This window comes from Candoia aspera, chromosome 2 (genome assembly GCF_035149785.1).
Source record: "Candoia aspera isolate rCanAsp1 chromosome 2, rCanAsp1.hap2, whole genome shotgun sequence".
NCBI lineage: Eukaryota > Metazoa > Chordata > Lepidosauria > Squamata > Boidae > Candoia > Candoia aspera.
The window spans coordinates 19,506,057-19,577,902 of record NC_086154.1 but is presented as its reverse complement, the minus strand read 5'-3'; the positions used below and the strand labels follow the sequence as shown (position 1 = coordinate 19,577,902).

The 71,846-nt window shown below is 43.4% G+C and overlaps 3 protein-coding genes across 6 annotated transcripts in view; all 3 read right to left on the bottom strand.

The window, feature by feature from the left end:
- LOC134489034 (uncharacterized) overlaps positions 1-4,470 on the bottom strand; it is a 5,717-nt gene extending 1,247 nt beyond the window's left edge. Inside the window, exons 1-3 of the mRNA XM_063291446.1 lie at positions 4,282-4,470; positions 2,408-2,505; positions 1,497-1,594 (exon numbers count right to left, since the gene is read on the bottom strand). Of these exons, the coding sequence (XP_063147516.1) occupies positions 1,497-1,594; positions 2,408-2,505; positions 4,282-4,442 (357 nt within the window). The 5' untranslated portion in view covers positions 4,443-4,470. The remainder of the gene's footprint in view (positions 1-1,496; positions 1,595-2,407; positions 2,506-4,281) is intronic.
- Positions 4,471-15,707: 11,237 nt separating this feature from the next.
- On the bottom strand, positions 15,708-48,838 carry CCDC71 (coiled-coil domain containing 71). 4 transcript variants are annotated; one of them, XR_010067071.1, is made up of 3 exons: positions 40,103-40,214; positions 20,622-22,204; positions 15,708-15,869 (listed from the first exon to the last, which is right to left on the bottom strand). XR_010067071.1 is itself a non-coding variant. In XM_063291445.1 (2 exons), exon 2 carries the CDS (start codon positions 22,141-22,143, stop codon positions 20,947-20,949), a length of 1,197 nt encoding a protein of 398 aa, XP_063147515.1. In that variant the 5' UTR covers positions 22,144-22,204; positions 48,823-48,838; the 3' UTR covers positions 20,514-20,946. The 4 variants fall into 4 exon arrangements, 3 of the variants coding, with proteins under 3 accessions (XP_063147515.1, XP_063147514.1, XP_063147513.1); XM_063291445.1 differs by lacking the exons at positions 15,708-15,869; positions 40,103-40,214 and adding an exon at positions 48,823-48,838 and having other exon boundaries at positions 20,514-22,204; XM_063291444.1 differs by lacking the exons at positions 15,708-15,869; positions 40,103-40,214 and adding an exon at positions 48,656-48,735 and having other exon boundaries at positions 20,514-22,204.
- Positions 48,839-59,868: 11,030 nt separating this feature from the next.
- On the bottom strand, positions 59,869-71,361 carry LOC134489031 (uncharacterized). Its single transcript, XM_063291442.1, has 4 exons — positions 71,234-71,361; positions 66,376-66,479; positions 62,423-62,597; positions 59,869-61,573 (listed from the first exon to the last, which is right to left on the bottom strand). Exons 2-4 carry the CDS (start codon positions 66,445-66,447, stop codon positions 61,035-61,037), a joined length of 786 nt encoding a protein of 261 aa, XP_063147512.1. The 5' UTR covers positions 66,448-66,479; positions 71,234-71,361; the 3' UTR covers positions 59,869-61,034.
- Positions 71,362-71,846: the final 485 nt, after the last annotated feature.

The window sequence follows — 71,846 nt, the reverse complement described above, 5'->3', positions numbered from 1 at the left end:
TCCACCACTGTGGCCTTGAACACTATCCTGTGCCCTCACCTTAGCCTCTGTCCCTCAGCTGGAAGAAGCCACTTGGCTGCTCTCCCTTCCTGCTGAGACCTCATCACTGCTCATTTTGAATTTTGCACCCTGTCAGTGTGGCCCTGGGCATGTACAGCATAGGTATAGTGCACCAGCAGAACCCAGCTTTCAACTCATTGTGCAAGGATAGGACAGTGAACAGTTGTGTTGGGGCTGTACATGACAAATTAGTGCCCATTGGACTGCACACCAGAGAACACAAAATGCTGGCTGGAGTATTCTCTGAGCTGAAGTCGACACATCTTAAAATGGCTAAGGTTGAGAAACACCGCATTAGAGGGACACTTGCAACATTAGCAATTGGTGGCAATGCAACCATCCTCACTTTGCCATGGCGATTATCACTTATGGTGGACAAGGGGACTATTATCTTGACTTCAGTGTAAAGAAAGAGGATCAAACTTCCTGACAACACATACAATTCCGTTCGGATTTAAACAATGGTTTCTTTCTCTTCAACTGCAGGTATTAATTAACATAGCAAAGCCAGGAAGGTATAAACAATTACTGTTATACTGCTTATTGTCAGTGCTTCTTGTCATCTTGCCAGCTGAAAACTCCAGACCCTCAGCATTTATTCTGCCATAATAAATATGTTATTCTAAGTGCCATTAAGGAACTTTTTTTCTTATACACTCATGCTAATCCAGCTATTTCTCTGGATATTAATGACAGATTTCAGCTGCAGCTGTACCAGAAGCTTCTCATAGCCTAGTCCTGTTTCTCCAATTTGGAGCTCTCAGAAGTTGGTTGTCTACAATAGCTATGCTAGTTGGGGATGATGAGAGTTATAGTGCCCCACCGAGGGACTGCAGTCCAGAGCTGTAATTTTTTTTTATCTGAGTCTGAAGATAAAAACCTCAGTAAGGAAAAGCAGAGCCAATAAAAGGAACTGAGTTATTTTTCAGCAGAACAGAAAATGAAGCTTAAATATAGTTATCACGCTGCTTCTAACTGATGTCAGTTGGTTGCTAAAGACTGTGACTCCTCTGGTCCAGGAATGGACAACTTCTAGATTGCTGGGGAATGGCTTTCTGCAAAAAATATACAGGTTCCATAATGTTGGCTTTTAAGTAATTAGCCAGAACATTAACAGACAAAACATATTTAACTTCAAGTGTAAAATATGTCATTAGCTCCCTACCCACGCCTACCCACACACTTCCTTTCCATTATGTGAAATCATGAGCAAGACTTTTATTTTACTATGCTTGAAATACCCTTAGGTTGTCTGTACATCTGGACTAAAAACATCTGGGCTACAGGCTGCCACTTCTTTATGTATGAATTCATTATGGCACCATTCAAAAAGGAGGAAGTCCCAATTCAGGAGAAACTTGACATATCATAAATAAGTACTTGGCAATAAAAGGGTTATCTAGGCCTTGTTTTCTCATCACAACCATCCTTCTCACCTGCTCAGAGAGTGAATGGCCCTTCCTACTTGCTGCAATCTCATGTTGGCACTTGGGTTCTTCATGCAGGGCTCTCCATACCTCCTCAGCCCCCATATCTGTGTGGCAGAGAAGGTGATGTTGCATTCCAACAGATGGGACATGGCAGTGTCACACTTGTTAACAATTCTGAAACGTGGTTAGATCTTCAGAAAAAAAGTATGGACCATCTCACCTTTCCTTAAGAAAAGATCTTACTCAAAGCTTTGAGTAAACCACCTACTATTTTCAGTAAGTGTTCTCCGATGGTACCCCCAGATCTGCTGGACTACAACTATAGGGGTTCTAGGCCAGCCCAGCCCTTCTGCAGTCTACCACGTTGGAGAAGGATGTTCTACACTGACCAGGAAAGATTATTCTTCACCGCCTGGTTTCATTTCCATTTTTATTAGGGTCCAGAAGAAAAGGACATCACTGTCCCCACTCCACAGACAATTTTATATAGAGAAAAGTCCTGCAAGGAAAAGCAGGGCCCTGAGGAGCTGGAAGGTTCTTCGAAAGTAAAAGAGCACCTGATGGGAGCGGGAATCTTTCCAAGGGTGCAAAACATTCCTGGCTGCCAAAGACTCAGGACCTAGACAAGCTGAAGTACCGCAGGCAGTGATGTGCTCCTTTTTTTCACTTTAATTGCATAATATTAGGAAGAAAGCCAACAGATGTGCCCTGGGCGCCGCACTGGGGGGGTGCCAAAATTAGCACTGGGGGGGCGCCAAAATGGGTGCGGAATCCACGTTTGCCCCGGGTGACACAGACCCTAGTTACAGGCCTGCTAGTCTGTAACAATCATAATCTCTTGGTTCCACTTTATCATACTCCACGAGGGTGAAGGAAAATAGCAAAGAAGGTTCTCTCTGAACCAGGAAATGCCTTACCAACACCAGCCGCCAGCAGACGCCTCACCCGTGGGGTAACTGGCTTCTCTGTGGTAGGTGGCTTCAAGAAATAGGAAGCTTTTTCAGAGCCCAGGAGTCTAGGGAGAAAGAAAAAAAGAAAATAAGAGAAGGCCTCAGTGACAAACCCGGCTCCTGAAAATAACTAGCAGCCCACTTTGGCTTGAACAGCTTGCTCGGTCATTGGTGATCAGGTGAATGAGCAGATGACAGGAGAGGAAGCAACGTTGCTGGTGCACAGAAGGAAAATAGTTGATACAGACATGCAGTGAACTGGTAGAAGAGGGATGGGTCATTCTGGTCCCTCCTGCGCTGATCCTTTGCAGGAATTTGGTAGAAGATCAAGAGTCTGCATTTCTGTGCTGGATACCAAGGAAAGGAGTGGGAAGGATGAGTAATTTGGTAAAACAAACAAACAAACAGACAAACCTGTATCTTTCCAGGATTTGGGAAGCCGATGAAGCTAACAGGAAGCCAAGGGAGCATTAGTGACAGGTGCATACAAGGAACAGGAATAGTAAGGGCATATTTTCCCAAGTTGTGATCTAGCAATCATAGCCTGTTTAGAAACCATGTTCTCTGATCATCTGTGTTGTGCCTTAAATCTGTGGCTATGTCTTTTGATTTCTCCAATAGGGCACACACTTTACACAAGCCAATTGTACACGCTCAAAAGCACTGCGTTAAATCATGTTAAAGGGAAAGGCATTGGAGCAATTCTAATTCTGGATATCGGTGTAGTCAGCCTTGCACTTTTGGGCTGCCTGGGTCTTTGCAGCCCAAATCTGGTAGCCGTAGTAAAAATGATAGACCTGGTTGATCAGTAAGATCAGAGGAGGCCCTGCTGCAGATGCTGAGATTGACAGAATACCACGTTGTGCTTGATCACAGGAGGGCCTTGCCTGTGACATAGGTTGTGTACTGGATCGGCTGTCCCCATGAAATGCCCCAAATTCCTAATATTCCATCTTTTAGGCACTTCAAAGATCTATCACTTCACCCAGGCCAACTTTGCATGAATCCTGGATGAATACTCCAGATTTATTTGTTTCTTTTCCATCCCTTTTTTGTTAATGATTTTATTTTAACATTATCTTAATGTATTGATAGTGTTAGGGTACACTGCTTTAAGATCTGGGTGTGTGGGAGACGGTACAGAATTGTATCTATTAACTACATTAATAAATTGACTCAACTCAAGGAAGCAGAAATTGAATGAAAGGTGTTTTGCATCTTCAACGAAGGGGAGCTCCAGCAGGTCTCAACAGATGTGAGACATAGGACCTTGGGCTGTAGGTCTGCTCTTCTCTGCCAGACTTCCAACTCATTCTCCCCCCGATTGGAATAACTGGGAACTGAGGGAGCTCTGGTTCTAACACATCTGGAGAGTATAAGGTTGGGAATGGCTACTCTAATCTGAGAAAGCCACAGTAGAACTAGCAGGTTCTTATTCAACCAAAGCAGACACTGATATAGGACGAAGGATATGGGTCAAAGGCCGTACAGGGGTTTACAGATAAGAGTAACTTGCATTTGTCTTGAAGTAGAATATCAATCAGTAAGATGGCAGGAAATCTTACAGCCTGTTCTGCTGCAACTCCTTTTTTTCAGACACACAGTGGTTGAGTTCACACACCATGCTAGACTAGGATAAAATGTGGTTCGCTGTCTTGTAGGAGCCCAGTAGTTCTCTTCCCATGATGTATGAAGCAGGTCATGATAATACACCTGACTTAATTTGGCATAAAATTACATGCAATCAGCAAGTGTGTTTTGTTAACCCAGGTTTGAGGTTTAGTGTGTTGTGTGAATGTAGAGTTATTCTAATTTAGGTTTTTAAAAAAGGAGCTACTTACCTGTGAAGGTATTCTTGATAGTCCAGCAGGGGTCTGCTTGAGACTTCCTTTTTCTGGATCCTTTCCAGACCCCAACTCCCAGACCTTCTGAAGTCAGGCCACTTGTAAGAATCTCTGGTTTGTCCTGAATGGAAGGCCCAAATATAATTTGAATGTGCCATCTTGCTTGTTAGAACATGGAGCAGGGAAGGAGACCAGGACTGAACCTGAATTTTTATTTATTCATTCCTTTCTAAGGTCCCGTTTCTAGCTTCCTCTATTCTATTTGCCCTTTACCATTCCCACTTCCTTCCCATTATTTGTTTATCTGTCTTCTCTACAACTAAATTCCTGTGTTCTGAGTTAAGGGTCTGACCTGCTGCCATATGATGGTATTCAGGTTCTTTATGCTTCTTGTTTGGGCATTACCATGGCACCACTACTTTTCACCTGCTTATGACTGGCACCAAGCCATTCCCTTGAACCTGGACAGTGGCCAAATAAAGCTAAAGTTGCATTCGTATGCTCATTTGTCAGAGAATAAATTTAAATGAATTCAGTGGGACTTACTTACAAAATTTGTTCTAGTGGTTAAGGCAATGGGCTAGAAAGCAGAAGTCTGAGAGTTCTGGTCCCGCCTTAGGCATGCAAGCCGGCTGGGTGACCTTGGGCCAGTCCCTCTCTCTCAGCCCAACCCACCTCAGAGGGTTGTTGTTGTGGGGAAAAGAGGAGGAGGAAGGAGTATTAGGCATGTTCCCCGCCTTGAGTTATTTATAAAAATAATAAAGGCGGGATAGAAAATAAATAAATAAACAAACAAACAAATAAATAAAGTTAACTTAGTAACATCTGGCTGCAGTACAAGGTACATTTACCAGGCAGTAAATCATTTTGAATTAAGCAACACTTCCTTCTGAATACATCTGCAGACAATTTGGCCACTATCAGAACCACGCTGAAACTGTTAAATTCAATTTCAAGGAACTCACTTCTATATGAACATGCAGGTAAATTTGTCTGCATTGCAATGCACTTTTTAAAAAGTTTAAATGAGGTCTTAATTGTAATGCACAGGACTGACCTTGACAGCTGTTATCCTATGCAGCAGCCAGGGGTGTCCATAGTGTTGGAAGGAAATCTTACCAGGTCCCTTTTGAGCCAGGAATGAAAGTTCTTAGGCTTAAACAGGGGTGATTTTATTTTCCAATGGCATGTACAGAGTCTACTGGTTGGAGGTAGCCAAACCTGTATTTCCCCCACAAGCCATTTATATAGGAAAGCTTGGCTGTTGTTATGCAAAAGTGTTTCCGCCCTCTAAGAACCTCTCAGAAAAGTGCAGTTTACCGGAGTTCAGAGAGGAGGCGCTCTGTGGCCAGGCCCCCTGCTGTTTGTGTTTCCTGTTCTGACAATCCAGGTCCCTGCTGGGCTCTGGCCTTTTCTACTAGCCTGGACAGTTCACCTTGGAAGGGATCTTTTGTTATTTGATTATGGAGATCTGTTTGGCTGTTCACCTGAATGGGCTCTGCTAAATTCTGTGAAGGAGAGACCTCTTGTCTTACAAGGTCTCTGATTAAGCCTGAAGGGAATCTTTCATCTAAACAGTTGGGGTTTCCTGTCATATTTTAATTTTCTAGCATCCTCTTTGTATGAACCCGGTCTATTTTTTAACTTTTAACCCTTTACCTTGCTCAAGGGGAAGGCAATACTGGGGGAAGCAGTGTTTCGAAAATGGCGGGCTGAGAGAGAAGGGGGGGTTGCCTTGAACCCTTCCAACAATACGATACGGTAAAAAAAAAGTGAAGATGGTGGCTCTGTCAAAGTTCTGCCTTTTCTAATGTGTGTACATAAAAAATGAGTGGAGCTTCGATCTCACCCTCACAGCCGCCACCTTGACTTTCTTGACCACACCCTGCAGATACTCCTGACAAGAGCAGAGGGCAATTTTCCCAGAAATTACAGGCCTACTAAATTAAATTAAAATTAAAGAATCATTTAGGAGGTGACTCATGAAGGCTGTATCATCACAGGAAGGGGCAAGATTGTGCTTTTTTTCTTGGCCCATGGTGGGGGGGGGGGGTATTAAGGGTGGGAATGGGAGCAAGAAGTGTCCCAGAAGGCAGCCCTCTCCCACTCCCACCTTTACAAAGACCCCCCCCCAAAGTGTGCTGCTGAAATTTTGTGGGAAAATAGCTGAATTTCAGCAATGGAATTTGGGGCTGTTTTGGGAAGATTAAAGGGGATAAAGGGGATTTCCAGAAGTTTCTCACACCCATTTTTGCCTTAATGTTTTAGGGGTGGGGGGGAGCCTAAACAATCATGGTATGGAAAACAGGCTATTTTGCCAGTGAATGTTGGTAGCTTGAGCTAAGGGTGCTGGGGTGGGAGCCTTGATAGACTTATCCAAAAGTAAATCAAATTAGGGAGACATAATTTTGCTACAAGACTGCACAAATTGCATTAGTGTGTGGCTGAGACAATCAAGATTTTTGCCGCAATACTCTTGACGGCCATGAATATGTTCAACTGTTATTTGACTAGACGATTTAAGATATAAATCTCAGCATGTGAACACTGGATATGTGCTTAGCAACCATATAATGAAGAATAAATAGCGTCTAATCTCTAATTAAACCTTGACAAGCTTTGCCAAACCATAAAAGCCTATAAAAAAAGCTGGGGGGGGGGAATCACTTATTTATACAGGACCATTGAAAGAACAGTGTGAAAAAAAAATGCAAAACATAGATTAAAAACTCTTACAGTTCGAATAAGTAATATAAATTCTTTCACTAACAGTAAAATATTAGATTGCATGACATCAAATAGGCAACATGATTTCAGATACAACTGTTGGTTTTTGTTTTAGAGCTAAATGGGGAAGACATGAGTTCCTTATCTTGCCTCTCAGGCGTATTCTTGCTTTGGCACAGGGGTGCACTTTATTCAGAGGCTGGTTTTCAAGAGCTAAAATTCTTCTCATTCCAAGTTTCAGCACAAATGACTGATTCTTAGAGACATGGCCACTGCATTTTTAACCAAGCTGTTTTCAGTAAAAGAAGGAATTCCTATCCGAAAATATGGATTTCTGAGAATCTCAGCATTTGTTTATAATCAAAACTAAAAATCGATGTCTTGGAGTTTAGTTAATGCATGTTTGCCAAATATTCCTAAGTAGCAGCATGCAAAAGTTACACTGTATGTGTATTCTTAGGATTTATGCACATATTCAAGCTTGTACAAGAATAAGGGCATGGACATTCATACCCAAAGCATATACATATGTATGCATGCAACTGTATTTGAAATGGTAATTACATATTAATTGTAAACAGCTAAGAATAGCATTCCTTAACCAGGTATCTTTTAGATGTGTTGGACTAAATCACCTAGAATCCCCAGCCAATGGCCATGTGGTCTGAGGAGGAAGGGAGTTGTACTACAACATATTGTTTTGTCTCCTGAACATTTCAAACTCTGGAAAAGATAGGAATACTTTTTATTCTCAGTTCTTGCAGGACATCTGCCTTATTATCACCCGTCTTTTATCTAAATTTCCAGGGCACTTGGAGATGTTTTATTTGCACTATTTACTTGATGATCATTTTCTTTCCTTAAATGCTCCATCGTGTAAACACCACCCACAGATGGTTAGTAATTGTCAGTGACTAGTTTTTGGAACTTCATTTTGTTATCCAAAAAGGTCCATGGCTGCAATAAAGTCATTCATTCATTCATTCATTCATTCATTCACTCACTCACTCACTCACTCACTCACTCACTCACTCACTTATAAAACTGTTTTCCAAATAAAGGAGAGAATGTAATTTTTCATTTTCCAGTTCTTTCTTTGCAATTGCACACCGTGAATTTCTTTGGGGTGGGGGTGGGGATGGAATATGTCTCTCTTGATCAGTGTTTCTCAACCTTGGCGACTTTAAGATGTGTGGACTTCAACTCCCAGAATTCCCCAACCAGCATAAAGTCCACACATCTTAAAGCTGCCAAGGTTGAGAAACACTGCTCTTGACCATGAGCCTACTATTTCTGTTATTAATTCTCAAGCAGAACAGAGGAATTGAAACACTGTTTTCATGGGGAAAAAAATCTCAATTCTGAGAAGCTGCCTGCAAATAATGTTTTACAAGAAGCCCATTTCAGTAGCAAAGACAAAGGGAAGTGCCCCCTTCTGATTAAAAGGAGGGAAGGAGGGGACTATTCACCACACAAGTGTGGCTTTCCTTGCTAACAGCTCAGTTAATTGGGGAGGCAGGGAGAGCATAGAAGGCCTTCTGAGGAAGACATGGCTTATTATTGGCCCATGATATTAGAAGATCCAGTCTACCTCTCCCACAGGTATGAGCCAGACCACCCTGATCCTGAATGTGCCTTTCTGAAAACTAAAATGTTTGCTACTAGACACTCCAAAGAACAGCATTCCTCCATCAGGTTTTCTATGGAGCAGGTAGAATGGGAAATATGTGTATATTGGGTATGAATGGATCTGATTACAATTGTGCTTCCTTTGTTATTAGATAATGGTGTTAACTAACCATTAACAGTGCTTCCTCTGTTATTCCTATTCCTATCCAACTGAAGAACTACCAACTCATCCCACAACCATATCCTGAGAAACAATGCTTTTCCTCATTAACAGCATTCAGGAAGTGGGACCAAAAGCTGTGTCTGGCTCAGACAAAGTAAAGCAAAGGAGAACAATGGAGAAATAGTCCAATAGGGGCTATGCTGCATACCCTAAAACCTCCATTTGACACAAAATTTAAGGGGAAAGGGTGTCCATTAAAAACAAATTCATGCAACGGACACCATTCTTCTTTGACCTTAAATTGATTGAAGCAAATGATGTCAACTGTGGGGGCTGCTTTGGAAGTGACAGACTTTGTTGGAGTAAAAGCTGAAGAGAAATTTTGTCTGCTGCATTCAAAGTCTGCTGAATTTGGCATTCTGGAGAATTATGGCTTTTTGTTGTTTATTCATTCAGTCGCTTCCGACTCTTCGTGACTTCATGGACCAGCCCATGCCAGAGCTTCCTGTCGGTCGTCAACACCCCCAGCTCCCCCAGGGACGAGTCCGTCACCTCTAGAATATCATCCATCCACCTTGCCCTTGGTCAGCCCCTCTTCCTTTTGCCCTCCACTCTCCCTAGCACCAGCATCTTCTCCAGGATGTCCTGTCTTCTCATTATGTGGCCAAAGTATTTCAGTTTTCCCTTTAATATCATTCCCTCAAGTGAGCAGTCTGGCTTTATTTCCTGGAGGATGGACTGGTTTGATCTTCTTGCAGTCCAAGGCACTCTCAGAATTTTCCTCCAACACCACAGTTCAAAAGCATCGATCTTTCTTCTCTCAGCCTTCCTTATGGTCCAGCTCTCGCAGCCATACATTACTATGGGGAACACCATTGCTTTAACTATGCGGACCTTTGTTGTCAGTGTGATGTCTCTGCTCTTAACTATTTTATTGAGATTTGTCATTGCTCTCCTCCCAAGAATTAAATGTCTTCTGATTTCCTGGCTGCAGTCAGCGTCTGCAATAATTTTTGCACCTAGAAATACAAAGTCTGTCACTGCCTCTATGTTTTCTCCCTCTGTTTGCCAGTTATCAATCAAGCTGGTTGCCATAATCTTGGTTTTTCTGAGGTTTAACTGTAACCCCACTTTTGCACTTTCTTCTTTCACCTTCATCATAAGGCTCCTCAGTTCCTCCTCACTTTCAGCCATCAAAGTGGTATCATCTGCATATCTGAGAATGTTAGTGTTTCTTCCAGCGATTTTAACTCCAGCCTTGGATTCCTCAAGCCCAGCATGTCGCATGATGTGTTCTGCGTACAAGTTGAATAGGTAGGGTGAGAGTATACAGCCCTGCTGTACTCCTTTCCCAATCTTAAACCAGTCCGTTGTTCTGTGGTCTGTTCTTACCGTTGCTACTTGGTTGTTATACAGATTCCTCAGGAGGCAGACAAGATGACTTGGTATCCCCATACCGCTAAGAACTTGCCACAATTTGTTATGGTCCACACAGTCAAAGGCTTTAGAATAGTCAATAAAACAGAAATAGATGTTTTTCTGAAACTCCCTGGCTTTTTCCATTATCCAGCAGATATTGGCAATTTGGTCCCTAGTTCCTCTGCGTTTTTTAAACCCAGCTTGTACATCTGGCAATTCTCGCTCCATGAATTGCTGAAGTCTACCTTGCAGGATCTTGAGCATTACCTTACTGGCATGTGAAATAAGTGCCACTGTTTGATAGTTTGAACATTCTTTAGTGTTTCCCTTTTTTGGTATGGGGATATTTCTGTATGCAAAATGTTAGGACTCCAGATTGATTTAGCTGAAAACGATAATAGTCATTATTAAATAACTTAAAAACATTGTGCTTTATGACTTGCCACCCAGTAACTATAGCAATTCTTTTTTTTAAAATACTTTGACTTATAGCTTTGGACCAATGGAACAAAACATTTAATTCATAACATCTGCCATCTACTGGCTTTTGAAAGGAATTAAAATTAGACCAAAAACATTGTTTAAAAAATTAAGGAAGAATTTATGAATGCCGCAAGAGGCTGTTCCTTTCCTGGACCAATCACAGTGTGAGAAAAAGCATTATGACCCTAAATGGACTTTTTCATTTGGAAATTGTCCAGGATGGTTGTGTTCATGCCACTTTTACAGTGTAATTCCACAGACTTAATGTTCTGGTACCTACAGACAGGCAACCAGGTTGCAGCACAGCTCACTTTCTGCTAATCTAATGGACAGTAGAGCACATTATACAAAGGACTTATTGATTTTACAAGTGCAGTTATAGCCTAATGATCTGAAATTATATTAGGTTTTGATAACTAGACTTCTATAGAAATCCCTTGAAGTCTTGATGATAGAAGGAGAAAAGCATTTGTGACAAAAAAAATATGACAACACACCAGACTGTTAGAAAAATGCAGGACAGATGGGAACAGACCAGTTCCTTTAAAAGAAGGGTCCAGAGAAAAACTCATCCCAAGAGGGTTGAACATTTTTTCTATATATAGGGCTTGTTCTTGGATCATATAATTATTGAATTATAGCTTCTTCTTCAATTCATATTACTTATCTGGAGTTTCTGGAGTTCTCATGAGCTCACCTAAGTGGTTCATCTCCACCTATGGGATGACGCCTGACATTCGCTGAAACTTTTGAGCTTCAAGAGAGTGCTTTTAAAGCTGTCCCTCACCATTTCTAGATGGTGTCTAAGGATGTGTCAGGTTTATAACGTACAAAATCTTCTGAAGCATTTTTTCCCTTGATATTCAAGTTGTGAATTTCCATGAAAAACCCATCTGTTAACAATCCCCTTAGGTCACTTTCCATAGCCCTTCTTTCCATCTGGTCAATTGTTCACTTCAGTTAAAAAGTTTGGATTTTGCTTCATCAACGCAAAGTGGAACTTCAAAGGAATGTAGTTCTCTGCTTTCAGGCAGAAGATCCCAAATGTACTCCTTGACATCTCCAATAGTAATGCAATGAGAAAAACTCTCACTGAGGTCTGGACAACTGCTGCCAGACCAGAGGTGGGCTAGATGGACAAAGAGTGGCCTCCGGTGTAAGACAGCTTCCCACCTTCTCATGATCTGTAACATTAAGGATGTGTAAAGTTTTAGTACTCCCATGCAGACCCAGCACACTCTGGCTAGAACTGTCATGGGGTGGGGGGAGTGGAGGGTGTTGTGAGCTTACAGATGCCTAAAATACCACAAAGATTCTGGTAGCTGGGAACAAGACCGCAAGCACACTGTACTCAGAAATAATGGTAAGACAGAAGGGAATGCTGTTCCAAGACTATTGTAGAACAGGAGCTAGGAGGTCACCTGGTGGAGTGCCAAAGTAACTGATAGAATTTCCCTCCTCTACATGAAGTAAGAGCAAGGCCTCCAAGGTTCCTTGTGACATATCTGGGGAAGCAGAAGAGGAGGAAAATAATCAAGAAGAGGCTGGATCCCTTTTTCTTTTGATAGGTTCTCTAGACCAGTGTTTCTCAACCTTAGCCACTTTCCTATGTGTGGACTTCAACTCCCAGAATTCCCCAGCCAGCGAGGGTTAGGGTTAGCAAGTCTGGCTGGAGAATTCTGGGAGTTGAAGTCCACACATTTGAAAGTGGCCAAGGTTGAGAAACACTGCCGTAGACATTCTAATTAGCAACTCTACTGAAATATAGAGTGAAGATTTTTTTTCTCAAATGTAGATGTGTTTAACAAGTTGAATTAAATGCATTTAGAAGCATGTAGATTTAATTATGAGACTCTATTACAGTGCTGTGGTCCCCCCCACCCCCCTGTGATTATCACCTAGACCTGATGGGAGAGCTCAGTAGCTTCTGTGACTCTGAGAACGATAGCACAGGAACCTAGATGAAAGCAAGACTGATGAAAGGAAGTCCTGCCCCTTTTCTATGGGTGTTGTGATATCACAGGTGTGTGCAAAACAGGGGGAGCTTGCATCACAACAGTGCTCTTCCCACCAGTGAACAGGTTCACTCCATGCCATGGTTTTCCAGGCTGATCCTCCTCAGATGCGTTGACCTGGAGCTTCCCAACGTCCCTAGCCAGTGTTGTCGCTGGTCATCCTGGCTATAGATGTTGGGAGGTACAATCCAACTTAACCGAAGGCCATCAGCTTGATTCAGGATAAGGAAACATCCAATTAAGCAAACACTTTCTCTAACATTAACTAACTCCTAGTGGTGGTGAAGCAGTTTAGCGTAACGTTTACTAGCAGCTCAAGAGATGTGAACAAAATATTTGGAAGTATTAGCAAAACATGGCCGCCTTGCTTCCCATGCATAAAACTGGCATTTCTGAACCCAAGCAATCAGCTTCTCTGAAACCTATCATTCTCACATAATTTCTGCTCAGCTCCTGGTATGTTCCCAGAAGAGAAAGAACATGAAAGACAAAAGAGACAACCAAGTGTATTTTGAAGCACCATTTTTACTGTAGAAGAATGGCAGAGTGAGATCATCTGCTACAATTTGAAAACCAAAGGGGGGAAAAATCCACTTCATTAAAAATAAAGACAATTTGATTTTGCTCCCTTCCTCCTTGGTGAAAACATAACACTCAAGTCGCCTTGCACCACACAAGGCTGTCCAAGAACATACAAACATTAAAACTGGGAAATGTGGGCTGTATATGTAATGCTGAGACAGAGAATCTTGGGACGATCCTGCATGATAAACTGAAAAAAAGATGCACCACTCCAGCGAGGTTGCTAGAGGCTCATTCAAACTAGTAATACCAAATATGAGTTAGAACACTCTGCACCTCCTCTTTCCACCGAGTACCAAGGTTGCTCCGAGAAGTGAAGTTGTTGAGAATCCAAGTTACCAGCGGTCAGAGAAAATATGATATAATGTTCTGCCAAAGTTTATGCAGCATATTGTACAAATGGTAGTTGGCCACAAGTACGAAGTGGAAGAGGACATCCATGGCAAAAGCCAGCTTCCATGAAGGGGGGCCAGGTTTGTGCTTGGCAATGTAGAAGAGTTCAGAGGAACCACATGCAATGCTTTGTGGTGGCATTATCTTATAGAGTCTGGCTGGCATCTAGCTGCTGGACAGGTAACATACATGAGGAAAGACAGCATCAAAAACACAAAGGAGTAAAGAGAGAGAGTGGTGTGTGCTACAAAAACCAGTACCACCTTTGTGGTTTCTGTGTCCTTCAGGCGCAAAAAGGATACAATTCAAAGTGCTTTGCATATGGAGTTTGGCAGAGAAAGCAAGCCAGGATACTGTGGTTCTTAAGTGCCTTGTGTTTAACAACTGCTTGTCTAGCTATGTTGTCCCAGAGACCCCTTTTCCAGGCACTGATGTAGCAGCAATACCCTGTCCACAGTGATAGGAACAAAAACAAGGGAGGGGACGATGCAAGACAATCAACTCTGGGACTCTACGGAGGGCACATCCATGCGCTTCTTACTGAGAGCACAGGTTTTAGCACTTTTTTTTTATCTGCAGGGTACAATTACCCTGTCAAATTTTTCAAGTCAACCAGCACGACAGAGATTAACGCAGGTTTTGCAGTCTATATGTCTTTGGGTTATTCCCCATTTCACTAAACTGTGTACTGTCATACCGACTAGACATGCCACCAGGAGGAGCACTTGAGCAGACCTTTGTTCTAGAATCTACCATCATAGAGATGTGGAAATGTATTCCAAGCAAAGTCAAAAGAAGCCCAGTTTGTAAGTCATTCCCATGTCTCATTAACTCTGCAGTTAAACTGAAGGGCCCAGCTCCTGCCTTTGCTGAGAATCATGGGTCTTCCCAACAAAGGAGAAAATTCTTGAAATTTCAATCTCCCAAAACATGTGCCATAAAAAGCTAATTAAGAGAGGAGGATTAGGCAATCACATTTATCTATAGTTCAGCCTCTGGCACCCTTCAGATGCATTGGACTGCAACTCTCGTTATCTTCACATGGCCACACTGGCTGGAGACAGTAACAGTCATAGTCCGAAACATCAGCAGGCTGCCAGGGTAACCTTCTATCTTGCGACTGCTTCTCTCCCGTTCCACATCTTATTTTATTTATTATCCCTTTATTATTTTCATAAATAACTCAAGCCTGAACATACCTAATACTCCTTCCTCCTCCTATTTTCCCCACAACAACAACTCTGTGAGGTGAGTTGGGCTGAGAGGGAGTGACTGGCCCAAGGTCACCCAGCTGGCTTTCATGCCTAAGGCGGGACTAGAACTCTCAGTCTCCTGGTTTCTAGCCCAGCACCTTAACCACTGGACCAAACTGGCTCTTATATCTCCCTCTTTTCTCAGAAGCAGCATTTCTTCACATTTATCATATCCAGAAGCTACATACAGTATTACCAACCAGGCAACAGAGCATAAACCAAGAAAGATGTCAATGTATCAATTGACAACAGGGGTCAACAAAATGTATAATCCCTTATTAAAGGAACATACCAACTTTGAAACAGCTATGTTTTCTGGTTGTGGATTTATAAGTCACATTAAATAGATATGGGCTGAACTGGTGAAGCAGGATGCTCTACCCCAAAAGTTAAGTTGCCTGGCCTAGAGTGCCATCTCCATGTGCAATTGCCTCTCCCCAAGGCACTGTTTGATTCAAAAGTGAGTCCAATTCTCACTTCTAAATTGGCAAACTGAGTATTTCAGTTAAGAAATATAGTATGCAAATGCTCAGTCAATCTACTGACTCAAAAAGCTTTTCCAAGGGACTCTTTTTAGATTAGCAAAAAGGAAATCCTATGGCCTGTACTGACCACTGCTTAGGATTCAAAAATTGAATCTCTGCACAATTCAAACAAAGCTTTGAATGGCCATATCAGATGACCCATTAGTAGTCACAGATACTCTTTCTGATTAGATGTTTATAAACAGATGAAGAGTAGCTTTATTACCAGCTTCACTGCTGATCTATCTACCTCCACAGTCTGTTCCAGGAATGGGTCTCTGCAGTTTCAAGCAAAACATTTCTTTCTTTTTTTCCATCCTAAGATCTTTTTAGAATTAGAATATGGGAGACTGAATCCCGGATCGCATGAGTGTGTGCAAAGGAATGGCTGAAGCACCTGCAGTTAAAGGGATACAAGGCAGAAAAAGACCTCTGTCTGAAGAACCAATGTCAGAGTAGAAAATAAGGCGGGATAAATGCAACAATAATCAGGCAGAAAAGCTGAATAGTTTAGGGTGACCCTTCCAAATATCTCTGGAAAGTGATTAGCAGAGGCCATGTGTGTATCTGGAAAGTCATTTCCCTTGTTCCATGAAGGTGGTCTTAAATATTTGGCACTGGGCACTGTACATCAGTACTGAACCAAGAACACTTTCTCTCTTACAAAATTCTTTTAGCGAATGGAAATAATATGAAGAATTTGAAGAATAGACAAGCTACAACCTTTGCCTTAAACTAAGTTGCTGCTGAAGCTGCCAGCAATTAAGGTGTCACAGCTTGCTCCCCATTTCAGCTGAAGGGCCCCAAGGCCTGAGCAATTCCTCTCACTCAACAGAGCGCACCCCACTTTGCTAACTGACTTCTGCTAACTGTACAGACTATTTAAGCATCAACTGGGAAATGGATATATAAATGGACATGAAAGCTATAAAGGCACAAAAACTGTCTAGATTTTAGCTTTAATTTTTTCTTTATAGAATTAGGGGCTGTGATGCCAGCATTCTTCTGGGATGAGGATGCCTAACCACAATGAGTTCAAAAGATACTTTTTCAAAGACAACCTTGTCCTGTGGCTCTCTGAATCCAGTTTTTTGCCTTTTGCTATTATCTTTCCAGATCAATACTGAGAAACAAAAATAGAGAACGTTGTTACTGAAATTACCTTCCCCCCATCAGTCAAGGCTTGTATTAGTTCAGCCAGAAAAGGACAAGCCTAGGAACCAGTACAGGTGAGGAATTCCAGAATCCGATTCCCTATCAAACCAAGTGCTGAAAACAAAGAAAGTACTTCATAAAGGACACTGCATCCAATGAAGTAGAATAGCCTCTGCTAACCCAATTGACAAAAGCAAGCTCAATGACCTTCTGGGACTGCTAATTACCATAACCCTTGTTCTCAGATGCTAACAACCAAACAGCCTACAGTGGCTACAGCCTGGATACCTCAACCTTCAATTGGTGACTAGCAGCATTTTGTTGTATAGATGCAATCTCTTCCACCTAGGGTTAATAAGGAATCACCATCTGGCAAAACAGATCTTTTCTACAGAACCCAGAACTTCTGATCGCCTGTGACTTCAAAAGCCCCAAAATAGATTGAGAGGTTCCGGTGTGGATTCTTGCTCCAAAACCACGGCACCTATCATTCATGCAGTTTGATCAACACTTCATGTCTCACATTGACACAATCACTTGAGTGCCAGGCAAACAGAGTTTGCACTTCAGAGATAGTGTAGACAGAGCAATTCCCCCATTCTGGATCCTCCAGTTGGCAACATACAGTAAAAGGGAAGAGAACCAGTCTTATTTGCTCTATGGAAGAGGTAACACCGAAAGAAGTGCTTCTGCTACTTCCTAGACATTCAAGATGATTTCTAAAGGCCAGGTATTACCTGCATTGCTATATCAGCTTTTTTCTTAAGGGTAGAGCATTCCTCTAAACCGCTTACTGATTAAGCCACATACCTGAAACATCCTTTCAAGTCAGAGGCCCAAATTCTTATTTTCTAATGCTCTCTATTCCTTATTTCTTCCACTGTTTTGGAAGACTATCCCACTCCATTACCCTTTTGCAAATGCCCCGAGACTAAGACAAGTCTTTCCTACAATCTCCGTTGCAAATGCAACCACAGTTCTTGGGATCCTCACTGACTGTGCTCGAAGAAATAATAAGGTCCTGACATTTTTGAGTATGTTGCTGGGCAGCTTAGCAGCAAGCAAGTACTGACGATACTTGAGTTTAAAGCAGTCTGACTTCTTTTAAAGGGTAGTTCAGAAATATTTCCAGGAGAGAAATTGGCAGGGGCTGGTCAAATCAGACACTAAAACAAACCACAGAAATCATAGGCGTATAGTTCTGTGCCATGAGTAAGAATTCAACAGGAGCCCTTGCAAAACAAATGACAAAAACCTTACAGAGTACTGGAAAGATAGAAAGTCAAAGCTATTGTCAGCTACGATAATAGTACAGAAGTGGATACAGTATGCATACAATCTAATTCCAAGCTTTTCTGAAAGCTATACTAGTTTAGAAAAAAGGATATATTTGTTCCTTTCCATCCTGATGCTATGCCAATATACAGTACCTTTATTTTTTTACAGATATTTTGTATGTGCAAAAATGTACTCATATGGTATCACAAAGGAAGTTGTAAAGGGTGGCATGGAAGGATCCAAACAAACTGGTCCAGGGAGGAAAAGCTGTTGCTATTTTCTATGTAGCTTTGAAAAAGAATCCCATTGTTTTTGACTCTCTTGGATAACAAATATCCAAAACAGAAAGATTCACAGAAAGCTAGAGCTATTATAATTCAGAAAGAACTAATTCTAAAAAAAATCTGAAAGTAGTATGACTGGAACGGGTCAGGGTTGTAGAGACCCAAGCAGAAGAGACTGAGGTTTCTCCTTGCCTTTTTCCTCAGCACAAGGGGGGAGAGGGAACTCAAAGTTCAGGGCCCTAGGAAGGACGCTGGATAGCTAATCAGGGAATTCTCTGCGATATAAGCAAAGATTGTCCCAACACTGGCTCAGCTGAGAGCAGATTTTCAAAGTAGTATTGCATGTAGGACTGTCACAAAACATCTACCAAGAGCTCAGAGGAGGAGGTTCCCCCACCTTTTAAAAAGCCTTGGAACCAATTAACCAGATATCCTCAATGAAGCATAACCTGTCTATCATTGTCGAAGGAAACCTCCAGAAACCTGGTGATGGGTTGATCTAATCGAGGTTTGCTCCCCAGAACAAACTACTTATGGGAAGTCTGCCAAGGAAAGAGGCTCCCTTTATGAATTCCCATGTAATAATCATGACATGAAGGCAGCATGGTGGTCTCATCAAAAGTGGTATGTAACAAGTATTGTCTTTGGGGATTAGAAATTTGCTTGTTAAATCGCTAGAGTGCTAGTTTTCCACACATTTATATACAGGCTAATGGCAGAATTTCTGAATACATCTCTACAACAAAATCTCTGTGCACACAGAAAACTAGCACCTTAGGGAGAATTTTTCAGTACAGTCCACAGGGGCTTCTTCCAATAATGGAATGCTTAAAGACATGACCCATTACCATCACCATCTGATAGGTCATGCTTTTAAGCATTAGATTTCTACTCCCAAAATCTATTACCTAATTTTGCATAAGTTGTAACATGGTCATTGGTCTTGGCTACCCTAACAGTAAAGCCCAATTGCCTTTAAGCAGTGAAACTGTTTACAACTTATTTAAAAAGTCAGTGAACACAGCAGACTTAAACTGCATTGAGAAGCAGCAGAGGGATTGCTCACTACATAGCCTAACAGTAGGGCAACATGGAAAACCTAAGCTGGTTTTACTGCTGCGGCTTTGAGCATGCTGAGTGTTGCGACTTTGAAGGAAAGCAGGCTCTCCCACACTGTTCTCAATACTGCCACTTAACTCTTACTGCCAGTGTTCCCGGGGAGAAGAATCATGGTAGTAAAACAAGAGTAGATGTGGCACAAAGCAAATGTAAAATTATACTTCTGAAATACTGACAGCACTAGCAGTATACGTTTCTGAACTTTCAATGGTTTTAGGCCAGAAATCTCTACCATAATTTAGTTTCACCTCTGCAGCACTGGACAAAAATCACACCCAATCATCTCTACATCTAGCCCTAAAACCTCTTGCTTGTGCCCAAGGAGATATAACGCAGCCTGTTCAGATGCACCTGATACATTCAAAAGCCCAAGGCCAGATTTACTGAAATGTCTGACTGCAGAAACGCTTGTAACAATTGCACTAGAAAATATCATTTGCAGTTATCAAGTTCTTAGGCTCATAAGCAGCCACTGATTCATTTAAACAAACAAAAATAACAGAGGGAAGCAATGTTAACAATCTCACTGGGTTCCATAACAATTCCCCTTAGGAGGCCAATACACGGAAGAACACAGGACACAGATTGGCAGACATTGCCCCCCAAGATGAATGCCATAAAGAGGCACCAAGCCTTCAAAAGGATATTCAGAAGAGGCATTTCCTGCCTCTGTGGCACAAATGTCACACTAACCATTTGGACAACATTCTTTGATTGCATGGGATGCACCAGGGACTAGATCTGTCCTCTCTCGACATCCTCTCTAACAGAGCATCAGTGCCTCCATGCTTGGGATATCTTTCCCAACTATCTTTTCCCCACTGTCTCTGCCACCATCTTCATAGTTTGTTGGAGATTTTTTTAAAAATCTACTCCCGAAGAGAAGGAGAGTACTAGAGAAAGGATGTTCCTCCAGTTCTACCTTCCTAGGGACTCGGAATACTCCTCCAGCTGTCATGCAATCTTTCCTTCTGGTCAGCTAAGATGTGACAATAATGGCAACAAACAGGACCAGGTATTGGTAGATGACAGCAAGCCACTAGGTTTTAGAGAAAAAGAGAGGCAACGCTAGAGACAAGCAAAGGCCTTTGTATCTTTCAACACATGACTGGGGGAGAAAAGATGAGGGAAAATCTTCTGAACCCAGTCCTTGAAAAAGAAATAATAAGGGATCACATTCTGACAGCCCTTGGGCAATGCATATATATGAGTCAATAGATATTTATATTTAATAAGTATATAAAATAGGATCAAAATAAAACCAAGTAGATTTACAGATTGAAAAATAAAAGAAACCAAAAACATCACAGTACAGTAATAGTCCAAGTGCTGCCACATCCCAGATGTGCACTCTGCCACATTTACAAAAGCACTGTAGAAAAGTGTCCCAGAAGAAAGCCAGCACTGTTCTGCATTCCTCTCAACAGGGCCTTAAAGATCTCCTCCAGTATTTCTAAACATGGTTTTATAATCCAATTGTTGCTCAGCTCTGCAGAATTTCCCCCAGTTGCCAACCAGGACCTGAGGATCAGCTGCCTGAGGAGTTCAGGCATGCATGTTGTCACCAGGTCCAAGAGACGTGATGTTGATCTGATCATCCTCATGCGGTGGCCCTGGAGCTCCAACTCAACTGAATGATCAAGGGATGCTGAGAGAATGAGGCAATGGCTGGATTCTGATCACAGGGGACAGATTAACTCTAAGGATCTTTTGTGCTCTCCGCCTCAATTCATCGTCTGAAGAGCTGTCCACTTTGATGGCCTGAAATTTCAGCAGGTTTAATGTTTCTGAAGCCAGTTCTGGTTTATTAGGTGACGGAACAGAACTGGGTGTCTTTCTACATGGTAATTCCTTTCCTTCATCTGGTCTTTTTCTTTTCTGCCCAATGGCCTCCTGGTGGCTGCTACCACTTTTCTGTTCAGTTTTGGCCACTGATGGTTCCTTAATTCTGGGGGGCCCTGTGCTACAGCTCTGGGAGTTGCTCCCAGAAATTCGGCCATTCAGGATTCCAGATGCTTTGCACGCATTGCTTTCCTGAAGCACCCCACCCTTTGGTCCTTTTATAAGGCTCATTGTGAGAGCAGCAGAGTCTGGCACTTTTGTTATTAAATGCCTATATGCTTTGGGGTCCAACTGACTAGCAGGTATCTTAGCAGCCTTAACTGCTGAAGACTGTATAGATGCAGTGGATGCTTTGAGACGCTTAAGGTCTGAAGGAGAGATCCCAAGGTGCCCTTGTTTGCATTTTGATTCCAGACAAGAGGCAGTAGCTTTCAGTGGGACTAAGGCTTCCAGGACCACCGACAGCCTCATGGCTGGATAGACACCAGGGTACATATTAGCAGGGAAACTCATTGCTGAGGCTTTTGACGTACCTGAACGTGTCCGTTTCAATGAGTTCAACAGGAGGTTTGTGGAGTTACTGCTCTTTGACATTGGCTTAGCAGAATCTTTAGAAGAGCTCACTGTAATACCTGCTAAGGGAGCAGACACTTTTTCCACGGTTACCATGTTCCTTGCTGGAGCCTTGGCAGACTCTGAAATAGGGACAGCTGTTTCTGAAATGTCCTGAGTATTGCCTTTTGTTTGGCCAGGTGCATTGGCTGTGCAGGAACTGTATCCATACACGTCTTTACTCCTTAGGATTGTGGGCTGGTAGCCTTCTTCCTTAAGGCCTTGGAGAAAAGCTACCAGCTGGGTCTCCGTGTCAGACAGGTCCTTGGACATGGGGTTAAATACCCGGAGAGCTTCTTCCAAGGCTTTCTGTCCTGCAGAGGAGATCCTTGACCAGGAATGGACAGCTTTCTCTTCCACATTGTCCACCTCAACATTCATGGCATTAGGCTGGCAGGAGCTTCTAGTAGATCCAAACCACTGGGAAACCAGCACAGGTCACCTCAACAGAAGAAGGAGAAAAGGCAATTAACTTACAACCCAACAAGCATTTATTCTGAAGATTTTGGGGGGTGAGGAAAGCTGTAATGCTTTTAAAGTTTCTGGACACTGTTTAATTGGAACCAAACTTTACATATACTACTAGTCCTTTCCCCCTCTCTACTGGCTTTTTATTCAGTTAATTTCTGGATTCAATTACAAGCGGTGGTATTAACCTACACATCTTGAGCCAACAGTACTTAATAGCATGCCTCCTTCCGCAGGGTTTGTCTTTAAGCTTTAAATTCATTTATGAACACCCTAGGGGGGTCCCTCCAACACATTCAGAGGGTTGTCATGAAGGGGAGGGTCTTTTCATTCCTCCCCTATGCTACCTGTGGAATTTTCCCCGTATCATTTTGCCTGTCAAAATTTCCAGGCTTTAGAAGAACACGTAATCTGTATACCTTACTACATGAATATTGATGGTATACAACTGTGTGTTTCATTTATTTAACGTAATTCCAAACAAAGATGCCCAGCAGCATGAACGGTCCGTTAAAAAACATAGACAACTACATGACAGAGTTTGGACACAGCACTAGAGAGTCATTTGATCCTATGCTGTTAAGATATAGTTAGAAGTTGGCTTCCTTCCAATAATCATAATTAAGAGTAATTACAATCTGTTGGAGTTGGACAACACAACTGATTGCAGTAAATCTAACAGGAAATGAAAACTCCTGAATGGTTCTTTATGGCCAAGATAAAAGGGAAAGCAGACAAAGCCATGCTTCGTTGTAGCTTGTTATAAGCTAACTGCTTGGTGGATCAAAAATTCAAATAAGCCAAATCTCTTACCTCTGACATAGTATATATTCTCCTAATATTCTTACATTAGACGCTATGAAAAACAATTATTTCTTCATTGAGAGGCTTTTGCGATTAGTAGCTTTCTCTTAAACTCTATAAATAAATGCTGTAAACATTCAGTCCATTTTTAAACCCTTCCATTTTCAACTGGTCAATTGTCTAATCCTAGAAGCAGAGATTTCATGGGGATGTAAACACAAACGTCTGAACCACCCGCTACAGGGGACTGGAGCAGGCTCTGACTGGAACCTTAATTTCTCTTAATAATGGGCTCTTAATAATTCAAGCGTGATCGGATGACATCATCTACCGACTCTTGGTCTAATACTGTAAGCTCAATCCATCAACAGGGGACTTCACTTTGTAGTTCTCCCATACGGTACTGTAGTTTTCTGGAAACCTTTAAATAATGGCTCTCAGAATTAGCCAAAATACCTTCTGACAAGTTGATATTATCCCTCAGTGTTCGCTCAGTTGTTCTATGTTTATACAACCTCCTGGGAATGTTGTTTTTTTGATGTCCTTGTACCATGAAGGACACTTGGTCCACAAAGATAAACACTCTGCATTTTCAACAATGTGGACAGACACAAGTGCTCCAAGAAACATAAGTAATTTAAAAACCAATTAGATGGACTGTAACTCCAAACTGACCCCTTAGCAAAAATAATTCCCTTTCCAAGCCTAGAGGCATTGCCAAAACATGTAACAGGTTGTCCTCAACTTACAACCACAATTGGGACTGGAACTTCCATTGCTTAGCGAGGTGGTACCTAAGTGAGTTACGCCCGATTTTATGAACTTTTTTGCCACAGTCGTTAAGCAAATCACCACAGTTGTTAAGTGAATCTGGCTTCCCCCACTGACTTTGCTTGTCGGAAGCCAGCTGGGAAGGTTACAAATGGCAATCACATGACCATGGAACACCGCAACTGTCGTAAATACGTGACAGTTGCCAAGCGCCTGAATTTTGATCATGTAACCGCAGGGATGCTGTGATGGTCATGTAAGGACCGGTCGTAAGTCACTTTTTCAGCACCGTCAAAACTTTGAAAGGTTGCTAAATGAATGGTCATAAGTCAAGGACTACCTGTATTATAGTAGAGCAGGGTTTCTCAACCAGGGTTCTGTGGAAGCCTAGATTCTGCGAGAGGTCATTAGGGGTTCCCTGGGAGATCATGATATATTTAAAAAATTAATCCAAATTCAGGCAACTTCATATTAAAGAGGTACGTTTCACTCCTTATTTTTTGTTTAAGAACCCGTTAATGCATGTAGACAGGCCTACCCATAAAACAAATATATAATAATTTTGTAGCTACTGGCGTATATTTGAGCCTGAATGTGCAGGGGTTCCCCAAGGCCTGAAAAATATTTCAAGGATTCCTCCAGGGTCAAAAGGTTGAGAAAGGCTATAGTAGAGGTTTACAATGGTTACAGGGGAACACTACAACAACCTGGATCCCAGACATTTTTAGACTATAACACCCATATGGCAAGATTAAAATTGCCATTCTGGGTAGGAATTCTGGAAACTGATATCCAAACATTTATGGAGAAGACCAGGTAAGAGAAGCTGATATATACCAATCAGTTTCAGACATTCCCCCCCTTCCCTCCATCTTGTATCTGAAACTCCTGAAGTCCCTGAACTGTGTGCCTTCAGCATGCAAAGTATGTGCTCCACCAGTCAGCTACGATCTGCCTGGGCTGCAGACACTAGCAAAACAAACTAATTCCTTCCTCAGCAACGTCCCAGTATTTCACAGAACTATTTTTAAAGTCGCCTGTGGACTGGAGGATAAGCCACCCTACTGTCATGTTCGTCGTTGCAATGTTCAATGTACATTGTAACGTTCTGCATGCCACGGTGCTGACGCGCATTCCGGTTGGGAGGGAGCTGCTGGGAGACCTTGTACCAGGCTTTCTATCTCTCTTCATTGGGATGGAATGTGTTTGGGTTATCGTTTGTGTTCAAGGTCCTTTTTACCCGTTGATTAGCAGAACTCGTTAGGAGCACCTGGGATGGGGAATTTGAAACAGTTGTACGAGGGGGGAGGGATTACATTCGCACCGAGGGTTTTTAGTTTGTATTTGGCGCGCTTTTGCTCATTCTCAGCTTTCTTTGTACTTGCATACTATTCTTAAATAAACCAGATTTTATTCAAGCCCTTGCTTGTGAGTCTGAGAATACTTTAAGATAGGCAACCATTACACAAAGCTGAGAATCCTTTTTTTTGTGATACCCGTTAACTCCTTCCAAGTGCAATTCTTGTGAGGAAAATAGTTAACGATGGCAGAGCTGAAACCAACATCCGGGGTGCTGGAACCGCAAGCTGATCCAGTACCGCAGAGCCCCCTTCCCCCCGACATTTCGTTCTACCCAAGGGGCTCCAGCTCAAGCCCTGAACTGGGGGGATCTAGCAATGAGGGAGAACCCAAGGCAGAGACGGCTGGTGCTTCCTGGAAGTACCGGTTCCCACTGACCCCAGAGGGGGAATTGACCAAAGTGGCACCAGAGAGACAGCCTGACGTCCGACGGAGGGAGGAATCGGTGACCCCTGAAAGGATGAGAAGGTTGGAGGCGAGGATGGATTCGGTGGAGGACCCGTTGAAAACCCTGTCAATCGTGATGGGTGACCAGAGAAGCCGAGACGAGAGTCCTCGCTCCGCGCAACCCTCTCCCCTTCCTCCCAACAGACCGCCGATGATCTGGGGCAGGAGGCAACACTGCGACGGAGCTTCGCCCCGAAGAGGGTCCTCTGGGGTGACCTGGGGCCCTGCCACTCAGCCCGCAGTTGATTCGCCTCCAACAGGAAAGGTGGTGAAAGACTTTGCTGTCAAATTCGATGGGGACCCCACCAAACTATCCTTTTTCCTAACCAAGGCGAAGAACTACATGAAACAATTCGGGTCGTATTTCCCATCAGAGGAGGCTAAGATATCAGCCATTACCCCTAAGCTGAAGGGCAGAGCAGCAGACTGGTATGTCCAACTGACGGAGGCTGACGCTCCTGAACTCGGGTCGTTTGAAGACTTCATGTTTACCTTGAAGCTGTTTTTTGAGGACCCCCTGGCCAAAGCCAGGGCTAAGGAAGCACTCAAGGAGCTTACCCAAGGACCCAGGTCGGTGGCCGACTATGCCCTAAAATTCAAAGCTTTGGCGGGCAAGGTTCCCGACTGGTCCCAGTCAACGCTCATCGAGCGATTTAAGGAAGGACTTAACCAAGACGTCCTCAGATGGGCGCTAGGCAGAGACGACCCGGAGTTGCTGTACGAGTGGATCTGTTTGGCCGGTAAGGCTGAGCATGCCCAGCGCACCTACATGCAGACCCGGCGAACCGAGAAACCAACAACCCTGATGCGGGGACCCCGGAGCGGAGCGACGGCTGCCCCACTGGGCTACCGAGCAGGAGATGAGGAGAAGGATTGCCGCTATGCGCGAGGACAGTGTCTCCGCTGTGGAAAAGGAGGCCACCGAGCCGCAGATTGCCCGAAACTCAAGACCGGAGATTGAGAGACAAAAGTCCCGGCCAAGTCGCCCCCAGCATCGCACCGAACGACCGCAGCCAAGGGGGCTGCCGACGTCGAAGAAGACATATACCTCTTCGCAGAGGTCAAGGATGCTGCAAAAGTACCGGCAGGAAACGCCAGCCACCTGCCATGAACTGCACCCTGGGGCAGGTGGAAGGGGATGGGCGCGAGGACGCTATGGTGAGTGCTGATTGCCCCACTCTAGCAGTGAAAGTGAAGCTCGGCTCCCACACTAGAACCACGGATGTTTGGGCGCTGGTTGACTCTGGGTGTTCGAGGTGCCTCATCCACCCAAATCTAGTTGCTGCATTAGACCTGCCTAGTTTTCCTCTCCAGCAGCTCTTGATCTTCACCCAGCTAGATGGGTCAACGGCAGGGGGGGGGGGCGGGGTCCAGCAACTCGTTTCACTGGAAATGTAGCAATGCAAATAGGCAGCCACAAAGAGGCTTTAAAATTCATCATTGCGCCTGTGGGCGATCCCATGGTAATTCTGGGGATTCCCTGGTTAACTTGGCGAAGCCCATATATAAATTAGGAGCACCGGACCATTACATTTAGAGATGGGTTTTACCAAGCCCCTACAGTGGGGCGACCCTTAACTGTGGGGGGGGGGCAAGGGCTGCGATTGCTGCGCCGCGCCCCAGCTTGCCGCAGCTGGAAGGGCTGCTGGACCGTTATCAAGACTTTGCAGACGTCTTTGGGGAAATGGAGGTGGACCGACTGCCACCCCATCGCAAAACTGACTATGCAATTGAGTTGCTTCCCAACGCGCAACTGCCCAAACCAAAAATTTACCCAATGACTAAGAAAGAACTAGAGGCATTGCACGATTTCATTGACAAAAACCTGTCACGGGGGTTCATTGAAACTGCCAATTCCCCAGTTGGAGCTCCTGTGCTCTTCCGGGAAAAGAAAGATGGTACGCTCAGACTTTGTACGGACTATCAGGGGTTAAATTCAGTCTCCCTATGTAACAAATATCCTCTGCCTCTAATGAAAGACATGTTAGCCCACCTATCAAAAGGGAAAATTTTCTCCAAGCTCGACCTCCATGAAGCCTACTTTCGCATACGCATACAAGCTGGGGACGAGTGGAAAACCGCTTTTAATTGCCCATTAGGCTCCTTCCAATACAAAGTCCTCCCGTTCGGCTTAGCCGGTGCACCTGGAGTGTTCATGCAATTGATTAATGAGGTGTTGAATGATCATTTATGTGAGAGGTAAAGATTTTAATGTGTAAATAAGTTCAAGCTAGTGAGCAAAAGCAATGCCATGTTAAATACTTAAACCAACACGAAGTCAGGAGGAGATAGTGGGGAAAATTCATCAAATGATAAGGGCTAAACTCATCACTTATCATGGCAATGGCTAAACTCATCATCTGGCTAAAGTTATCAGGGCAACGGCTAAACACATCACCTAATATGATAATGGTTTAAAACAAAGGCGGCCGAAAGATTGTAAGTCTGAGAGTACCCAGCCAATGGGGAAATGGATAAAGAGGAGCAACGGGACAGGAAAATGTATAAAAATAAACTTGATATATTGTATACTGGCTTTTCTTTTGGAGACGTTGCATCGTGCTCCTGGAAAGTCCACCACGTTTTGCAAACCGTAGAAGCTCAGAGAGAGAGCGAAATAAAGTCTTTTTCTATTTCTAAACTCAAAGACTGTTGGAGTCTAATTTGTTTCGAGTTTTGTCGCTAACAGTTTTTGGCGCCCAACGTGGGGCTCGACTCAGGGTTCCAGGACTGCCTTGTCTAACGAGGTAACCAGGGGAGGCATGCCCCGTCCCTTTGTGACGGCTCCAGTTTGCCTCGCGGCAGTGGCAATCTTGGAATAAGAGCCTTTTGAGCCCCACAAACCCACATAGCAGTCGAAATAGAAAAAGATCTTGAGAGTGGACCAAGAGAGAGATTGCTGAACCCTGTAAAAGGACTGGGAGACTCTGTGCACAGACCCAGGTGAGTAGAACTCAGAAGGTGTCCGATTCACACCTGGGTGGTTGGGGGACTGGGTAGGACTGTTCTGAGTCTGAGATCTGTGAGAAGAGTGTGTGTGAGACGCCCCGAGAGCCAAAGAGAGCTGCAAGGCGAAGCGAGAGTGACTCCTTAGTACCGCGGTTCCATACCCTCGCGAGAGGATTGGCCGGGAAGCAGAGGAAGTGACTTGGTGAAGTACAAAAAGAGTCTCAAAAGCGGATTGGTAAGGATAAAGACAGGACGGTAACCAGTATGGGCAATATAAAGAGTCGTCCACGAGTGAGGGAAAGAAAGAAAAAACAATTAAAAATAGATCCAAGGAGTCCATTAGGACTCCTATTGGCTGGATGGGGAAAGCCCCCGTATAATAAAATAATCACTAAAATGGGGTTAACTAAGGAAGAGATGATCCACCTATGTTGCTTTGTATGGTGGGAAGATGAAAGAATAGATTGGCCACAAGAAGGGAGTGACAACTATTTCGCCTGTCAGAATTTGTATGAGTATGTGAAAAATAAGAAATGTAAAATTTTAAAACGGGAACTAGAGTATGCCCTTATATGGGCGCCAAATAAGTGGCCACAAGACCAGGAGGAGAGTCGGATCTTGGTCCAAAATACAGAAGGAGAGGGGGAAGAAGAATTAGACCAAGAGGAAAAAAGGAGATACCCACCATCACCCCCTTATAATCCACAACCCATAATGCCCATGGCACCTCCCCCTCCTAGTCCACCCCCGTCAAATTTATATAAAAATTTAAGGAAAGAAATTGAACAATGTAAAAAGGATTTAAGGAATTTGCCATTTGAAGGCGAAGAAATAACAACAAGCTTTCCTTTGAGGGAGGTCCCCTCCGGATTGAACGCTCAAGGACAGCCAGTCATCAGTTATGTACATGAACCATTAAAGGCATTGGAATTGCGGATGTTTAAAAAGGAGATGAAAAATTTAATAGAGGACCCATTGGGGGCGGCAGAACAATTGGATAATTTATTGGGGCCAAACATCTATACATGGGATGAATTAACAGCTATAATAAATACTCTATTTTCTGCTGAAGAGAGGCACCTGATAAGAAAAGCCGCTATCCAAATTTGGGAAAGAGAGCATCAAGCCGGCCCAGCGGGGGATGTAAAATTTCCTCTTGCCAAACCAAACTGGGACAATAATACCAATCAGGGAAGACAGAACATGGAGGACTTAAGAGTACTGATAATTAGGGGAATGAAGGAAGCAGTACCCAAAGCTCAAAACATGACCAAAGCCCTCCAGATAGAACAAGAAAAAGAGGAATCGCCAGCCGCATTCTTACAAAGATTAAAAGATGGAATGCGCAAATATTCTGGGATAGACCCCGAGGCGGCAGGGAATATCCAACTTGTTCGAGTCCAATTTGTCACCAAATCATGGCCTGATATAAGAAAAAAATTGCAAAAAGCAGACGGATGGGCGGATAAGTCAATTGAGGATTTGTTGAAGGACGCACAAAAGGCCTATGTCCAGAGAGATAATGAAAAGGCGAAACAACAGAGTAAAATGATGGTGGCAACTGTCCACCAAGTCCTGAATTATGAAAAGAAAGAAGAGGGAGGAATGAAGGAAGGGAAGAGAGAAGGAAGAATAGGGCCAAGAGTAGAGGCCGGAAACTACCGGACAGGAAGAGGGGGATGGAAGTCCGAGGGAAAGAGGGAAAGAGCATGTTTTGAATGTGGGCAGAAAGGACACTTTAAGAAAGACTGTCCCAAACTTCAGAAGGAACGACAGATATATGCCATGGCTCAGGAAGACTACGATATCCCCTACTAGGGGGGTCAGGGGCCCATATTTTATCAATCCCACCAGGAGCCCTTGATAAACTTAAGGGTGGGACCAGAAGGAGAGGAGATGGTGTTTTTAATTGATACTGGGGCAGCCCGGACCTCAGTAGCAACCATTTCCGGTTCTGTAAGAAAGAGTGAAAGAAAAGTAAAAATTTCAGGGGTAAAAGGAGAACCATTTTATGTGACAGGATTGGAAGAAGTGAACATCCAATACGGGGAAGGAACAGGAGTAAAGGGGAAAATTCTATATATACCAGAAGCCGGGGTAAACTTATTAGGAAGAGACTTATTAGGAAAATTAAATCTTTCCATATCCTTTTCGGACGACTCCCAGCAGATGTTACTATTAACAGAGGAAGATCAGAAAGCTATCAATAAGAAAGTCTGGGTAGCGGAAGGAAATAGAGGAGGACTTCAAGTCCCTCCATTACAAATTAAATTGAAGAGGGAAGGAGAAGTTGTTAGACAAAAACAATATCCGATCTCGATGGAAGGGAGAAGGGGGTTACAACCAGTAATAGACGGCCTCGTGAAAGATGGACTATTAGAGCCGACTCAATCCCCATATAACACCCCTATCCTTCCAGTCCGTAAACCGGACGGAACATACCGGATGGTCCAGGACCTCCGGCTCTTAAACCAAGTAGTGGAAACTAGGCATCCAGTAGTTCCAAATCCATATACCTTAATGGGACATATTCCGTCCGACCATAAGTGGTTTAGTGTAATAGATTTAAAAGATGCTTTTTGGGCATGTCCACTGGCAAAAGAATCAAGACCCTTGTTTGCATTTGAATGGGAAAACCCATTCACGGGACAGAAGCAACAATATCAATGGACAGTACTTCCACAGGGCTTCACTGAGTCCCCAAACCTGTTCGGACAAGTACTAGAACAGGTTCTGGAGGGATTCCAAAGTCCTCGGGGAACATATTTGATACAATATGTAGATGACCTTTTAGTATCAGGGACAAGAGAGCAACTTACCAAAGACGCAACTAACCAATTGTTGAATTACTTAGCCCAGAAAGGGTTGAGGGTATCAAAAACCAAACTTCAATATGTAGAGAGAGAAGTTAAATACCTAGGTCACCTAGTTAGTCAGGGAAGCCGAAAAATCACACCTGAAAGAATAGAGGGAGTAATAAGGCAACCTCTCCCTAAAACCAAGAAGGATTTGAGAAAGTTTTTAGGACTAATAGGATATTGAAGATTATGGATCGAAAATTATGCCAAGCAAACAAAAAGTTTATACGGGAAACTTACCGAGAAGGAACCTTGGATCTTACACTGGGAAAATGCAGAAAAAGAAGTCTTTAAGGAATTAAAGGAGGCCCTAACAAAAGCACCAGTTTTAAGCTTGCCCAACTTGGATAAACCATTCTACTTGTTTGTAAATGCTGAGGAAGGCATAGCTCATGGAGTACTCACTCAAAAATGGGCTGGACAGAGGAAACCGGTAGCATACCTGTCAAAACAAATGGACCCTGTCATCTGCGGATGGCCGACTTGTGTACAAGCAGTGGCGGCTACTGCCATTCTTGTTCAGGAGAGCCGAAAACTGACTTTCGGAGGGGCTCTGGTGGTAAGCACACCACATCAAGTGCGAACCATCCTCCAACAAAGGCAGGAAGGTGGTTGACTGACTCACGAATTTTGAAATATGAGGCAATGCTAACAGAACAGAGGGATTTAGTGTTAGTAACAGAAAAACACCTGAACCCAGCCCAGTTTTTAACAAATAATCATGCAGAGACGTAGGGTAGTCCAGAGCACTTTTGTCTCGATGTAATAGAGTTACAAACGAAAATATGACCAGATTTGGAAGAGGGACCGTTAGAAAAAGGGGAAGCTTCATTCATTGATGGATCATCTAGGGTTGAAGAAGGAAAGAGGCTAAACGGATATGCGATTGTGGAAGGAAAAACTAGGGTATTAGTAGAAGCGGGATCATTACCCACCAGTTGGTCAGCCCAGACATGTGAACTTTTTGCCCTAAATCAGGGACTAAAATTATTAAACAAAAAGATAGGGACTATATACCTTTGGAATAGTCCATACATTTGGAAAAATTTGGAGAGATCAGGGAATGGTGAACAGCAAAGGGAGAGAACTAATACACAAAAAACTAATTACAGAAATTCTGGACTCACTAGTGAAACCAAAAAGGATTGCAGTAGTACATGTAGAAGCTCATAGGAAGGGGAATACCTTCGAAATAGTGGGCAATAATCTGGCAGATGAAGAAGCTAAGAAGGCAGCTCGAGAAGCTGAACCCATGTATATACTTATCCCCGAGGTAAAACCAGAAGTAGAAAACCCTATCTTTTCAGATAAAGAAAAAGAATACATGAAGAGGGAGGGCGGGGGTGGCAAGAAGGATGGGATGGCCACTGGTTTCTCCCGGATGGGAGACAAATTATAAACAAAGCAATAGCCAGACATCTTTTAGTCCATTTACATGAGGGAAGCCACTGGGGAACCCAAGCCATGGTAGACTGTATTTTAAAGTCATACGCATGCTTTGGGATCTATACCCTGGCCGCTCAGGTCATCGAAGGGTGTTTAATTTGTAAGCGAGTTAATTGATTTGCCTTGAGAAAAGGGAACCCGGGTGGGAGACCTCCGGCTTTCCGACCATTTCAATGTATCCAGGTAGATTTTTCAGAATTTCCCAAGGTCGGAACTTATAAGTACCTCTTAGTGATAATCGACCATCTTACAGGCTGGGTAGAGGCTTACCCCACTGTACAAGCTAATGCCCGATCCGTGATACGGCTCCTATTGGAACATATAATACCCCGATACGGATTGATCACTCAAATCGATAGCGACCAAGGGAGTCACTTCATAGAAAAACTCTTGCAGGGAATCATGCAAACCTTAGATATAAAATGGGATTTCCATACCCCGTGGCATCCGCCCTCAAGTGGGAAAGTAGAGAGAATGAATTCTAAGATTAAAGAAAGCCTCAGTAAACTCATGTTAGAAACAAAAATGCCATGGACCAAATGTTTGCCTTTAGCATTACTGAGAATTAGGACACAACCTAGGCGCGATGTAGGATTATCTCCTTATGAATTATTATATGGAGTAGAGTTTGCTTCAGGAAGAATTTGTATAGACTCTCTGGAAACCAGAGATAAAATCATACGAAACTATGTGCACACCCTGTCCCAGTATTTTGAATTTTATAGGAAAAAAGGATTGTTGGCTCAACGACCCCCTCTAGAGTTCCCTGTTCACAAATTCCAAATCGGAGATTGGGTCCTGATCAAGAGTTGGAAAGAAGAAAAACTCCAACCTAAGTGGGACGGACCGTTCCAGGTATTGCTGACCTCTGAGACCGCGATCAGGACGGCTGAAAAGGGTTGGACTCATCATACCAGAGCCAAGAGAGGGCCAGAACCACAAACTCCGGAAGAGTGGAAAGTGGTAACCGGACCAAGCAAGCACAACGGAGACCTCCGAATGACATGTAAAAATAAACCGGGGGAGGGTTGTGCGAATGTGCTGGTTCTGTGAATGCCCTTGTATTTTCCAGTGTTGTTGTTGTAGCCACTGTGACGGGTGTGGAGCGGTTCATGCTGATTGTACCGAAGAGTGTGATATAACCCTAGAGGAAGATTGGCTAGAACCCGAAGGCTACCCGTGTCCTTGTGGCTGCAGGTGATATGACTAAAATGTCTTTACATAAAGTATACTGGGTGAAGGTAATAGTTGTAAATATCTTGTGGGGACAGATCCTTTCTACAAACAAAGAAGCAGAAAAATCAAATTGTGAAAAGTGTGTCAGTTGGGTACAGCAGGGGCGAACAAAAACCAAAACCCTACAATATCACACTAAACAACCGGAGGGATGTCAACAAAAGGGGGTGTGCATTGAGAATAATCAAGAATTCCAAGTCTGTGAGACAGAAAACAAAACGATATGTTATGACCCTAAGGAAGTTACTAAGATCACTATGATACTGGTGAGCTTAACTCACCATACTTCAGGAACCCATAAAAATATAACCTCTAAAGTCATTTGAACATATGGAACCCCTGTGCAACTAAACTTTGATGCATGCAAGGTCATCAATGCTAATGGCTGGCCAATGGGAAACTGTGGTGGATTGAGGTGGGAACGCACGTACATGTTAGATGCTAAGTATCTATGTGCCTATCCAAAACAAGGCCCCAACAATTATGACAATGATTATAGTTGTAATGTACAAGACTGGTATTATTGTCCAGAATGGAAATGTGTGACCACTGCCACGTGGATGAACCGACCCATAGGAGAACATAAGTTGCGAATACAAAATGGGGTAGCCCAGAGCAACTGTAAAACTGGGGAATGTAATCCCATTATAATGACATTAACTCCGGTCAAACCAATAAAATATACCTATGGGATCCTGATATATGGAAAAGGGACAGACCCCGGGGCAATTATAACATTGGAGGTAAAACAAATATTGCAGGAAACAGGGGAGGAGAGGAGCATAACTTGGTCAGTTTATGAGACCTTAAAACAATTAGGAGACAAACAAGTGGTTTCCACAAAAGCCCAAAATTTGTTTGTGGAAATGGCAGAAGGTATCGCTCAAACCCTAGATGTACAAAATTGTTTTGTCTGTGGGGGGACAAACATGGGTGAGAAGTGGCCGTGGGAGGCTAAAGAGGCTGACCCTGGCCAATTCAACAATCTCACTAAGACGGGAAACATTACTCAGAGAAAAACAACCTCTGACATTATTTGGACGTTAACCACAAACCTGGTGGCAAGAATCTGCTTTAGACAAAACGGAACTATTCCTGTCGGAGACTTAATGTGTTCAGGGGTATGGGATGAACAAGAGTGGACAAGCCCTAATAATGAGTCAAAACCAGTGAAGTTCAATATCACTATAGAAAAGGGAAAAGATTGGATATCACCGGAAAATATGTATTGGATATGTGGAAACCAAGCTTACGAAAAGCTACCAGGAAACTGGAGTGGAACTTGTATGTTGGGATGGATAAGGCCTTCTTTCTTCCTCTTACCCATGAGAAGCAAGCAGGTTTTAGGAATCCCAGTATACGATGAGATAGGGAGACAAAAACGAAGTATAGCAGGGATAGAAGTGGGAAAATGGAAAGATGACGAATGGCCTCCAGAAAGAATAATTGCATATTATGACCCGGCATCATGGGCTGAGGATGGGTCCTATGGATATAGAACCCCAATCTACATGCTTAATAGAATAATAAGGTTACAGGCAGTATTGGAAATAGTGGGCAAAAGAATAGATGCTGCCTTAAATGTAATCGCTGAACAACAGGACAAACTTAGAACCGCAGTATACCAAAACAGATTAGCCCTTGATTACATATTGGCAAAAGAGGGAGGTGTATGCGGGAAGTTCAACCTAACAAACTGCTGTCTGGAAATAGGTTAAACTGGAAGGGTGGTGGCAGATCTTACCGCCGACCTGAGGAAATTAATACACGTGCCCGTCCAAACATGGAAAGGAATTCTAGATACTGACAGTGGGGGATTTTGGGGAGGATTATTCAGCAGTTGGAAGCAAGCTTTAATGATGGGAATGTTAATTTTTATTGGCCTAATGTGCGTCCCATGCATTATCCCCCTGATCAGAAATATTGTACAAAGCACGATAGAGAATATGATACCAAAGGAAAAAATGATGACCCTAATGGAAAATAAATATGGGAGTTCCGAAGCAAGTAAAATATTACAACAATTCGAGTTACAAATTAAAAAGATCGATAAAAATTAAAAGGGGGGATTGTGAGAGGTAAAGATTTTAATGTGTAAATAAGTTCAAGCTAGTGAGCAAAAGCAACGCCATGTTAAATACTTAAACCAACACGAAGTCAGGAGGAGATAGTGGGGAAAACTCATCAAATGATAAGGGCTAAACTCATCACTTATCAGGGCAACGGCTAAACACATCACCTAATATGATAATGGTTTAAAACAAAGGCGGCCGGAAGATTGTAAGTCTGAGAGTACCCAGCCAATGGGGAAACGGATAAAGAGGAGTGATGGGACAGGAAAATGTATAAAAATAAACTTGAAATATTGTATGGTGTGGCTTTTCTTTTGGACACGTTGCATCGTGTTCCTGGAAAGTCCACCATGCTTTACAAACCGTAGAAGCTCAGAGAGAGAGCGAAATAAAGTCTTTTTCTATTTCTAAACTCAAAGACTGTTGGAGTCTAATTTGTTTTGAGTTTTGTCGCTAACACTTATTTAAAGGGGTCTTGGTCTACTTGGACGATGTTCTTATTTACTCTGAAAACGAGAAGGAGCATGAACACCTTCTTAAGCAGGTGTTGGAAAAACTTAGGGCGGCCAAGCTGTATGCCAAGCTGTCCAAATGTGAATTCCACAAAACCCAACTGGACTACTTGGGCTATCGGGTCTTTGACAAGGGAATCGAAATGGACCCTGAAAAGATTAGGGCCATCTTAAATTGGGAACGCCCTCGTACCCGACGGCAACTGCAGAGTTTTCTGGGGTTCAGGAACTATTATCGCCAGTTCATCCAGGGGTTCACTGAAATTGCCTTGCCCCTCACCGACCTGCTGCGCACGAAAGGGTTGGGGGAAACACGCAAGGTGAAAAACCCTGGGGCAGTGTTAAATTGGACGCCGGAATGCCAGGCTGCATTCGAGAAATTAAAGACTTTCTTTACTGCAGAGCCTATTTTGAGGCACCCTGATCCTGAACGCCCCTTCGTAGTACAAGTAGACGCTTCTGACTTTTCTATTGGGGCTATATTGTTGCAAAAAGACTCTGACAACAGCCTAAAACCCTGCACTTATCTATCCAGGAAATTTTCTGAGACTGAGAGCCGGTGGCATGTTTGGGAAAAAGAGGCTTTTGCTGTAAAAGCCGCTTTAGAAACTTGGCGCCACCTCCTTGAGGGTGCTTCCTGCCCATTCGAAGTTTGGACAGACCACAGGAATTTAGAGGCTCTCTGCACCCCCCGGTGCCTTAGCCCAAAACAAATTCGCTGGGCTCAATTTTTCAGTCGTTTTAACTTCCAATTGAAGTTCATACCCGGCAAGAGAAACTTTCTCGTGGACGCTTTGTCCCACTTGCCTCAGGACTTTGACCAAAGCCCTCAAGTAGTTGGCACTGTTCTCTCTGTGCCACAATTGGGCCTGGCTGCTGTCACCCGAAGCCAGACTCACGGTCCGCGAGCTCAGAGCACCGCCCCTTCCCCGAAGCGAAGGGCACTGGTTCCTTGTCAGTTACAAATGGATTTTCTTCAGGCAGTGAAATCTGACACTTGGTTGCTGGCTAATAGAGACAAAGTTTCCTTCAAAGATGATCTCGCATGGGTGGGCCACCATCTTTATGTGCCTGAAACCTTGCGAGCTTCGGTGTTACAACGCTCCCATGATGATATATTGGCGGGCCATTTCGGTTTCGTGAAAACCCTGCATTTGGCCGGCTGCCAATTTTGGTGGCCCTCGCTGCGGTGGGATGTTAAAGACTATGTTGCCTCTTGCCCTGTCTGTGCCATGTCCAAACGAAAAATGGGTAAACCGCAAGGGCTTCTCCAGCCTGTGGCCAGCCCATCTCGTCCATGGGCCGAGATCTCTATGGACTTTATCGTTGACCTCCCAACCAGGCAAAAGAAAATTGTAATTTGGGTTGTAAAAGATTTTTTCTCAAAACAAGCCCATTTTATTCCATGCACCTCTCTGCCTTCTGCCCAGCAGCTGGCTCGCCTCTTTCTATTCCACATTTACCGTTTACACGGCTGCCCCTCCCGTTTGGTGACCGACCGCAGCACACAATTTACCTCCCAATTTTGGCGGTCCTTTTTGAAATTAATTGGCACCGAACAGGCGTTGTCAACGGCGTCGCATCCGGAGATGGACGGATCTACTGAGATTCTTAACTCAACCCTGGAGCAATTTCTCCATGCCTACACCAACTACCATCAGGACGATTGGGTCGATTTGCTGCCCTTTGCCGAAGTGGCTTATAACAACGCTGTTCACCAGAGTACTGGACAGACCCCTTTCCGGGTTGTTTTCGGCCAGGACTTTGTTCCCATTCCCGAATTGCCACAGCCCCCCTCTGCATCCTGCTCGGCTCACAATTGGGCTGCTCAGCTGGCTGCTTCCTGGCTGGTAATTAAGCAAGCTCTGGGCGATGCTCAAGCTGCCTACAAACTCCACACCGAAAAACACCGTTCTCTGCAGCACACCTTCAAAATTGGGGATCTGGTTTATCTTTCTACTAAGTTCATAAAATCCCCTCAACCTTCAAAGAAGCTTGCCCCTAAATTCATCGGCCCATTCCCCATTGTTGCTCTTATCAATCCTGTTACTGTCAAGCTAGACTTGCCCCACAATTTGAAATGCTTACACCCTGTTTTCCATTGCAGCTTACTCAAGCCGGTCCACCACTCCGCCCACTGGCACCCCCAACCTCCTCCACCCGCTCCAATCATGATCGATGGCCAGCAACACTTCGAAGTCAAAGAGGTCAACTCCCGCAAACTTCGCAACTCCCTCCAATACCTAGTTCGTTGGAAACACTTCCCCCACCCTGAGTGGGTGCCTGCTCGCCATGTCAATGCTCCTGATTTAGGTCACCGCTTCCACTTAGCATACCCTTTGAAGCCTGCTGCTTAACTGTTCCTTTTTCTGTTAAGGTTTACTGGATTTTCTTGTGCATTTTTTGGGGGGGCGGTATGTCATGTTAGTCATTGCAATGTTCAATGTACATCGTAACGTTCTGCATGCCATGGTGCTGACGCGCGTTCCGGTTGGGAGGGAGCTGCTGGGGGACCTTGTACCAGGCTTTCTATCTCTCTTCATTGGGATGGAATGTGTTTGGGTTATCGTTTGTGTTCAAGGTCCTTTTTACCCGTTGATTAGCAGAACTCGTTAGGAGCACCTGGGATGGGGAATTTGAAACAGTTGTACGAGGGGGGAGGGATTACATTCGCACCGAGGGTTTTTAGTTTGTATTTGGCGCGCTTTTGCTCATTCTCAGCTTTCTTTGTACTTGCATACTGTTCTTAAATAAACCAGATTTTATTCAAGCCCTTGCTTGTGAGTCTGAGAATACTTTAAGATCGGCAACCATTATACCTACTTAATAGTGGAGTGTGTATCTCTACCTTTCTTTGCAATATGTTTTCAAGTGACAAAAGCTGTCCTCCAGGACAGGCATACATCTTCCTCACTCCACGACACTGGATGGCACATCACTCCTGCTGCACCTACTAGCTCATGGCTCACGAAGCGAGTGAAGAGGGAGAACAAAGATGGATTTGCCAATGGAGCTTGGTGGGTGAGTCCATAACAATCTTCTCCTCAAAACTGAGAGTTGGTACTTGACTAACCTGAGAGCCTGAGAACAGAGTAAGAATAAAACCATTCTATGGTCATGACTTAAGAAACTAAAATAGAAATAAAAGGACGGGAGCCCACATTTGTGACCTGCAGGGCTTGTGGCTTGTTTGCGTTCCTGCCCCAAAACCATCTGGCTTATGCTTGCAACAACTTACGAGTGTGTAGAGGTGCTTGAAGAAAATTATAAGGATTAGAGCAGCGAACAGCCGTTCTTTAGCTCACGCAAGAAGATGAAGATTCATGAGTCCGTACAAGAGGACCAACAAAGCAGCCAAGAGAAGAAGCAACGTTCTATATAGAAGAGATTTTTTTTTAATGATAAACAGAATATGTACCATAAGTTCCACATTTGCTGGAACCAGCTTGCAGCCCCTCATGGAAGAATCAGGCTGTAGTGAATGGGCAGATCCCCATTTTCTCAGGTAAGGCACATCAGGCACTTCCCTCCCCTGCATTAGCCCAGAGAGTCAAAACACATATCCTTGATGCCTGAGTAAACAGGTAGAAGTATCCATAATGGCTCCCTATGACATGTAGACAGGCACAAACCTTCACTGACCACATACTTACAACAGATGGAAAGGAGGGAAGCATAGGATAGAATTGGATTCATGGTCAGTTTGAAGTCCAAGCCCCAAGCGGGAGGAAAGAGGCATGCCAGGAAGACTTTCCCCCGCCCCACCCTTGAGTAATTACAACTTTTGTGGCCAAGACGAAAGAAGGGGAATTGAGGGGAAAGCCCCTGGGGTGAAGATCACAGAGAAAGGATACAGGTAGTATCCTTTCACAATCACAATTGGGACCGCAATTTTGGTTGCTAAGTGAAGCAGTCATTAAGAGAATCTGACCCAATTTTATGGCCTTTTTTGTGGCAGTTGTTAAGCAAATCACCAAGGTCATTGGTCTAGTGGTTAAGGCTATGGGTTAGAAACCAGGAGACGAAGAGTTCTAGTCCCGCCTTAGGCATGAAAGCCAACTGGGTGACCTTGAGCCAGTCCCTCTCTCTCAGCCCAACTCACCTCACAGGGTTGTTGTTGTGGGGAAAATAGGAGGAGGAAGGAGTATTAAGTATGTTCCCCACCTTGAGTTATTTATAAAAATAGTAAGAGCGGGATAGAAAGATAGATAGAGCAAACCACATGTTCATTAAGTGGATCACGTGGTTCCCCATTGATTTTGCTTGCCAGAAGCCAGCCAGGAAGATCAAAAATGGTGATCATGTGACCACGGAATGCTGCAACTGTCATAAATGCAAATCGGTTGCCAAGCTGGGGAAATGCTGTGACAGTCGTAAGTGTGAGGACTGGTGTCAAGTCGGTTCTTTCAGCACTGTCGTAAGTCCAAACCATCACTAAACAAATGGTTGTTAAGCGAGGACTATCTGTACATGGAAGAAGGAAAGTGGGATTGCTGAAAAGATGTAAGGAAGATGGAGATTGGAAACAGCGACATGGTCTTGATGTGTTAGATTAAGGGGAAACTGAAAGCCAAATAATGCTCAGGTTGGAGGAACTATGGTAGGAGGAAAGTCTTTTCTGGGCTAGAATGCATTTAGGAGAATATCTTCAGGGAGCAGGAAATAACCTTCACAGGCAGGGAGGAGGCAGAGACTCTACAGCAGGGTTCCTCAACCTTGGCAACTTTAAGATGTGTGGACTTCAACTCCCAGAATTCCCCAACCAGCATGGGAGGCTGGGAGGTGAGGTCCACATATCTTAAAGTTGCCGAAGTTGAGAAACCCTGCTGTAGAGGGGTGGAGCGGGTTGCCCAGGGTTTGTGGTAAAATTGAGCCAAGTCGTGGGGCCAGAGGTGAAAGAAGGTGCCAAACCGTGACTTCAGAATTATCTAGGGGGTCAAAAGAAGTGCTCCTAAAGGCTGTGATCTATGGGAATTAAGGTTACTCACTACCAGTCAGCTGGAGAAGTCAGCCAGGATTCATGTTCAGATTACTTGATCTTCAGGATGCTGGTCTGCTTTATGGATTCTGATATTTCGGTCATGTATGCTAATTGTCTCATTTGTCTAATTTGATTCTGATGATTACTGACTGTGGGTTAACTCAAGTCGTAGAAATGTTGCACCATCTTAAGCTGCCTAAGCCCGGAGTATCCCCATAGCACTCTTTGGGGACTGATATTTGAGACACTGTTTTTTTCAGTGCTAAATGTTTTATCCCATCTCACTTCGTAAAGGAGAACAGACATGGCTTTGAAAAAGGTATTCAGCAGCCATTAGGCAAACACCAGTGTAGCCTTGAAAGGGAAGATGAAGAAACTCAAGATCTCTCCATCTTGATTCACTTGGGGTGAGAGGAAAGAGAGACCACCAGTCAGGCTTTCAAAATTCTGTTTTTATACCCTGCAGCACTAAAGTAGAGTTATACTAGTCCTTGTGCAGTCTGTTTTCTGACCTTGACACTCTGTAATTGTTGGCCATTTGGCTACCCAAGCTAAAAGAAAGCTTTCTTTTCTTCTTTTTGATTTTTAATAAAATTCATTCTTAAAGACTGATGCTTTTGTTTTCATCTCCTCAAAAGGAGATGGGCTTGCTGTTCTTTAGTCACATGCCACAAAGCCACGGGGGCCAGAAGGTGATGCTATAGAGTTGGGTTTTCCTTTTCTTAAAAAATATTATCATCACCACCATCTCATGCATATTTTAAGGGTGAGGTGAGGTGAAAGGTCCCCGGTGCAAGCACCGAGTCATGTCTGACCCTTTGGGGAAGGGTAAGTTGCTCAAACTCTGAAAGTTTTATCTGTGCAAGCTGGTATCAGTGGGAAGGAGCCTGGTCAATGTAGGGCAACAAGAATGAGCAAGTCACTAGAAATAAGATTTAGTGCTTGCTCATCTAAAACCCTCAGCATAGCCAACAGGAAAGGGTGATGGGAGATGCGCTTCAGCAACTCTGTATTCCCACAGATTCCCCATCACTGACTTAAGTTACAGAAGAGATGATTTCTAATTTCATAGAAAAGGTCTGAATTATCTGAGAACACAAGCAGTGTTCCCCAGATCAGACCCCTGGCCCACCTAGTCCAGCAGTCTGTTCTCACAGTAGCCAACAAACTGCACGAGGAAGCCCACCAGTCTCCCAGCAGGTGGCCTTCAGAGGCAGTCGCACTGCCATCAAGGCTATTTCTTTGTTCTCTCACAGCTAGAGAACTCTCATTATCTAACGATATACCAAATGTTGCATATAAGTATCTTCTGCAATACCTGAAAGATGTCTGTTACTATAAGGGTGTATTTTTCAAATGTGCTCTTGTAATCTGTAGTCTGTTATTCTTTCAGAAACAGTAGGTCTATACCAACCCACTCAAACTCAGGAAAAGGTGTGAAAGAGGAAGTGGAAGCAGATGTTTAAAAGCACTACATGAAAGCTCACCGAGTAGTTTACTACAAAAAGGCTACATACATGGAAATAGTTTTGCTTACCAACTAAATGGTTTTACAAGCTGGATCAATTAGATTCCCATTTTACATGTTGATGAATCAACTGGTACTCTTTACAGGTTTTTGGATGACAAGTTTTATAAGCCCAATCACCATAGACATATATTACGGTCACAAGTTCCCTACCTCTAAATCAGCAAGATGATCTGGTGAGCAGCACAAGCATTAATGATTTGCATGTGGGCTCTAAACAGCAGCAAGTACTACTCATACTAATCAAAGCGAATGTTTGTAGCTCAGGGTTGAACTGTGGAGTCCTTGGTGCTCTCTGAGCCTTGTGATCTGTTTTCTTGCAGACGTTTCATTGCCAGACTAGGCAACATCTGCAGTGCGAAGAGGGAGGGGGCCTTGCTCTCAGTTTATATACTGTGGCTTGCCCTGCTTGTGTTGGTAGGGGTGTTGTTCTCTCCTTGCGGGTTCTTTGATTGGGCTGTTGTTTGCTGCTTGGTTGATTGCCTGAGTTAATAGTTCCTTGGTTAGGGTGTATTGTGCTGTTTGATGGTTCATCTGGTATTAATCCTAGTGTTGATTTTTGCATATCTGGGTGTTGATTGTTGGCAAGGGAGTGTGCTGGTCTTTTGACTTTTTTATTGTCTCTTTTGAATGGTATGTAAATGTTGTTTACCTCTATGTGTCTGTTGATGGCTGCTTTGTCTGAGTGCCAGGCTTCCAGGAATTCTCTGGCGTTTTTGGATTTGGCTTGGTTTAGGATGCTCACAGTTTCCCAGTTGAAACTATGGTTGAGTCTGTCCATGTGTTGTGAGATTAAGGAGTTCTCATCGTGTCTTCTGACTGCCAGTTGGTGGTCCTGGATGCGCTCTGCTAGTCTTCTGTCTGTCCTACATAGTGGCTGTTACAGTCTTTGCACTGTATGTTGTAAATAACTCCTGTTTTTTCTTCTTGGGCTATTGGGTCTTTTGGCTTGCTTAATATGTTTGGGAGAGGAAATGATGGTAAGTTAGAAACACAAGTCTACAGGAAAGCTACCCACACCAACCAAGTGCTCCACAACCAAAGTAACAATCCAACCTCCCACAAGAGAAGCTGTGTAAGAACATTATTCAGATGAGCACTCACACACTGCAGCAACCCAGAACATCAGAAAAAAGAAAAAGAACATCTGCACAGCATTTTCCAACAAAATGGATACCCGCACAACTTTATCAAAAAGTGCCTCACCACCCAACCCACTACAACCCAACCAATGGAAACTATTAAAAGGATAACACAGCCATACATCAGAAACATCTCAGAAACCAACAGACTGTTACAACCACATGGCATCATCGTAGCACATAAACCAACTAAAACTCTTCAAAACAGTTGCCAGCCAGCCTGAGAACTGAAGGCAGACATGTGTGGGAGACACAAGCTTGCAAGTCTGGTCATATAAATGTATATATTTATACAGGAGAACAAGGCCCACTCCCTCTTTGCACTGAAGATGTTGCCTAGTCTGGCAATGAAACGTCTGCAAGAAAACAACAAGGCTCAGAGAGCACCAAGGACTCCACTACTCATACTGCATTGCCTTCTGGGAAACCTTTCTATAGAGACCTGCCTCCAAAAAGAATTCCTACATGTCTGACATTGTGCCTTTGTGTGTAGCAGAGGATTCTGGAATGCATTCAGCTTTGGGGAGCACATTAATTTCTCTCGTGATGTTTTGTTAGATCTCTTAAGCCTTGACACTGATCCATATAAACTCAAAATATATCATAACACATCCAGGGCTACTCTGTCACTGCCATTTTAGGGGTTGAACAGTAGTCTTAAGGTTTTTAGGTAATAGATCTTCACAATGAGGAACCTCACTCAAATTAAGAATAATTTGAAACCAACAAATATTTCCCTTTTAGCTATATGGGCTCCAACAGTTAGTTAGAAGATAATATTTAATGAGGAATACAAGTGCTTTAAAAATTATTCAGACTAACAAGTATATTTTTAAGTTAACTCACACATAGCAATCACTTCCCAACAAATATATGGTTATATTAAATGTAGAAGTGAAATTACATTTCTCCATCCTGGTCATTTTTCAGATCACTATCCAGGATATGTTTAGAAAACTGAAGCTATCACACTCTTTTCACAGTTAAATATTTTATTTTATATTTATTTTAAATATTTTCATAGTTAACTTATCCTGAGATGCAAGAAATGCTTAATTTGACCTAGTTTTTTTAAAAAATAGTTGATTTAGAACTAGACTTTGGTGCCAGCTACATGAAACAATAGCAAAGATGAGGTAATTAACTAAATGCAAAATGTCACCTTATCTTCCAAAAACTATGCAACTTCCAAATAATTGGTCATAAAAAGATAGCATAGACAAGGAGGAATTCTAGGTACATATTCTCATTTTTAAATTGAAGCATTAGGACACAAAGCAAGTTACAGTAATGCATCCTGGCCTAGCAACTCAAAACAATTAGCCATTAGGGATGAAGTAGACTATGGAAGAGAGGCATAGGGACTTACATCTGTGGCTGGACAAGAGAATGTAAGTTGGCTAAGGCCACAGTTAGCCATCAGTCTATGTTAAAAGTATTATTAAAACATACTATGTTAAAAATTAACATAAATTATCAGTCTATAATGTTAAAAACCAAGGGCTTAATGACTAACGATCAAAACTGATACCTGGTCACCTATCATGTTAAGCTGTTGGTGATTTGTTTAGTCTGGAAACAGCATGTTGTGCAAACCTAGTAAAATATGATATCTAGCCAAAATACGATTAGCCAAAACACGGCTAATTGCGATGTTTAAATATTCAACAAGGTTCCATACCCACAGACTTTACTTAACTTCATGGCAATTGAGACCAGATCTGGATTTAACAGTCACCCAGCCCTGTTCATTTTCTCCATTCCTCATGTAACATCATTTGTTATGAACACAGAAAACATTCCAGAGTGACAACACTGTAGCATGACACAATCCTGTCATGTGTTTTGGATGATCAGTCACTAAGGGAGGAGAAAAATAGTGACACAACACTATTACACACAAAACAAAAGTGCCTCTTCCAAAAGCAATATTAATCATTCTACATCAAAGCCAGCCGGTCCAGTAGTAGGCATTTGATTTTTGCACATCACCACATTGTAATTTTTCTATGAAATAAAAGATGAATTAAACAAATCTCTTTCAGCCTCTGGCCATATTTGTAAAATAGAAAATATTTCAAATAACTGTTCCAAGGATACACAAAGCAGATTTTATAAGGTTTTTGAAGTCAATGATCTCATCCCCCAAATAATTACATTCCTACTTATACAGTAAATCACCTCTCAATACTACTCATTTTGGATTAAATTCAAACTCAGATATTGCAATGCCACTCAAAAGTCCAGCTGAAAGTAAGTGAACTGAACAAATCAAAAGCAACATGCACAGTTGCCACAATTCTGAATTCTTATCAGGGAATAAGCTCTCCTGTACATAGGCAGAATAACTTTCAAATAAATATGCATAACACTGCAATACAAGACAACTTTAAAGTGTCCTCATACAACACATTCATTATGGTTTAAGGCCTGTTTGTGAATAAGTCTTAAGTTCTAGCCAGCTCCTCCCCACCACCAAAATGGCTCACTTTTTAGCTTCTTTTAGACTTTGAGTAGTTGTTGTGCCAGAAATGTCCATCTTGGGTAACAAGAAAAATAAACCTAAAGGAACCCACAGCTTGTTTTGTCTTAATTTTGCCTCTCTTTTAGTTGTGGGTAGAAGTTTTTACAAAGACTTCAACTGGGGGAGGGGGACTATAAAAATCAAGGCAAATTATTAAATGTAGTGTTCGGTCTAGGGATTAAGGATCCAGGCTAGAAACCAGGAGTCTGTGAGTTCTAGTCCCACCTTTGGCATGAAAGCCAGCTGGGTGACCTTGGGCCAGTCACTCTCAGCCCAACTCACCTCCCAGGATTGCTGCTGTTATGGGGAAAATAGGAGGAGGAAGGAGTTATTTGGTATGTTCCCCGCCTTGAGTTATTTATAAAAAATAATAAAGGCAGGATAGAAAATAAATAAAATAAATAAAATAAAATAAATGCTCCTTTAGAACAAACAGGTGGCCAATAGTCACAACCTAAAAGAGAAATTAAAGCCACTAAATCTTTAATGTAAAAAATAATGGTTTTGGATCTTCACATTCATCAGTGGGAGACCCCAGTTGGTTTTGAAAGAGTGGATGATATATGAACCAAAATGAATTAGAATTATAGTATAGTACAAGAGGATCATTTGCCTTTTTATGAAAGCTTGCACAATAAAATAAATGTAACAGTTACTTCTGAATATTTTCTCAAAGACATACAGCACAAATTAACAACTACATATATGTTGAAGGAAAAATAAATACTTCCAAGCAAAGATACATTTTCTTTTAATTCATTCCTAGGGTTTTGCAAGACACAGATTTCTGTTGTGAAACTGATACACACACACACACACACACACACACACACACACACACACAGAGTATAAGCAAATATTTGCAACCTTATGTATTACACAGAAATGACTGAAGAACTACGAGAAATGTTGTGATCACTGTTTCTGAGTGTATTATTACAGGCCCCTTTTCTGAAATTGCCTTAGAAATAGCTTCTGATCTCTGCCATTCAAGACAGGAACAATCTTGAGAATACAAAAAGCGTTTCTGCCCTAACTCATGTCTAATTCCAAAAGATTACTGTAGCACCTGTGAGATTTTATTATTAATGTTTATTTTTGGTGACAGTGAAACATGTGGAGCAAGATATAAAGATCTCATATCAATTCATCCAAGAAGTGCACCCAAGGTGGTGCAAAACAAGAGTCAAACCATTCTACAAAATCCAATGACAAACACTTTTCCCCCTCCTCTTTGTGATAGCAGAGCCTGGAGCAACCAACGCAGGACAAGGCAGAAGCGGAATTAGCACAGCCTTGACCAAAAGGATGGATCTCCCCAACTAGTCCAGATCTTGTGGTTGAAAGCTCTGGGAGGGGCCAAAACGGCTCCGTCCTGACAGCTGATCAGCTTGCAAAGATCAGAGGCAGGGCTGGAGCTGAGGGTTCCCTCAGCCCCGAAAACTCAGCCAAAGTAGCCGGGAGAAGGAGCAGGACGAGGGGACGATGCCAAGGCAGAAGAGGGGCGGGGCCAGGCCAGGCGGAGGGGAAAGCGGCTGGGCTGGGGAAGGGGTGTGTCGTGTGGCGAGACCCCGCGGAGACGGCGGCGAGGAGCAACCCGCAGACCGGCAGGGAGAGGGCGGGGAGGAGAGGCGAGAGCGCAAAGGGAGGAGCATCCCACGGCGGGAGGGGGGGAAGGCGAGGGCGCCGGGGGCGGGCGAGGAGCCCCCGAGCAGCCACGCCTCGAGCTCGAGTCCCAGCTGCAGCGCCCCCGTCGGGAATTCGCCGCGCCCGGGCGGCGCCGGCCCGCAACCTACCGGCCACCGCGGGACCCAGCAAAAGCCGCTGCGCCGTTCCACCCCTGCAACATGGCCGCCCGCCCGCGGAGCGCCGGAAATACGAAACCACTTCCGTTTCCGGCCGCACGAAAAGTGCCCTAACTGCCCCCCCCCCGAGGGGTCCCGTCCCCCTCTCCCTTCAGCACCTGGGCAGCACCTCCACGGCAGCTCCCGTCCCGCCTACACTTGACCCCTCCAGGCCCCGCCCAACCTCCCCACGTGTTGCCCCTCCCACCCTCAAAGCCCCTCCCCCAAGCCCCTGCCTCACTGGCAGCACTGAAGCCCCGCCCACCCCTTTGCCCTTCCTTCTGCCTACCTTCCCTGTTCATGAACCCCTTGGTGCCCGTCCTTGATCCCCTGTACCTGTCTCTCACCTCCATTCATCTCAAAAAGTTTCTCAACCTAACTATTCCCTCTTTCTTTTCTCAAGCACTTTCCCTGGGGCCTGTTTCCCAGAGCGCCTTTTCGGTCTCCTGATGCCTTCTTGCCTCTCCCCACCCAGGAAGATTAGATGAGGTCTGTGGGTTTTCCGGATTGACTTAGACATGAATTCACAAGGCAGGGAACCTCCCAGACTAGCCTCCTCTCTATATTGATGATGAAGATGTGCCATCAAGTCACTGTCGACTCCTAGCAACCACATAGATTTTCTCCAGGACTCTCTGTCCCTAACCTGGTCTTTCAGATCTCCCAATGGTGCCCCCATCGCCACTGTAACTGAGTCCATCCACCTTGCTGGTGGTCGTCCTCTTTCCTTCCGCCTTTCCCATAGAGCAGGTCTTCACACAATGTGTCTGAAGTAGGATAATTTGAGCCTGGTCATTTGTGCTTTGAGTGAGAACTCAGGTTGATTTGTTCGATGATCCATCGATCCAAAGTTCAAAGGTGTCGACACTCTTCCTATCCTGCGTCTTCAATTTTCAACTGCAACTTTTGCTTCCATAGAGTGTCACAAGGAGTAACATAGCTTGCACAATTCTGATCTTTGTAAGTACAGTATAGATACATCATGGCATTTGAGTATCTTTTCCAAGGCCTTCATGGCTGCTCTACCAAGTGTTAGTCTGTGGCATACTTCTTGTTTGTTCCTTTATTGTTGATGGTTGTGGGCGAAAACCTCAAATGTTGATATTTATCAATTCATGTCAAAATGTTAAGCTTATTCTTAAATCCATAGCTGGTTCCATATCAGGCCTATGATGACTCAGTACCACATTTCACCTATTAATCTGGCAATCAGATGTCTTCAGATATGTTGTGACTACAATGTCTGGATTTCCCAGCTGATGGGAAATGGTGCAAGGATTAATTCTAACAAAACCTGAAGGCATCAGGTTGGGCAAGGCATATTATGTATCAGGATGTGCTTGTCCTGCACATTATAAGCACTACTGTTTCATATTACTTATAAATTACTTATTTATACTTAATAATGATCACTATAGTGTAGTGGTGCATCCAGCAAAGACCCAGATGACCACCAAGCTCCTTGGATGACCTTGGACTGGTTATGGTCTTTTCAGCCTATCTTCCTTTACAGGGACATTGTCGTGGACATCAAATGAGAGGAGATTCCCCATGTACATTACCTGGAGCTCCAAGAAAAAGGCAGGATGTTAACCCAATAAATAAATACATAAATACATACATACATACATACATAAATAAATAAGATTGATATATCAACTTCTTCTTCTTCTGTATCCAGATCAAACCTTGAGCTGCCAATATGATGCCACCTTCTTGACTTTGTCATTGGCCAAAAACAAGTCATTTTCAGTGCACGCTATTGGTAATAATTGGCAGGTGGGCCACAGTCTGTGTCTCTTCACGTTCACACAGCATGTTATTATCTGTCCGTCAGCAATCCCCATTTGAGCATATTAGTCTTACGCTTAGGCACTCCAACCCTCAACCTACTCAGAGTCCTCCCGATAACATGAGGGAGGTCGAATCCCTCGTCCATATTCTCCTCTGGGACTCTTCCTTGGTCAGGGATTTCTCTCCTCCGTCTTCCAATTCGGTATTGTTCTTGCCTGCCCTCAAGAGTGTTTGTTCTTGCCATGAAACTCTTCCTAGATTTTAGTCGATGCCAGACCAAACCAAACCAAAGATATATCAACTAAATTTGTTTTAAACACAAATTGGAGATCAAATGATACAGCAGTTTTGGCCCATAAGCTTATAATGTGAGAACACATTCTACTTTAAATGAAAAACAGCAATCCTTTTTTGGTGGAAGGTTGTCTCACCTTCCTTCCAAACATAAGCTGATACTTAGAATCTATATGTGTTTCCTCATTTGTTGGAAGAACAGATGAAATGGGTGCAGCGGCATATGAGCCGAGCCTTACCTTTTACAACTGTCATGCTCGGTGGTCAAGAAACTGTACATTCAATCATCATGAAGAGAGACGTTGTTATGCCTCCAGGGCTATTCACTGTGCTATTGTTCCAGTGCTATTGTCCACTCTGGCAGAAGCCATGACATCACACACATTATGATGTCATCACACAAATGATGTGGATTGTATATTTTGCATCATTTGTGCAATGACATCATGATGTTTGTGATGATAATTGCTCCTCCTTGCCCCCCTCGTTGATGTCCATGTGTTCATTGTCTCATACACTCACATACGTGTACGCACGTATGTCCCTACACAACTGAAGGATAAGCAACAGACTAGACTTGAGTTTCAGAAGATTTGATGTAGCCAACCCACTATGCATGGTCATTCTGGAAGATGGGTCCACAATTTTTGTCCCTTCTGAGAAGGCTTGCCTAGTCCCAGCTTGTTATGCTTCTCATTCTTATTGGCGATTTCAGCTTGAGGGCCATCACTTCATCCATATAGGACCCATCTCTTATTTTGAGAAACAACTCATATTTTGAGAACCATCCTTTGTTAAGTCTTCTGGCATTTTTCCACATGCTGCATAAGCTGAAATCCTCCAAAACAAGCTTTTTTACCTCTCTGGTCTGCTTTGACTGGGTTTCATATGTTCTGTCAGTCCTTCAAGATAGGCCAGGTCAGGAAACAGGCATCAGAAGGATTTCAAGAAAGCTACTTTATTGTTATAGAGTATAATAACAGAATCTTGAGAACCTGTCAGAATTTCTGCGTGCCCCATCTTATACCAAACAGAATCAAGTGACGCTATTTTGAGTTTCTTTCTCATGCTTTCCACTTTCTGAAGAACTAAGTTGCCGTTGCACCTCCCTTAAGTCTCCTCCCTTAAGTTTCCTTTCCGTGGGATCTTCTACGTCTACTGAAACTTCCACAGTCATCTCTACATTCCTTTACTCATTCATACCATCACAAAAAAATATGGCACAAGATATATATGAACCAAATAACCATAAATCAATATATATGATAAACTATGCACATTAGTAACACGATCACAAAGATAGTCGCATAAAGGTTCCCTTGACTCTTGGCGATTACATGGGCATCTTGGCAAAAATATGTAAGCTGATAGTCTCCCAGCTAAGTACCAGCCAGGACCAATTCTCAGTTTTGGAGTTCAGCCAAAATCAACTTGCTGCTCCCACCTAGGCCATTATATATACTGGCATATATACATACAGGTAGTCCTTATATACATACAATGGTCCTTAATGGCCATTGGTTTAGTGACGATTCGGACTTATGACCAGTCTTCGCACTTACGATCATCACAGCGTTCCCGCAGTCACGTGATCACAATTTGGGCACTTGGCAACCAGTTCGCATTTATGACTGTCACAGTGTCCTGTGGTCATGTGATCGCCATTTTCAACTTTCCCAGCTGGCTTCTGGCAACCAAAATCAATGGGGAACTACATAATTCACTTAATGACCATGTGGTTCGCTAAACACCTGTGGTGATTCACGTAACGGCCACTGCAAAAAAGGTTGTAAAATCAGGTCAGATTGCTTAGCAATTGAAATTCCAGTCCCAATTGTGGTTGCTAAGTGAGGACTAAGCCTCGTGTGGCTCAGAGTGGTAGGCGGCAGTATTGCAACCAAAACTCTCCCCATGACCAGAGTTCGATCCCAGCAGAACCTGGATTCTCAGGTAGCCGGCTCAGGTTGACTCAGCCTTTCACCCTTCTGAGGTCGGTAAAATGAGTAACCAGCTTGCTGGGGAAGGTGACAACTAGGGAAGGCAATGGCAAACCACCCCACTATAGTCTGCCAAGAAAACGTCACAAAAGCAGCGTCCCTCCAAAGGGTCAGACATGACTCGGTGCTTGTACAGGGGACCTTTTACCTTTTCATCACCAAGTGAGGACTATCTGTAATAGCTGTAGATTCCTACACTTGGCAGGGAGTTGGACTAGATCTCCAAGATCCCTTCCAACCTTTATATTTTATTATTCTAAGCCCCTTCACACGTTGACAACACTGAGCTTTTACTACCCATGCAGCATGAGAGAACCACCTATACAGCTCCCCTTGTGCACTTTTAAAGTGGCCTAATTCTGCCTCCTCCCCCCCACTCCTCATTGTCATTCCTCAGGCCTGGAATAATCATTAGAATCCCTGAAAGTTAAGCCTCAAGAAAGTGTTGTAGCAATGGACATTGAGTCTAAGGTTCATGGATACCTTCCGATGAGTATTCATCACATGTTAATTATTAATCATATAAGAATCAAAATATCAGATTAGCTCACTTGTCATAGGGAAACTCATCAAGTCTGATCTATGGGTTATGCATAAGCAAAGTCAGTTATTAGGCATGACTCAAAGTTTAATGGATCCAGGTGGTTTCTCTTGGGATGCTTTGTGCAGTTCTGGCTTGCTTTGCAAACAACATTCTGTTCTCTGTTTGGAATGAGCTGATCCCTCCCGCTGCAACCATCATTCTCAAGAGGTCCAGCTCATATAATTTCCTAAGCATTTATTTATTTATTTACATTTCTAGAGTAAGAACATGAAGCTGATTGGGTAGAGATATCTATGGAGGTGGGGGAGTTATTATGCATCAGGACACGTGTTGTTGTAACGCTGCATGTGTATGAGAGGGGTGAAGCCTGCATCATAACAGCATGATGCTACTCTGATTATTTTGATGAAAGCCTCCAATCCAGTGGATGCCTCTGTGATTGGGCCAAAAAGTGCAATACAGGTGACAGATAATACATAATCAGCATGACGACACATAAGCAAGCAACCTCCATAGCTATGGCAGAAACAGCAGCAAGCAAATGTGACTTCTCCATCAACATTAGATTTGTAATTTAGATTCCTTCTGTAATGTCACCTAATGACCTCTAAAAGGACCTAGGAGACATTTTTTAAAATTTTATTTTCTATCCCGTCTTTATTATTTTTATAAGTAACTCAAGGTGGCAAACATACCTAATACTCCTTCCTCCTCCTATTTTCCCCACAACAGCAACCCTGCAAGGTGGGTTGGGCTGAGAGAGAGGGACTGGCCCAAGGTCACCCAGCCAGCTTTCATGCCTCAGGCGGGACTAGAACTCACAATCTCCTGGTTTCTAGCCCAGCACCTTAACCACTAGACCAAAGTGGCGCTCTCTGTTCCTGCACCTGCCCTTTGGAACAAATTCCACCCCCCGCAAAAGGTTGAGTCAGCCCCAAACCTATTAGCCTTTTGTGGAGTGGTGAGGACCTGGCTTTATTCCCCTGCATTGGGCCTGGATGGTAATTGAGCTTATCCTGTTGGGAGAGCATTCATAATGCCCTGCCTTGGCTATGTGTATATCTACTGTATATGTATTACTGTGGTTGGTTAAGTGGGTTTTATATTATTTTTTAAAAATTTTGGTTGGCTTTGATTGTTACTGATGTGTGCCAACCAGAGTCATAAATTATGAGTTGGGCAACTTCAGAAATAAATAAATAATATTGATAAGGTGTTGGAGTAAGAATGAAGAGTCCTAATTCTAGCCCACGATCAATCATAGACCCTCACTGAATGACTTCCACATTCTCTCAGCAAACCTACCCTTCCCATCCTTAAAGAGTATTGGGCTATCAATCTTATTGGGCTAGTAACCTTAATGATTGTGTGTTATCTCCTGAATCACAAGCAGTGTACCTAAAATACCAGATGCTGACAATGGAAGAGACCAAATATTGGTTGGCCATTGTATGATATAGAATGCTGGACTAGATGGATCCCTTTAAGGTTACTAAGGATCAAGCATACCTTGGGGTTCTTATGGAGAGTGAACATAATCTGACCTGATTTTGCAGACAAAACCCCCATAGCAAAAAATGTTGCTGCCAAAAAGGGGTGCTTCTTTACAAGCCTTTTATTCTACAATGTCCTGGCTCATTCCTCAAATGCTATAGAGGGTCCACCCTTCCACATGAAACTCTTCCACGTTTTCCCACTGCTCCACAAAAATGGGGAGGGGAAGCTAGAATAATTGCACCATACCTTTTTATTTGACACTGCAAGGATCTCTCCATCTAAAAGAACCCTCCTTCGCCTTTTAGCCTTGTTCAGGTTCATTGGCCTAACAAGTCTAAAAGGAGGAGGGGGGTTCTTCTTCACTGAAGGTGATTTCAGTGGTGGGGGGTCATGTAAGAGAGAACATACTCCATGTGGAACCAGCTTATCCCAGACATGCTGACTCTCTATTGAGGAACCCAATGGGGGCTCGGAACGCTGACACTTCAGCTGAAGACGAGAAGGGGATATGTGGAGATGGTCTGGGATAGGGGTCAGTCAGGGTGCAAGTGTTCAGCCTGTCACAACTGAACCTGGACACCAGACCTTAGTTGGATAAGCAACTCCAGCTCCTAGGACAGGCTAGGAACATTTGCAAGTGGACCTGTTGCCCTTTTGGGAACAAGACATTTATAGCTTATGGCCTGTCCAGGATTATTTAGGACATAAAAGCTTAAGAAATATTCTAGGAAATATGTTGACCAGAGCCAAGCAATAATGCATGCAAGCAAAACTTCTAGAGCAGGGGTTCCCAACCCCCAGGCTATGGACCACTACTGGTCCGTGGCCTGTTAGGAACCAGGCCACACAGCAGGAGGTGAGCTAATTTACAGCCTGAGTATTTACAGCCACTCCCCATCACTTGCATTACTGCCTGAGCTCCGCCTCCTGTCAGAGAAAGCAAACTCATTGGCTGCTATCTCCAAAGGGTGCGAAGAAAAAAGAATAAAAGGTCAGGAAAAAGAGGAAGCGCTTGAATCATCCTGAAACCATACCCCACCCCCCAGGCCGTGGAAAAATTGTCTTCCACAAAACTGGTCCCTGGTGCCAAAAAGGTTGGGAACTACTGTTCTACAGGATGTGGTAAACCTGATATGAAGTGGAGCGTTGCACCTGAGTGAGCTGGAAAGCCCTGAAATGTTCTGCAGTAATATTGTACTTTGTACCTGTCAGGATAGAAAGTCCCAAAGTGGTCTAACAATGCTGGTTTACCTGGAAAGTGATGATATAAATTTCTAAGTAATCGAGAAGTCATTAATCACCATAGTAACGAGACCACCATTTAACTTAGTGTAACCTAAATGTTCATTGTAATACTGAGGAACATGCCCAGGGGAGGAGATTTTAGAAAAACATGCAACATGCTAAGGATTATTATGGGATAACATGTAGTATGTAAGCCTTCTGCGCAGGTGCAAGAGAGACTAGCCAATGAGAAAATTTAATACCTTTGTTTCCTGCTGTAAAACCCTATATAAGTTGTTGTTTTGCCTGAGCTCAGGGCCTCTCTGCCTTCAAGAGAGGTCCTCCTTTGTTACAGACTGTCTGAAATAAACGAGTAGCCACTGAAGAATTCTCGTGTCCTGTGTTATTGGGAATTGCACCGGACAAAATCTAGCTAATCCCTAATTTGGGACCAACACTATCCAGGGCAATATAAGGGGGCAAACAGTCCAAAAAATGCTTACGTAGTAGCTGGACCCCTTAATTTAATTATCTATCCTGCCTTTACTGCATGCAGGAGACAGTAGCACTAGCACTGCAGTTTTATGTATGCATGCTGGATTCCACTTGATGCCATTGTGCATTCCCACAAACTAATTATTAAGTCAGAGACAGTGCCATTACACTATTGAAGTGAGCTTGCCATGGTGTAAGGGCAAAGCTGGGAGAGGCAGAAACCAATTATTCTCAGGCCAGACAAAGTCATTATGTAAATATGGAGCAGTTGTCCCTGACTCTCAAAGCTGGGGGAAAATGTGACCAAAATCCATTGACTCACAAAGGCAGGAGGAAAAGGCCTAGGATTTAAACCCTGGGGCTGAAAAACACACACATACAGAAACACAAAAATTCTTCTGTTCTGCAGGAGGCACATCTTCTGCAAATATATGAGTTCTTCCTTGTTCACAATAAAGCAACTTAACTAATAGTGTTGAGTCTGTCAAGGTTCAGCTGTTAATTACTTCCTGAATGTGAAACTGATTTCTTGACAGCTAAGATATATGACTGTGCCTGGTGTGAATAGGCAGCTTGTCAAGGCTGCACCCCAAGTTGGAGATGAGATGTAGACTATATACAGCAGGAGTAGGTCGCCTGTTAATGGTTGGTGGTATATTCTTTCCTGTATATAAATAACCTACATATATTTAGATCTTCAAATGCTGCACAAAGTATAGCAGCTGACACTCTGGAAGGGCAAAGCTGAAATGTTTGGATTCCCCCCCCCCAATTACTGGGAGTTCCTTAAAAAAAACCCTAAATAAAACCACTAAGTTTTACATACCTTGCTTTATGTGAATTTACTTTATGTGCATTTGCTATTATGCAACAGATCATTTTTATCCAAGAATTTGCTTTATGTAAAAAAAAAAATCCCTATCATGCAATTTGTGCCAGCATAGTCTATTTGCACCAAAGGTCTGGAAACATGTCAAAACTTCTTTCTGCCAAAGCAGCTTGAACATTTTCCCACCAAACCCTCACGCATTTACCTTCGTATTGTGTGGCTGTTCTGTTCTACATCCTGCCTCCCACTTACTTCCATGCCTGCAATAGCTATTCCTGTTGTTATGGGTCAAAACAACCACCGACATCTTGTCCAACTCCCTTACTGTAAATGAAAAGGAAAATGATTTCTCTAACACTAGAAGCACCGTTAAATATTTTATGTTGCACCAAAGCTGGTGAAAGATCCTCAGCCCTAGGATGAGCTTTTAACCTGGGCAAATCTGTGCCCAACATAACACCACTAATACAATTTGCAGTGCCGTGCTGCATTCTACCTCTTTGTCTGCCATGATAAACACGTGCCTTAGCATCCAGCAGTAGAAAAGAGAGAAAATGCTTTCAGGGTACACAGAACACAAGGAAAGAAAGAAAACATGTTTGAGTAATGTAGTATTTAAGAATTATGCTCTAAAAATTTATGAGTGCATTTGTCGGTGAATTTGGGTTATAGAATTTAACACCATATCCTGCAACCTCCTTTTTTTCCTCATCTGTTCAGTATCTGAGAGCCAGTTTGATGTAGTGGTTAAGGCATCAGGCTAGAAGCTGGGAGACTGTGAGTTCTAGTCCTGGCCTTAGGCACAAAGCCTGCTGGGTGGCCTTGGGCCAGTCCCTCTCAGTCGTAGGAAGGAGGCACTTCTGAAAAACCTTGCCAAGAAAACTGCTGGGATTTGTCCAGGCAGTCTCCGAGAATCGGACACAGTTGAACAGATGAAAAAAACAAAACACCCTAGCATAAAGTGAAGGAAGCCTGTGTTTTAAGTCTTGAGCAGTAGGGACAGACAGACATTTGATGGTGAATTCTAGTGGTGCAATCATGGAAGGGCTCTGGGCTTTGCAAAAATGAGGATGTGGGGACGCCAAATGCAGTCTGCAGACCATGAGTTCCTCAGCCCTGACTGGCTTTAAATACTGAGTTACTCAAGAAACTAACCAGGAAACAATGAAGCCGTTGGGCCATAGGGATGTTGCTATTGTTTTTCTGTGACTTGTCAGTTAACATCCTGGCTTTGTGTTTCACACCACTTAAAACTTGAATTCTTCTTTTCCCTCATCCATTAGCTGGGAGACAACCCAACAGGTGTTTTATTTCAGGGATTGGTCATTTTCTTTTTCTATTGATCTGTTCAGCTTTACTTCTGAGAGCAAATCAACTCTGACAGCCGAGTCGCCTTTGTTTCCTCTCCAAGGGGATCCGTTGAGATGATGAGAGGCTCTTCTTGACAACACGGTAGAGGAAGCTGAGCGCTGAAGGAACTCAAGTGCAATGAAGAGTTGTATGGTGATAACGTAGTAATGTGATGTGGGCTCAAGGTGTGTAAAATCTGATAGACTTCATCCCCAGTGCAGAGGCCACAGAGGCAGGGCACAGGTTAGAAATGCAGACAGCACATTTTTCCTGATGCAAGGATGGAGGGAGAGCAGTTTGACTCAGGCCCTGTAAGAGCAGCAGAATTCTGTGGGGCTGGCCCCTTAAGGAACAAGGATGTTGATCACTTTAACCTCCCTTGCAAGACAGTAATGGGGAAATAATGAGAACTACATCCTTTGAGCTCCCCATCACCAAAACTAACATTAGATGATGCTACACGTAAATTAAAAAAACAGAACCCAAACTGAAAGCGACTCAGGTTGCAACAAAAGCTGCCTCAAACTGTGCTAAAAATTCTCATTTAATAAAATTGTAGGAAATGGCAAAGAGGATGAGAAGAATACCAATATATTTGGAGGGCATAGTCTTTAATAAAAAAAGCAGTAATAAATAAATGCATTATTCACTTCAATTTCAATCAGATGTATTGATTGGATAAGTTGTTTATAGATTTATAAATTTATACCTATCCAGAAAGATTATTGGATATGAATAAAGAGAAAGTTTGGGTTGTGACCATTTCCCTGCTCCCCTTTTTTCTTTTCAGTGGTATAGGTGGAGCTGTTTCCAAGGTTTTAGCAGCAGTTTTGTGACCCCTGGAAATAAAATTAAAGCATATGCTACCTCAAATGGAGCTTGCCTCTTGGTGACCCCCATGAACATTTCAGTGTACTTTTCTCTGGCAACAGTATAGAAGTGGTATGCCATTGCCTTCTGGATTTTTTTTAAAATTTCCTAGTCTATTTTACATTCTTGGTGTTTCTTACTGGTCTCCCATCCAGGTTTGGATAGTTTTTCAAGATCAGCCAAGGTGGGCTGCGTTAATATTAGAGTTATTTACCTAAAAGAGTTAAGATGTGGATTTGCCACCATTGGAAAGAAAACAAAAAGGAACAAATTCATAGAAAACTGAATATTTAATTGATGTAATTCTCTAGAAGGAATAAGATATGCTAATACACAGTTATTATTCAATAACTTGAAAACTAATTGACATTTAATATAATTTTCCTTGTAGAAAATTTCCAAAAGTGATGCTATTATTAGCATAAGATTAATATGTGATACATTTTGTACGTTTACTCCATGTTTCTGACTGAAGTTCCCTTTTTGCTATTTTGAAGAATTTAAAAATATAGAAAGTAAATAAATTCCTATACGTACTAGATTTTTTTTTAAAAAAAAGACATTGCTTCCTATTGAAAACAGCAGTTGGCTGGAGCACCAGTTCGAATATATGGATCTCTTATGAAGCAGACGTAACAGCCTTTATTAGAAAGGTTAATATGTATATGTACCCATGTAAATATCTATATATGTATTTAGCGAAACCTGGCAGACAAGCACTTTTCATTCCTCCCATTCTCTGCTGTAAAGGGATACTTATGTTCTAATTTGTGCCAGAGACTCATGCAAGCCAAATATAATAGTCAAAACTCCCTGCTCTTGGATAGTTAAAGGGACCCTAGCAGTGCATGGCTCTGGGTTCCCCCTCCCACAATCTGTAGAAAGGAAAAGGTTGGAAGTAGCACTAGCAAAACATGGGAAGTGATGAGTGGAAGACAGTATTGTCTGGGCCTCCCATAAAGCTCTAGGAATGAGACCAGGAGATTGCATGATTAAAAGCTATGTCTGAAAGCACTCTGTGTCCTGGGATGCAATTGCTTTGATCTTATGTTCCGATAAGTAAAGGCACTGGGTCTAGTCTGAAGGAAGGGAACTGGTCTCCATTTTCACAAAATAATATCTTTTGTTGCTCCAGGGATTCAGGAAGCAATGTTATGAAGTCTAGAAGTGGAATCAAAAGCCCACAGGATGCATCTCAACTGACTATTGTACCAACAAGACGCACTTTGCGGAAAAGACAAGAAACGCTGCTAAATACAATGTCATAAACTGTACGCTGCAGGTTCTATATTCTGATCCAACTGTATTTTGCAGAAGGTAATTTGGTGTATCAAAAAGAATTGATTTGTTCAATACCGTATCAGAAGAGATGTTCTTCTAACATTGCTTGGCCTTTAGCTGATTGAGAAAGCATCTCTCTCTGGATGGGAGCAACTGTTATGGAGACTTCTTAATGGTGTAGGTGGAACCGGCAGTTGCCTCTTCATTCGGCCTTTCAGCACATGGGAGTTGGATGTGTCGATCTGCATCCAGAAAAGGTGTGTTTTTCTGAAGAAAGCCCAGCTTCTGCAGCGCTTCATCCCGAGTAGACCTTTGAGCGTTGGATGAAAGCCCTGCAGGCTTTATTAGTCTTACAGTATCCTTTGCTGGTTCCTTGACGGGAGCAGAAATGTCAAGGTGGAGGAGGAAACGCGAGCGGAGTTCTTGAACATTGACTCCTGACTTCAGTATGGTGTCAAACTTCTTAAAGCGGGTGGGGTGAGAGTTGGCTGATCTAGGAGGAAGTTTGGCTTGAGGACAACAAAGGTCAGACCATCTCCTCGAAGTGACTTCGTCAGATTCCTCTGAAAGGGACTTGGTCATTTTACTCTTAGAAACTGCTGGGCAGGGACCAGGTTTCAGTGGGGCAGCCTCCTCAAATTTACTTGGTTGTTGCATGCTGCAGATGACGCTATGCTGGCATGGGTCCTGAGAACCTGCATATACAATCGACATAGGCTCAAATTGTTAAAAGTACAAAAAAGAGGTTATAGGAAACACAGAGACAGAGGGTTGTTCTTAAATTATTCTATCTAGTTATGGAGGATCGTTCATATGTTACATGGCAACTGCGGTGGTGGTAGCTCTTCTGACATTCATCAGTAAACATACACAGTATGGAGGCAGAAGGTCGAGAGGTGGTGACCAAGTTTCAAGTACTGATTGGAAATACATGGCTACTGGTTTTATATATACGTAGAGAGGAGCACAAAGGCCCACATACTGCAAGTCTGTATGAGTGAAAAGTGGCAACTACAGTCTAAATGCTGGGAGAATCTGCCACAGAATGACAAGAATAACACAGACATGGAAGGGCCGTGTACATGGAAGGGCTCTGTGCTTTTGTTGGACAAAAGGCAGGAAAGTAGATGTAATCGTTTCTGGGAATGACCTTGGGAGACTGGGCCCAGAGACACTGCCTAGGGAACAGTCAGGTAAGAGAGGGCATAGCCCACAGCTGCATAATGGGTGGACGAAGAGGTTCAGAAGGGACCCTCCCTAGTTTCTTGGGCTGTAAAGGAGATGGGAGAGAATTGTACTTTCAGACTTGCAAGATTCTGTTAATGTAACCTTACAAGAAAGTAAAATTAGCTCATCTGGTCGTGTTTCCTGTTTGGTCCACCTGGTAAGGCTGAGAGTAGTTGTGTTGTTTGAAACAAAAACGGCCAAATCATATTTGGGGGAACATTAAGTTTGCCATTCAAAGGCTTGCTCCACCAGCCAAGTGGTTAAATTATAGTGCCCGGGGATCCATGTAAACAAATTACTATTGTATGTATTTTTACCTGGAGATCCTTCCATTTTCTCATGATTCCGCTCGTCATCTCCTAAGATTTCCTTATCCAAGGTGTTGATTGTCTGAAGCAAGTACTCCAGGCATTCTCTCTCTTCTGGATTCAGTCCAGAAAGGAAATCTTCATCCTCTTTTGAGAAACCTTCAGGACTAAGTTCTGGGATCAACTAATGGCAAAATAAGATGTGTTAGTACAAGAAGCCTTCTCAAAGCTCAACTCATGTACCTGGCTGGTTGCAAGATGATGCATCTAGGGCAGTGTTTTTCAACCTTGGCAACTTTAAGATGTATGGACTTCAACTCCCAGAATTCCCCAGCCAGCCATGTGCAGGCAGATGGGGTGTGCTACAGCTCAGCACAAGTGTGGGCAGTTGGGGATGGGAGCCGTGGCCCAGCGCGAGTGTGGCCAGGGAGGGGGGTGAGTGCTACGGAGTGTAGACAGGCAGGCATGCAGATGGGTGCCATGGCATGGCATGGCATCAATATGGGCAAGGGGGTTGCTGCAGCCTGGGATGAGTACAGCTGGGCGGGCAGGTGCTATGGAGTGTGGGTGAGGGGTGCTGCAAGCAGGTGGGTGCTACGGAGTACAAGATCCCTGGGATCTCCTTCTCCATAGTGAGGGAGCGACTTATGGGAGTGACTTGTGACCTTCCCTGCTGGGTTCCCCATTGACTTTGCTTGTGGGAAGCCAGCAGGGAAGATAGCAAATGGAGATCACGTGACTGTGGGATGCTGCAACTGTTGTAAGTGCAAGCCGGTTGCCAAGTGCCCAAATCGCAGTCACGTGACTGGAGGGGTGCTGCATGGCTGGAACTCTGAGGACTGGTTGTAAGTCCTACTCATTCAGTGCTGTTGTAACTTTGAATGGTTGCTGAACAAGCGGTCATTAAACGAGGACTGCCTGTATTGTATGATAGTTTGCATGTTCTGTTAAGTCTCCTATCTTGATTTTATTTATTTTATTAATCAAATTTATCGCCACCCATCTCTCCCCAAGGAGGGACTTGATACTGGTATGCAGATTACCTCTTCCAATTTGTTGGCCACTGTGTCGTTCTCCAGATTTGTTACGATAGTTTGGCTAGAACCTTTACAGATTGTGCTGCTATTGCTTCCCATATTTCTATAGATGCTCCATCAATTCCTATAACCTTCCAGTTTGGTAATGACCGGAGTGCTGATCTCATTTCGTCTTCTAGCACTAGAGCTTCTTATAAGTAGGGCAAATCTTCTAAGTTATCTTAGATGTTGACACCTCTACCGTACAGAATTTCAAAATACTCCTTCTGTCTTTATTTGATACTCTTGGAATCATTTGCTAGATGTATTAGTTTGTTGTTTATTCGTTTAGTCGCTTCCGACTCTTCGTGACTTCATGGACCAGCCCACGCCAGAGCTTCCTGTCGGTCGTCAACACCCCCAGCTCCCCCAGGGACGAGTCCGTCACCTCTAGAATATCATCCATCCACCTTGCCCTTGGTCGGCCCCTCTTCCTTTTGCCCTCCACTCTCCCTAGCATCAGCATCTTCTCCAGGGTGTCCTGTCTTCTCATTAGGTGGCCAAAGTATTTCAGTTTTGCAGATGTATTAGTAGTTGGCTACAAATCAAACGGAGATCATATAGCAGGATCCCAAGGCATGGATGAGTCCTGGAGTAGCACAAACTTTGCATGTGGAAATACTCCCATTTACTGATCTCCTGGAGACTGCAGGCCTGCACTTGTGTACAGCTAACTGAAGATATTCAGACTGAGCAGAGATGGGGTCCATGCATACAGCCTGACTCCCTACTTTCCCCAGCCTGACATGTCCAGTTGGGGGGTCCGAGGTGGTCACTTTGCATTGGTTTGAATGCAAGTGTAGCTCTTCACACAATCCAGCAGCCTAATAAAGCGAAGTCTTTGACTTTGTGGATAACTGTCCTTAATTCAAGAAAATGCAAATAGTGCTCCTCTTCAGACCTCTGTCTGGATGTGTGAGTGTGGGGAGGAAAAGGGTGGGGCCACACTTCCATTCCATTCTCTACCTGGGCTGAGCCTCCAAGCCAGTGTTTCTCAACCTTGGCAACTTTAAGTTGTGTGGACTTCAATTCCTAGAATTCCCCAGCCAGCAAGTCTGGCTGGGGAATTCTGGGAGTTGAAGTCCACACCTCTTAAAGTTGCCAAGGTTGAGAAACCCTCCTGGGCATGTACACCATAGGTATTGTGCACCAGCAGAACCCAGCTTTCCACTCATTGTGCAAGGATAGGACAGTGAACAGTTGTGTCGTGGCAAACTACATGACAAACTACCTGCCCATTAGACTGCACACCAGAGAACGCAAGATAGGAACACACAAAGTACTCCCTACTCTGAGCAGTGCTATAATAATTATAATTAAAGTAATTATACTATAATACTTATAATAATAGTAGTTGGCTTTTATATAACCAAAAGACAGTATGACTACTTAGTGATTTCTTCCCTGGTAGGAGAACTCAGTGGCAAATGTCTTTTGTGTCAACATGGGATTCCCCACAGCACAGATTAGCTGCTTTTTCTTTTTATAAACAGCTATCACTTTGGTGCATTCTGCATTTACTCCACCCCATACACATAATTATCTCTGATTACCAATTTTTCTTTGGGGAAAAAAGCCAGTTATTATTGGGCAGATAGATTATGAAAAAGATCAGACACTCAGAGATAGCTTTGAATGTATATGGCAGCCTCCTGACCGCTCCCTTCTCAATACTTCAGAACTGCTGTTCCCAGAATTCCTTACCTGGCTACAGCCTCAAAACATTTGGAAGGTCCAGTTTGGTGCAGTGGTGAAGGTGCCAGGCGGGAGACCGGGAGTTCTAGTCCCGCCTTAGGCACGAAGCCAGCAGGGTGACCCTGGGCCAGTCCCTCCCTCTCAGCCCTGGGAAAAAGGCAAAGGCAAGCCACTTCCAAAAATCTTGCCAAGAAAACTGCAGGGACTTGTCCAGACAGTCGCCAGGAGTCAGCACTGACTCGAAGGTGAGCGTGCACACAAACACACACACAAAAGGGTGGCCGTTTAGGCTAACCACAGCTATCACACAGAATTGCTTGCTTGCCTCCAGACACTCACATTTCTACTCACTGACCAAAGGCTCTGCAGCACCCTCAGTCTTCATCTGACATAACTCTAGACCTCGTGAATTTGCTTTATGCCAAGTTAGACCATTATTCTGGCTAGAGCATCATTGCATCTCTGACGGATAAGGATCTTCCCAGCCCTATCCGAGCTCCTTTTAGCAGAAGATGCTTGGAAATGAATGTGAGGCTTTTTGTATGTAAGGCAGATGCTGTGCTGCAGAGGTATGGTCCCTCCTTGAAAACTGTGGATGGACTTTGGGCTCTTGTCTTACCCTGCTCTTTGGTACAACATCTCGGCCCATTGAGGTAAAGTGGAAAATGTTGATGTAGCTCTGTGCCTGATATAAGGTTCCCGCGGCACCTTTTATGGACAGTTGTAGGGTGGAACTCCTGGCTCAGCCCTCCTGTCTCTAAAGCAGTGTTTCTCAGTCTGGGGAATTCTGGGAGTTGAAGTCCATACATCTTAGAGTTGCCGAGGTTGAGAAACACTGCTCTGAAGTCTGTTATATTAACGGAATCAATACATTTCTAGGCCAGCTTTCAGGACAAAGACCCAGCAAAGGCTGCTTAAGTTTCCCAAGGTCAGAGGGACGTAGTTAACAGGCTTATGATGATAATATTTTGAGATATGTACCTTCTAGGGCCTCCATAGTGGGGGATCGTCAAAAAGGTCAAGATGGTAGCTGTGACCATGTCACTGAAGCCCTGCCACTTTTTTTACATGGACTTCCTCCTATGGATGCCCTCACACTATTCCCCTGAAAAGCGTTATCCAATAATAATTATTAGTCCTCATGAAACGGTACTTTGAAAAGGAGAGGGGAAGTATGGATTTTGCTTGTACCTGCCGTGTTTCTTCTTCTGGCATCTGCTCCATCGTTTGGCAGTTATTTCTTGCTTTCTCAGTAGTCTCCATTTCCAGTCCTCACAAAAACAGCTTCATTAAATCTATAGGTTACATGACAAAAGCCATAACATGAGGGTCGAAACGTACAGAAACTGGACTCTATCTGAATAAAAGTCCAGCAACCCCCTTCCATATTCTTGACAGGAAAAACGCATGAACATGGCTAGGAAGTCTTCAAGAGTCAACTTTGCCTCAAGGGGGAATTTGCTTTTAGGGAAATAAAAGGAAAGGCAGTGGCACACTTGAGGACTCAGAGGCAGCCAAGCATCTGTGCTCAAATGATTTAACAACTTGAACTATCTGTTTCCAAGCAGCATGCAAACTAGCAAAGATATAAATAACCCAACACATATGAAGAGTACCAGGCTGGGGAGGTCAGAGAAGAAACCTCAAAGATCAGGATCAAACCCTTGACCAAGATCAAACTGCAATTCAGTTCTTTCACAGAGAGAAAACTCAATTCTATGAATAAAAGACATGATGCTCATTATACAAGGCTATCTTATGTGGGTGGGGCTGTGAGAAAGTCTGGGGAGGGCAGAAAAGGCATGGAAGACAGCAGACATCAGCCATCAAGAAACAGCGATGAGTCAATTGGCAGCTTATCTTATAAATGACAACTTGGCCCAGGTGTGGTAGATTTCGGCAGTGCCACTGGTCCTCAGAAAGGAGGGAGCACATTCCAGGAAGGGGAAAGAGATAAGAGGTGACACAGTCCAGAAGGCAAATCTCTAGGAAAACCAAGAGATTCAGAATAGCCCCGCCCTAGAACTTTCCCAGGTTATTTCCCCTTGGGTTAGGTAGAGTAGCTTTAGTTTGGCAAGATTCTGTCTACACAGTGCTAACAAATAAAGAACTGAAGTTTGGCTGGACTGATTCTTTGTCATTCTTGGGCTGGGCCTGACATCGGGTGAAGAGAAATCTGGGAAAAAGCATTTCAGAGTATTTAGAGACTCTGCCTTAACTCACTATAATTGAGGCTGGGAAATGACCCTTACAGTCCCAAGGTTCTTGACTGACCCCAGATTAGCATGAAAAGATCTTCCTGAAATCCTGTGCAGTTCTGTGCAGTTCATTCTGCCCACAGGGCCCCCCTTTGCAGATAACCCCGTTCACTTCACAAAATAAATGAGTTGGGAGTGAATGCTCAACTATTGTTTCAGAGGCTTCCCCCACCCTTGTCTTCCCTCAGTTCTTGAAGAGGAGGAAGTTGATGACTTATTGTCTCCAGGGTTGGGGAATGAAGGCGAGCCAGGACTGAACCTGGCCTTTAAAAAGAACTAAACTGGGCTGGCTGGTATTTTTGTGCCTTTCCCTGATGTTCTGCATGGTAAGTTTTCCATTTTCCACCCAGGCTCAATGAACATGGGATAAAGGGATCCGTTTGTCTGCAAATGGCAGCATATAACTTCCTCCACCTCTAATAAAGCAAGATAAAGGCTCCCTTCTCTTCTGGGGCACTGAACCATATCAGCATGCTGGCTGGGGAATTCTGGGAGTTGAAGTCCACACATCTTAAAGTTGTCAAGGTCGAGAAACACTGCCCTACATTCTCTGTCCTTGAGAATGGAGGTATGGAGGTCAGGAGACCGGACCGATGCTTTGTGTGCAGTCCTTCCGTCTTCAGAGGAAATGAGTGGTGCACAAGGCAGGGCATTCTTTGTCTGGACGGTAACCAATTTGCAAATAGGAATAATTTCCTTATAGCTTCCAGACTGTATCAACAAATGAAAGTCCTTTCCTGTCGTTCAGCTTCTGCTCTTTAAAAAACAAAGGTCTCTTTCTTCCAGCCTTCCTGCCAGCCTGATAAGGTTCAGTGCCCCAAAAGAGGAGGGAGCCTTCTCTAAACCAGGACCCTCCCTCCAGATATATTGGACAACAACTCCCATAATACCTGCCAGCATTTTTCTGCTAGAGTGCCCCTCCTGTATAATATAAGAAGGAAGTTTAGGCAGTATCATTGGTATCACTGGTGAGGGATGAAACCCATTATGGCTCAGGGTAGCAGAACAAGCAGGAAGACTGGTCCTTTTGACAATATGACAGTAGAATAAGGCCACTAGATAGAAGGAGCAAGGCAACTGCTTTTTTGTCATTTAAAGCTAAGATGCTCTCAAGCTGGGTTTGACTCCTACTGACTCCATGAACGCAGCCATGCCATTTCTCCCTGTCTTCCTCCCAAATCTATATTGACTTTCTGGTTTATCCTATAGCTGTGGGATCACCAGATGGTCTCCCATCCAAGTTCTAGCCAGGCCAGCTTCCATGTCCAGGCAAGTTCACCTGGGTGCTAGCTCCTGCTGGGACAAAATTCATTTCCTCCAATTAGAAAATTATTTCTAAAGAAGAGATATAAAAGAGATGATAAACAATAACATCATGTAAAGCTATATGTTCAAATCATTAAAAAAGAGGAAGGACACTGTAACCACAACAGTGACTGATGGAACAGCAAAATTCATCTAATGCAGGGTTTCTCAACCGTGGCAACTTTAAGATGTGTGGACTTCAACTCCCGAATTCCCCAGCCAGCTATGGCTTGCTGGGGAATTCTGGGAGTTGAAGTCCACACATCTTAAAGTTGCCATGGTTGAGAAACCCTGATCTAACGCCTGAGAGAAGAGAAGCTGGAGCCATAATGGGATGGCTGCCTTCACACCACACAACAAACCCCATTGTAGGGTTTGGTGTGTCTCCAGTTTCACCCCTCAGCCAGGAATGAACCACTTCAGCAAGCTTGCCAGAAACCCCAGAACTTCAAATAAGTAACATTTCTTTAAGAAAAATAGTAGCCACACCAGCAAATCTCAACTACTGCTGAGATTCAAGAACAAGTTTAAGAACTATCGTGCATCGTATAAGCCCAGTAAATAAATATCAATAAACAAACATACAGAAACAATGTTCAAACTCTCTTGCATTTAGTTTTTCTTCCTGCCCTACAGAAAAGACTTTCTGGTCTGATCCTTTGAGTGGGCTGCTCTTTTCCATCTGTCCATCGGTTTTGTGATTGTCCAATCAGCTGTGTGTGAATTAATTCGTACCCACAATTGTTAGGTGAAGTGAATCTGGATGTTTAGTTTCTGGCTGAGTGTGTGACGTGACCCTAGAAGACTGAAATAATTGAACACAGAGATCCTGAACATGGCGGGGGGGGCAGTGGAGCATTAATACCTTGGAAGCACATTGGGGGCACTCAAGGAAAATGGCTGCCATGCAGGTGGGCTTCCCCATGGACCACAGGCCCTCTTCTTGCCATGAAGGATAAGGCCAGTCATAAAATATCTGGGCAGATTTCCCTGCCACATTTCCTAGCACTCCTCTTAGGATATTATCTATCAACTCTCAGCCTACCTATACCTTCTTTTTCAGGCCACAGCCACCCACCATCTTCATTTTCTCAGAATGCTCTTGAAGCTTATGTTGAATCAGAAGGCATTCTTGGGAACAAAGTTGATAGTGGAGGCTGACACTTTCCCTTGCAACATACAGCATTTCTCTCCTTTCCATATTTAAGTTTAGGTATAAAAAAAAAACACTAAATGGAATGAGGCAGGGGACCATGTGGGTTCCAAGGGAGTGTCTTTGAGAACCAGGAGAGATCAAAAGAAATCAAGATGTTGGACCTTTGATGCCCTTCTCTGTGCATCACAGGCCTGTAAAAAAGAAGCAGGGTTTTGATCTTGTAATTGTGGCTGCCATATTGACCCTTCTGACCCCCCTGTGGAGACCTCCATACTCTGGCAACCTTAGGATAGGCATTTTATGAAAACAGCTTCTAAGACTGGATGCCAACTGGAACTGAATAGGGAAGAAATTTCACAATTCACGTGGATCAGAAGCACTTTTATTACTATATAGAAATCGTTGGAAAAATGGCACCATCAAGAGTGTTCTCCCATTTAAATAATTATAATTATTTAACATGTAAGCTGCCCGACTCTCAATTACCCTGGGCAGCTCACACAAACAGGGAGACACAAGGGAGAAGCCTGTACTGTATATTAGAAATCCAGGACCCAAACTCTATAGAGCTTTTTATAGGTCACCATAAACACCTTGACTTTAGTTCAGTTTGCATCCATTCTTGTTCCCCTGCTCCTTCATTTTGCAAATACCCTTGTTAACTGCACAATACCTTTTCAGCTTAAAATTATCAGGGAAATGTAATTGTCCTCCCCTGGGGCATATACAAGTTTGCCATAAATAAATAACTAGCAGAAAAGCCTTTATTAATAATTGCCACCTTGCCTGGAGAGCAGAATTATTACAGTAGCAGAGCTTATATAAGCATTGGCACCAAGGCAGGAGTACCAGATCTAGGATCTGGAAGCCCTACTCTAAAATAAAGTATTTGTTTTTAAGAAATTAAAAATTTATAACCCAGAAATTAAAATGTTATACCACAGCCTTTTAGAATGGCTTACTGTAGGAAAAAAAAATAAAGCAAAACCCTTTACAGGAATACAAAAAAAGGGATCGGTATAGCTAACAACAACTCTTAATTAGGGTTAGTTGTAATCCCATAGCAAGTTACCTGGGAGTAAGCCCCACTAGACTGCATGAAAGCTCTTTTGGAGTAGACTTGTCTCTTTCAGCATAGTAAAGTAATGAGAGAGAATATATACATATATATATATATAAAATAATAGTAACACAGGAACAAAATGAAGCAGTCCTTATTGCTAGCCAAAAGTGGAAAGCAAAGACATAAAGCCGAGCGAAGCAAAACAGAACTGCCTGGGGTGAAATAATCTGATTTTTTTTTTTTTGAAGGATAAGATTCTTGCTGTACCTTTCACGCTCCTGTGGAAGACGGAAATTCACTTCCTTAAACTCCATCTTTTCTACCACAGGTTCTTCCACTTTGTAGGCTTTAAACATCTGAAATTGGCCTCAGCATCACCCCTGGATGAACAGCAGTGACCACTTTCAGAGTCTAATTTGCACCTGCAGAAGAGGAAGTGGCTGACTCACCTTGCAGGAAGCAGCCAAGAGAGTGTTTTCAGGATATAAGTATATTGTATTGTAAAACTGCTATGTATATGATAAATACCCCGAGGTGTTTTGTTTGCTTTAGTGAATAAAGAAACCCGTTGCCTTGACGCTGTTCCCTGGCCTACAGCTCTATGAATTTGATTGTGACTTCCTTGTTCACGGCTCTCATGCAGGTGCCCTGCGTGGAAGTGAGCCTCACTGAATTAAATCAGGGCTTATTGATGTCAGGGTGGGGCTGAGAAGTCCAGTTGATACTTGTGTGGTATAAAGGAGGCTGAGCTCAAAAAAACGGTATGGGGCTAGAACAACAAAAGTAGACAAACTCCAGGTAATATGGTGGACTACACTGAGAATTCCTAGCTAGCCTTCTGATTCAACAGATCCAGAGGATGTCAGGTTGGGGAAAGATG

Bases quoted from the DNA above. Each gene is read 5' to 3' on its own strand.
- CCDC71 (XM_063291445.1), bottom strand. From the start codon at position 22,143: ATGAATGTTGAGGTGGACAATGTGGAAGAGAAAGCTGTCCATTCCTGG.
- LOC134489031 (XM_063291442.1), bottom strand. From the start codon at position 66,447: ATGGAGACTACTGAGAAAGCAAGAAATAACTGCCAAACGATGGAGCAG. The intron at 62,598-66,375 runs GTACAAGCAAAA...TTTTGCCATTAG, and splicing joins CAGAAGAAGAAACACGGCAG to TTGATCCCAGAACTTAGTCC. The intron at 61,574-62,422 runs GTAAAAATACAT...TTGTATATGCAG, and splicing joins GAAAATGGAAGGATCTCCAG to GTTCTCAGGACCCATGCCAG.